Source organism: Bos mutus, chromosome X, assembly GCF_027580195.1.
Source record: "Bos mutus isolate GX-2022 chromosome X, NWIPB_WYAK_1.1, whole genome shotgun sequence".
NCBI lineage: Eukaryota > Metazoa > Chordata > Mammalia > Artiodactyla > Bovidae > Bos > Bos mutus.
Genome location: NC_091646.1, coordinates 20,526,033 through 20,598,121, shown reverse-complemented (window position 1 = coordinate 20,598,121; position 72,089 = coordinate 20,526,033). Strand labels below are relative to the sequence as shown.

General features: G+C 40.8%; 2 protein-coding genes across 2 annotated transcripts; both read left to right on the top strand.

Moving 5' to 3' along the window:
• The first annotated feature begins 45,967 nt into the window (after positions 1-45,967).
• Positions 45,968-50,228, top strand: BRS3 (bombesin receptor subtype 3). Its single transcript, XM_005907899.2, has 3 exons — positions 45,968-46,401; positions 47,983-48,334; positions 49,815-50,228. The coding sequence occupies exons 1-3, from the start codon at positions 45,968-45,970 to the stop codon at positions 50,226-50,228; spliced, it is 1,200 nt and encodes a 399-aa protein (XP_005907961.1).
• A 3,751-nt stretch (positions 50,229-53,979) lies between these two features.
• HTATSF1 (HIV-1 Tat specific factor 1) lies at positions 53,980-71,342 on the top strand. The gene is made up of 10 exons (XM_070365556.1): positions 53,980-54,403; positions 54,603-54,843; positions 56,457-56,637; positions 57,296-57,343; positions 57,824-57,978; positions 60,352-60,515; positions 61,682-61,781; positions 67,641-67,730; positions 68,495-68,632; positions 69,160-71,342. The coding sequence occupies exons 2-10, from the start codon at positions 54,658-54,660 to the stop codon at positions 70,417-70,419; spliced, it is 2,322 nt and encodes a 773-aa protein (XP_070221657.1). The 5' UTR covers positions 53,980-54,403; positions 54,603-54,657; the 3' UTR covers positions 70,420-71,342.
• The last annotated feature ends 747 nt before the right edge of the window (positions 71,343-72,089 follow it).

Genomic DNA, 72,089 nt, shown 5'->3' with positions numbered 1-72,089 from the left:
CCATGGTCTTGCATCACTGGGGGATGCGGAATGGTGTGGGTTCATCTCCTGGGAGTGAGGGTAGAGGTGAAGGGTCTACCCAATGTCAAAATCTCTGACCAACTGGGTTAATTGATTCAAACAGCTGTTCAGTGAAAGAAACCTGCTAACATAATGACTTGGCACCACAAGAACTCAGATCCTGATTACTGCCCTGGACGAAGTATTTGCATTGAGTATTTGCACTGAGGTTTTATAGCCTGTTGAAGAAAAGACCTAACTAGCATTCTAGTCCAGAGAAGGCAATGGCAACCCACTCCAGTACTCTTGCCTGGAAAATCCCATGGACGGAGGAGCCTGGTGGGCTGAAGTCCATGGGGTCTCTAGGAGTCAGACATGACTGAGCAACTTCACTTTCACTTTTCACTTTCATGCATCAGAGAAGGAAATGGCAACCCACTCCAGTGTTCTTGCCTGGAGAATCCCAGGGACAGGGGAGCCTGGTGGGCTGCCGTCTATGGGGTCGCACAGAGTTGGACACGACTGAAGCAACTTAGCAGGAGCAGCAGCAGCATTCTAGTCACAGTTCAGAAGCAGCTGCCTTTCTTATTCTCACCTTCATCTACAATTCTTCTCTAAATTGGAATGCCTCTTATTGCAGCATTATTTATGGTGACAGGGAGTTGGAGGCAATCTGGCATTCATCACCCAGAGAGTGGAGCAGCAAAATGTGGTGGACACAATGTTTGGGAGTCATTTTCAGTGATTAGAAGCAAGGGATTAGATGTAAATAGAGCAGCATGTATAGATTTTGAAAATACTGATGGGTTAAAAAAAAACAAGAAAGAATAATATGTACTGTAATACCATTTACAGAAATGAAAAAGACATTCATTGAAAATGATAATACACATTTTATAAGAATACATACCAACAAAAATAGTAAATTAATCAGAAGAGAGTGGTGGCCAATGAGGGAGGAAGGAGTGTGTGAATGAGATGTGGATATGTGCTATGCTTAGTTGCTCAGTCATGTCTGACTGTTTGTGACCCACGGACTGTAGCCTGCCAGTCCATGGGGGGCTACATGTGGTCCTCTGTCCATGCGAATTCTCCAGGTAAGAATACTGGAATGGATTGCCATGCCCCTCTCCAGGGGATCTTCCCAACCCAGGGATCGAACCCAGGTCTCCCGCATTGCAGGCAGATTCTTTACCAGCTGAGCCACATGGGAAGATCCAAAATGTGGGGATAAGCCAGACAAATAAATTCAACAAGTCAAGAGTGTTGATAAATGTGTCATGAGCTGTGTTTGATTAGCTCAATCTTCTGCACCTAAGGCACTAACTAAATACAGAGACAAAGAAATAAATCGAAACACTTTCTAATCTCTTGAAGACTCTGTTTCAAGCAACACCTTTATCTCCAATACAGAATAATGGATATACACAGGATCAAAGCTGGGGGAGAGCATGCAGGTCATTTAGGATTGCCCCTCACCTCATCATCATCACTTATTTATGGAGGAAGAAATTGAGGCTCTGAGAAGAGAAATGAGTTGGCCAAAGTTGCACTCTCAGTTGTAAAGCTTCGACTAGACTCAAGTCTCCCAAGCCCTGTACTCCCTTCCCTGAACTCTGCATATCAGAGAACTTGATTTGTTGTTGTTGTCTGCATCTTAAATAAATTCATCTCCATCATATGGCTTCAGCGTTTTTTTCTGAATCACACAGCATGTGGGATCTTAGTTCCCTGACCAGGAATTGAACCCCTGCCCCCTGCAATGGAAGCATGGAGTCTTAACCACGGGAAAGTGGAAGTGTTAGCCACTCAGTCATGTCCAACTCTTTGTGACCCCATGGACTGTAGCCCACCAGGCTCCTCTGTCAGTGGAATTCTCCAGGCAAGAATACTGGAGTGGGCTGCCATTTCCTTCTCCAGGGGATCTTCCCGACCCAGGGATTGAACCTGGGTCTCCTGCATTGCAGGCATACTCTCTACCGCCTGAGCCACCAGGGAAGACCTTAACCGCTGGGCCACCAGGGAAATCACTCCGCTTATTTTTTTTTTAATTAAAAAAAAATTTTTAAAGATTTTTTGATGTGAACCATATTTTAAATCTTTATTGAATTTGTTACAATACTGTTTCTTTTTTTTAATGTTTTGGTTTTTTGGTCTCTAGGCATGTGAGATCTTAGCTCCCTGACTAGGGATTGAACCTGCACCCCCTGCATTGGAAGGCAAAGTCTTAACCATTGGACGGCCACCAGGGATGTTCCCCCTCTGATTATATTTAAAATTTCAAAATAAAAGCAACAAAAAGGTATACTGCCCTGCTTTGCTTACACAGGGGGAGAGTGGTTAAAGCCAGTGAAACTTAACCTGATTGCAAAAGATCTCAACAATCTTTTAAAAAATCTATGGCACGCTTTGTAAAAAACACTTTTATTGAGATATGACACCCTTTTGAATACTAGAATTTTTAGCAGCAAGCTTGAAGGGCTTTTGAAAGTTTAATAAACTAGTCAATAATAATAAAGTGACTCTGGGTCTTCCCTGGTGGTCCAGTGGCTAAGACTCTGTGCTCCCAATGCAGGGGGCTCAGGTTCAACCCCTGGTCAGGGAACTAGACCCCACATGCCACAACTATGAATTCACATACCCCAACTAAAGATCCCACCTGCAATGAAGATGAAAGATTCTGCATGTTGCAAACAAGACCCGGCACAGCCAAATAAATATTTAAAATAATAATAATATAGTCTCTACTGCACTAAAACAATGCCTTACAGGGCCTGGAATAGTGTGGCTTCATTTATTCTCATGTTTATCAACACACACCAATCCTGTGTCACGGTTTTAGTAGAACAATTCACTATCCTGACCACCCTCACCTCTATGCCCATGAGGCACATGAATTTGCTGTCTTTCTGGACACTGGGGTGATGTTGTTCTGTGACATTCATTTGATGCTGTTTGATGTTGCCCTTTGCCTCTTCCTCCCTTGCAGGTTGAACTCCAATCTATTCCATATTGCATGGTCTACTCAGTACAATATTCTTTGTGACAGCCATCATCATATCATTTTCCATGTTTGGGCATGGTAAAAGTATTTCACTTTCTTGCCTCACCAGAGGGATACAGGGCACACCTGCTGAGACCCACTGCCACAGGCTATAATGGAAAGTAGTAGAATGGAGTCATTATAGTATCAGAGAGGCTGGGGTTTAAATGTCACTATGTCACCAACCCTTGGCAAGATACTTAAGCTGTTTAATGCAATCCAACAAAAAACCATGGGGCCTGCTATAGGCAAGGTTCTGTACTCAGTGCTTGAGGGTACAGTAGCAAATAAAACAGATGAAAATCCATGCCTTCCAGAACTGACATTCTAATAGCAGGGGACAGACAACAAACAATTAACATAATAAATAACTAAGTTATGTGATATGTTAGAAGGTGGAAAGCGTCATGGACTAAATAAAAAGCTGGGAAGGGTACTTGGGCATTGGGTTGCTGGGGGGAGGGTGCAGGTTGTAGTATTAAATAGAGTGGTCAGGGTAAGTCTTATTGAGAAGGTGACATTTGGGCAAAGAGGTAAGGAAATTAACCATAGGGCTTCCTGTGGCAGACAGAGGTATTCCTGGCAAGATCAAGGAAAAGGGAGATGACAGTGGAGGGGGTGAGGAATGGTTGAATTCTGGATATATTCTGAAGGTGGATCCATCATGATTTCATGACTGATAGGGTATGGTGATTGAGAAAAATAAGATGTCAAAATGACTCCAAGGTTTTTGGCTTGAACAACCAGAAGGATGGAAATCTTGTCTCCATCTGCTGAAAGGTATAGTTACTGCCTCCATCAGTGAAAGGTAGAGTTTGGAGCAGGTTTCCTTCTTTCTTACTTGTTTATTGTGGGGAAAAATCAGAAACAGTGTTTTGGACACATGGAGATGTCTATTAGAAATCCTGGTGGAGGTGATATTGAGTAGGAAACAAATCTGAAGCTCGAGGGAGAAGTCTGGGAGTCGTGGCCATGAGACTAGATGAGACTACCCGAAAAGGGGGTGGAAATAGGGAAGAGCTTTAAGGACTGAGTCCAGAGGCCCCACTGCATCAGAGATAGGACATAGTCAGCAGAGACTAAGGATTAATGAAGCTGGAGGAAAAGCAAGACAGTGAGGTGTCCTGAAAGCTAAGGAAGGAAGCGTATCGAGGAGGGAGTGATTCACTGTCTTCAGTGCTGCTGGCGGGTCAAGGACGATTGTGACTGAGAATTGACCTATGGATTGGGAATGTGAAGCTTATTGGTGACTTCACTGGAGCAGGTGTTATAAATGGTGGAGACAAGAGCCTGGCTGGAGTAGCTCTAAGGAAAAATTGGAGACAGGGAGCAGAGATAACTCAATGGTGTTTGCTGTGACTGGGAAGAAAGAAATGGGTAGTAGATGGCAGATGATCCCTTAGCCCCCTCCTCTGTAAAAGGGATTGATAATATTGTCTATCTCTTGGCAGGGCTTCCCCAGTGGCTCAGTGGTAAAGAATCTGCCTGCAATGCAGGAACCACAGGAGACGCTGGTTTGATCCCTGGGTCTGTAAGGTCCCCTGGAGGAGGACATAGCAATGCACTCCAGTATTCTTGCCTGGAGAATCCCATGGACAGAGAAGCCCGGAGAGCTGAAGTCCATGGGGGTCACAAAGTCGGACATGACTGAAGTGATTTAGCACACACACATTTCTTAACATTAAGGACAAAATTAAAGACGATTCAATACAAATTTTTGAGTACTGTGATACAACGTGTAACATGTCTATCACAGAATCAGCACTCAATAAAAGGTAGTTATTATTATTATATTGTTTATCCATTAAACCTTATAACATTAAAATAGAATTAAAAGTATATTCCAATACCTTTTTAAATAATACAGACTGTAGTGTCCTAAACCAACAGATGAGTCTTTGTGTGGGGAAACAAACAAAAATCTTAGAATAAGTTTTGTTGTAATGCACATCAAACCACATCTCACAAGATGACCTCCAAAGAACACATTGGCTGAGTTTTCATCACATTTGTGTTCCCTAGGATGTGGTAATTATATGTAACTACCAGAGGCCTAGGAAAAAAGCTTCTTTCAAAAACACAATCTTCTCTCAAAATGGAACAAGCATCTCCATTAGCGAGCGTATTTCTTGAGTGTGACAAGGCCATAAAGTTGGCCTCCATTTTCCCTGTATATACATTATATTTTTCCTCTCTCAGCCCCTAATTGCCAAGTTAAACGTCACAGAAGTAAACTGACATCTGAGAATTTTCTCCTGTCCAAGCTAATACTCCTTCTAAAACCTTTTTAAGATAGTGAACAAACAATATTACATAAGCTACAAGTTGTGAAGCCTGAGCAGACCCGAAGAAAATTTAGCTGTGAAATAAAACTTAAAATGAAATTGAAGGACTTCCCTGGTGGTCCAGTGGTTAAGATTCTGCACTTCCACTGCAGGGGGCACGGATTTGATCCCTGGTCGAGGAATTAAGATCCCACGTGCGTGCTCATGGTGCGACCAAAAAAAAAGTTAAGCTGACAAGTATGTATTAGTATACACAATAGTTAGCATGCCACATGCTAATTAGGCATAAGTGGTGAGCTATTAGCATGAGTGATTCAAATTAGTTATTCTTCTACACAGCCAAGCCTGATTACATCTTTCCTCTTGGCTAATTTTCCAGGCACTAATATTTCTATTAATGGTGAAGATGTTCTCCAAAACATTACATTCTATTCTATTGTGCTTGTTTACTTGTTAATTCCTTTCTGTTTCCATGAAAAGGTGTTCCTTTCTAAGAAACACATTTCCATCACCTCCTGAGAGATCTATCTCCAGCGTCAAGGACCTGCTAATTAATTGATCTAACTACTTCCTCTCAGCCCATATCCTTTTCAACATTTTGTAGTGTTCCAAAGTATTGACGACCCCTCCATGCTGAAATTATGTCTTGCCTCAGCTTCCTTGGCCCCATTCTGTCCTGGCTCTTTTCCCACAGGCATTCTCTCCTCAGTCTTCTCATCTTATGTTGTGAATTCTCCCTACGGCTTTTGTTAGCAACAATATACTTATAGATTTCATGTCTGTATCTCTAGCCTAAACCTCTCTATTGAACTCCAGCCCTATATTTCCAATTTGCACTGAAACAAACACCTAAATGACTCCTAAACACCAAGTCAACATGCTCATGCCCCAACTCATCTTCACCCCCATCTCCCCAAATGAGAAATCTAAGAGTCTTTCTTGTGTCTTGCCAATGTCTGGCCATCCACATTCAATTTGTTCCCTAGTTCTGAAATGCCTCTGGAGTCCTTACTTCCCTCTTTTTCTCCAGGTGAACCATGAACTTGATTTGGTGTCTCTGCATCTTTTACATGAAGTCTCTCCTCCCCCTCCCAGCCCCACCAACTCTACTGGCTTCAACCGCATGGAACTACATAGCCATCCCTGAAAATCCAATCATGTCTTACATTAAAGAGGAGAGCCTAAATTACTTCTATTTCTCAAGTGTATTTCTTATATTGTAGAAAATACCATCTGTGTTCAACCTACAGTATATGCAGGCTCCAAGCCAATTATGCCGCATTACTGAATATTCAGTGCCAGGAAGCTCTGGGGCTGCTGGGCTGCGATGTGCTTTGTTGTATTAACAGGACCCAGATGAGCCCCTTTGGGTCCCTGGTTTGCTGGCCTGAGACCCCCTCCCTCTGCACTACTCTGGCAGTATTACGCAGATTATGAAAGATAGACTAATGACCAGATTTCATTCAGGGGACTACTGCCTTATTCTCTGCGGTGAAGATCTGTAAAAGGAAAATGCCCATTTTCTCACCCAAAGCAAAATGGAACCCCACGGTGAGCTGGAAAATGCCAGCCGAATTCCTAGTAGCGGCCTTTCCCCATGCCCTCCACTCAATCCATTTGGAGAGAATGGGTTTGATTGCAGTTTGCTCAGCTCATTGTCAAGGGGCATTCGGATTTGACAAAAGTGTATTTTAAGAATATCTCTGTCTCATTGTCACATTTCTCTTTCAGACAAGAAATACTAGCATAGTACAGCATTTCTTAGATCTTTCCCTTGTTTCTCTAGCCATAGCCCCTGTGCAGATCTTAACCACATTATTCCTGGGCAATTATCAGGTCTCCCCACCTCCCGTGTTAGTCTACATGATTCCTCTTTCCAAAGCCATTCCTTTATTTACCCAGTCTGCCTGTTGGTTCATCAGTCATTGAACAAGCATTCATTAACAGTTATGCCCTGGCCACTGTGCGAGGCCCTGAAATAAGGGAAAGGGAGGAAGATATAAACTAAACCAGACTCCCACAGAAGGTCCATGATTCAGTGCGGGAGAGAGACATCTCTGCCTGCAGAGACAACTTTCTCCTCTCTGTGAGTAATTTTTCGTGTTTCAACTCAACACTCAAATATCACAGGCAGACGGGTTGCTGCTCCACTGCACTTCCCCCAGCACTTTGTTTACATCTTCACTGGCAGTGCCTGTTGCAATGGATTGGATATTTTCTTTTATCTCGAGTCCGTGACCTCCTTGAGAACAGGGATTCTGAGCTTTAGATGAGTAGGGCTTAATGTATCAGAGATGGTTCAAATAAAGCCAAAGGAAGTAGCACAAGAAGAGTTCAAGTTTTCTCCACACTGAGTTCCAAGCAGAGTGCCATCTTCTTTACTCTGAGTGCCCTCTTCTGCAGCTAGACAAACCTGCTTTACAGTCCAACGAATAAGCATTGATTGTCCTGTCTCCAGCTCCAAGGGATCCTGTTCCTGGCCCGGCCCCTGTTTGTAGCCTGGTGTTTCTCAAACTCAAATGTCCACCCAAATCAGTTAGACATCTTATGATAATGCAGACTCTCAGTCAGGAAGTCTGGAAGAGGGGCCTGAGACTTTGCATGTCTAACAAGCTCAGGTGAAACCCATGCTGCTGGTCCAAGGACCAGATTTTGAGTAGCAAAGACTCTAGACAGCTTTCCCTATTCTTAGACTTGCTAGTTACTTAAAATGGGACCACCCCACATGGCTGTGTAGAAACGCCCAGCATAAGGCATCCAGCGGAGGAGGATAATGAGGGTTGAAAGCTAAACCGTGCTCATTAGACCCTGCATCCTGGCACTAGCCACATTTGTGGACAGGAAGGGGTACCCTCCACCACTTTCTCCCTTTTTTTACTTCCCACAAAGGCTCTGTAAGCTCCGTGTGCTTCCAAGACTGCATCCATCAGAAAGAAACTTTTTTTTTTCGAATTCACACAAAGCTGCCCTATGGTCTAGCAGCCTCGGCCATGAGTGACACCGCAGCCCACCTCACCTCACCCCTGTATCTTTTGCTCCTTTCTAACTGATCATTCAGGTTGCTGATTCTGTATACAATTTGATTTTGCTCTACTCCTTTCGTGGGTGCCCTGCATTTGTTGATAAGTGAGAAGTGACAAGATGTTAAAGAGCACTGTACTCTTCCTCACAGGACTTCATCTCTAGCCCCGGATCCTTTTTTACTCACCTCAGACAAGGCACATAAATCTTCTGAGCCTGGGTTTCATCATCTATCAAACGAGGATTGGTAAGACCTAGTGTGCTGGGTTCTATCAGTTATTGTGAGCATAAAAAGTGATAACCAAGAGGAAAGCCCTTTGTAAATTGTAAGGTTCTGTGCAAATGTTAAGGATTATTATGAAGGGGTTAGGTGGCATATCTTTAAATCCCTTTGTAATTCACAGCTCAGAAGCACAGTGCCTTGCCCTGTGTTGGAGTCAGAGCCTACTACTGGTCGACCAGCTGACTCCAGAAGAGCGCACTCTTCAGATTCTCCCTAAAAAGCCCAGCGACCTTGGCTCATGCACTGTGGGCCAGCTTAGGAAGGCGCTGTAACTGAAGTCCATCAACTTGCAGAGTCAGCAGGAAGATAACATCTTTCATGCAATCACAATGGTTTCACAAGAATTAGTCAATACAGAAACACCAAAATAAAGACACCAAATTCCAAAAAGTTGCTTTTAAACGTAATCTTTCAGTGATCATTTTTTTTTCAGATATGGAAGGTTGACTCACTTGTTTATATGCTAAAAAGAACCCCTTATTTTGATTTCTGAATACTTTCTCTCCTAGTAGTCAAACTTATTATGGAATAAAACATTTTGATAATTGCTTTTTAATATGATGAAAGGTTGGAACCTTTTCCAATGACAAGGAAATGAGAGAATATAATGGAATGATGTCTTGTAATTTTTATAACTTCCAAATAGCAACGAGAGAGTCGTTCATTTATTCACTGAAGTTTCCTTCCAGAATCACAGAATTACTCCTACACAGCAATTAGAAGGGGGAGATGAATGTTTAAACGTTAGCTGTAACTTGTCTTTCTGGGGAGGAGGGGACTAGGTTTAAACTGTTGGCAATGGGAAAAGTTAATTAACAAATAGAAAATGTTAGTTATTACTGCCCTATTTTCTGAGAAGGTTTTCCAAATTGAGAAGTTAAATAAACCATCACTGTAATTTTCAATGGTTTTCTTTTCAAAAAGGAGCTCAAGGTAAATAACCTAAATGATCATATTTTCAGTGTTAATATTTGTTTTAAAAACATGATTCTTTGGAGGAAGGTTTCTTATCTATCACTTGTCAAAGTCCATGACTGGATGGCTCAGTGGGAGGAGCACAGAGCACAGAGCACAGAGCCAACAATTCCACGTGTTCAGAACCTTGTAGACCCCTCAACTTCCCTTCCCTCCTTCTCAAGGTCATAGCCAAACCTGCCACTGTGGGTCACCATTCACAAAGGGAATGGCTAAGAGAGTGGGAGGGTTTCAAACAGAGCCATTCTCACTCCTGGAGAAACAGAGTTGATGACTTACTCTTGGGGCCATGTTTTCTTTAGACAAAGAGAGATTTGTAGCCCCTTGTGTATTATTTCCTTGACTGCCCAGAAGGCCAGTTACTGTACCTTTAATTCTACAGTAACTAAAGGTAACTTTCTACCTTTAGGTCCCTGTCCGTTCCTGTTCCTCCTTTCCTGATGGAGTTGCTGATTTTCCTTCCTATCTTTCCTTAATTTATTTATTTTTAGCCACACCATGCGTCATGTGGGATCTTACTTCCCTGACCAGGGATCAAACTTGTGTGCATTGGTAGCATGGAGTCTTAACCACTGGACCACCAGAGACGTCCCCTTATCTTTCCTTGAGCTTACTTGGGAATATGTTCTCTCTCTGTCTCTGTCTCTCTGTGTCTTTCTCTCTCTCTTACAGTAAGCCTCCTTAAATCTTCTTTAGAAGTTGGTGGCTGTTAGATTTAAGGACAGCTGACTCACTTAACAGCTTATCCCAGTGGGCAAAGTTTACTTCATCTTTTACCTTAAATCTTTGTGTGTTTTGTTTGTTTGTTTGTTTTGTTTTGGTTTTTGGGTTTTGTTTTTTTTTTTTTGACACTTTTCTTCTTTGTCTCTCCTTGACATTTGTTTTCTCACCTATGTACTTCACCGGTTAGTGCTGAGAAAAGAATAACAAAAATTTAATGAGAAAGGACGTGTGTGTTAGTATCCCATGTCTTTGAGCTCTTCTAAGAGGGTTACTGTTTTGCTGAAAGTTGTGTGCTTCTGTCAAGAGTGAAAAAGCAGAAAATGGGATTTTTGAAGATGGATTTTTATTTCTTACTGCTTTAAACCAAGAGACTAGTTGCTACCACAAAAGTTGCTCACTTTCTGTTCTCTTCAGCAATGTTCTAACTTTATATTTGTCCTAATGTAAATATATGTGACTTTCAAGCCATGTCAAGTCCTTTTGGGAAAAAGATGGCATATAGATAAAATAGGGCGTCTTTTTTTTTGCCTTGCCAGCTGTTTTAGTATTTTATATGCTGTGGTTTGTCTTTGGTATTCATTCATTAACTCCTCATTCATCAGTCATTCATTCATTCGATAAACACTCGTGCCAGCTCCTTTTCCAGGCCCTGAGGACACAAAGATAAACAGGACAAAGATTAAAAATTCCCTGTCCTCAAGAAACTAGGTATAAGAAAGAAATAAAACTGCTCTCATAGAGCCTACACATTAGTGAGCAATGCAGACATGTTCACAAATAACTACAATATAACACAGGATTTATGTGCTATGAAGGGTACAAGTAAACTTGAGAGCATAGAGGACGCAGCGACTAATTTTAACTTGAGGAGGATGAGGAAGGCTTCATGGAGGAGGTGACTTTTAAGTAGATCCTTGAAAGATGAATTGATTTCTGTGAGCCAAGGTGTACAAGAAAGGTATTCCAGGCTGAGGGAACAACCTCTGAGAAATCTCAGAGGTATGGAAGAACTTTCTGGGATTCATATTGTTAGGTGCGGGGAGGATGGTGACAGAGGAGCCTGGAAAGGAAGTGGGAGCACTCAGAATGACCACTCAGCACTCCTGGGCCTTCTCAACCTGCTCCCAACCTTCTTTTCATTCTGCTCTCATCCCTGTGTCCCATTTTCCACCCCACTGCTGCTGATGGCAGTATAGTGAGTATAGTGACTCTGCTAGTTTCCCTAGCTTGAGTCTCAGTTCTCACGAGTTGCACTGGTGCTTCTGCCTCTTCCTACTCTTGGAAGCTTCGGGGAATTCCCTGTCTTAGCCTCCAGCCCTGGGAATCCAAATCCAACCACCTTTGTTCTGGTTAATTCCCCTCTCCCAGGCCAAATTTCCCTATACTCAAAAGTAGGGCCAGGGAGCAATGTGATCAGATAGGAATTCATCTAACAGCATGGGGCTGTGAGCTGATGACTAGTTTCCTACGCAGCCTAGCTAGATGCTGGGATGGGGGATGGGGGCTGGGGAGTTCTTGCACCAAAGATCACCCTGAGAGACAGAATAAGATTGCAAATCATTTGATATTTTAGGAAACTGAGGTTTGAAACTTCAACATTCTAAATTTACATAAGGACAAATATCACACCAGCGTGGCACCAGTGAGTGGTGCGTGGAAAAGAAAAAAGGAAAATACGGGTGATTGAGAGGAAGTAAAGATGGCCTTATTTTCACCTGAAATATAGTTATTTTCCTGGGTTTTTCAATTCTATTTGGGGTGGGAGAAAGTTTGGAGAAACATTATTGATATCTTCAGGCATTTTCATGTAATAGTTTGTATTTATCCATTGTTGTTTTTCTTCACTTTCTTTTCTTTTTTTCTAGGTTAGCAGGGTGAACAGCCTGTAGTGCGGGTTTCAGTTCAGTTCAATTCAGTTCAGTTCCTCAGTCGTGTCTGACTCTTTGTGACCCCAGGAATTGCAGCACTCCAGGCCTCCCTGTCCATCACCATCTCCTGGAGTCCACTCAAACTCACGCCCATCGAGTTGGTGATGCCATCCAGCCATCTCATTCTCAGTTGTCCCCTTCTCCTCCTGCCCCCAATCCCTCCTAGCATCAGAGTCTTTTCCAATGAGTCAACTCTTCGCATGAGGTGGCCAAAGTATTGGAGTTTCAGCTTTAGCATCAGTCCTTCCAAAGAACACCCAGGACTGATTTCCTTTAGGATGGACTGGTTGGATCTCCTTGCAGTCCAAGGACTCTCAAGAGTCTTCTCCAACACCACAGTTCAAAAGCATCAATTCATTGGCGCTCAGCTTTCTTCACAGTCCAACTCTCACATCCATACATGACCACGGAAAAACCATAGCCTTGACTAGACGGACCTTTGTTGGCAAAAGTAATGTCTCTGCTTTTCAATATGCTGTCTAGGTTGGTCATAACTTTCCTTCCAAGGAGTAAGCATCTTTTAATTTCATGGCTGCAATCACCATCTGCAGTGATTTTGGAGCCCCCCAAAATAAAGTCTGACACTGTTTCCACTGTTTCCCCATCTATTTCCCATGAAGTGATGGGGCCAGATGCCATGATCTTCATTTTCTGAATGTTGAGCTTTAAGCCAGCTTTTTCACTCTCCTCTTTCACCTTCATCAAGAGGCTTTTTAGTTCCTCTTCACTTTCTGCTATAAGGATGGTGTCATCTGCATATCTGAGGTTATTGATATTTCTCCCAGCAATCTTGATTCCAGCTTGTGCTTCCTCCAGCCCACCGTTTCTCATGATGTACTCTGCATATAAGTTAAATGAGCAGGGTGACAATATACAGCCTTGACATACTCCTTTTCCTATTTGGAACCAGTCTGTTGTTCCATGTCCAGTTCTAACTGTTGCTTCCTGACCTGCATATGGGTTTCTCAAAAGGCAGATCAGGTGGTCTGGTATTCCCATCTCTTTCAGAATTTTCCACAGTTTATTGTGATCCACACAGTCAAAGGCTTTGGCACAGTCAATAAAGCAGAAATAGATATTTTTCTGGAACTCTCTTGTTTTTTCGATGATCCAGCGGATGTTGGCAATTTGATCTCTGGTTCCTCTGCCTTTTCTAAAATCAGCTTGAACATCTGGAAATTCACGGTTCATGTATGGCTGAAGCCTGGCTTGGAGAATTTTGACCATTACTTTACTAGCATGTGAGATGAGTGCAATTGTGACATAGTTTGAGCATTCTTTGGCATTGCCTATCTTTGGGATTGGAATGAAAACTGACCTTTTCCAGTCCTATGACCACTGCTGAGTTTTCCAAATTTGCTGGCATACTGAGTGCAGCACTTTCACAGCATCATCTTTCAGGATTTGAAATAGCTCAGCTGGAATTCCATCACCTCCACTAGCTCTGTTCGTAGTGATGCTTTCTAAAGCCCACTTGACTTCACATTCCAGGATGTCTGGCTCTAGGTCAGTGATCACATCATTGTGATTATCTTAGTCTTGAAGATCTTTTTTGTACAGTTCTTCTGTGTATTCTTGACACCTCTTCTTAATATCTTCTGGTTCCTTCTATTAGGTCCATACCATTTCTGTCCTTCATCGAGCCCATCTTTGCATGAAATGTTCCCTTGGTATCTCTCATTTTCTTGAAGCGATCTCTAGTCTTTCCCATTCTGTTGTTTTCCTCTATTTCTTTGCATTGATCTCTGAGGAAGGCTTTCCTATTTCTCCTTGCTATTCTTTGGATCTCTGCCTTCAGATGCTTATATCTTTCCTTTTCTCCTTTTCTTTTCACTTCTCTTCTTTTCACAGCTATTTGTAAGGCTTCCCCTAGCTCCCCAGTAGAGCTAGAAGTCTTTCTACTTTCAATCCAAGGAGTTTCCTAACACATTGGTTGGTTCAGTTAGGTATTTCTCTGCTGGAATGAATTTCTCCAGGTTTCTAGAAAGTATATAATTGCTTCTGTGAAAGGCAAAGCAGATTATCCTGCCTCAGAGCTTCATCCTGTCTGGTGGCTTTTCACTGTAACATTTAGATTGCAAATGCGACATTGTTTACCTTGTCATCTGGAATGAGAATATGTACTTTTCTTGGTGCTGAAAGTGTGTCTTGTACAAACATTATTCAGGGTCTTCATCATCTTTTAATTCCTAGTGTCTGGCACATATTCAAGTTTGGTTAAATATTAGGTATATGTTGAAGCAATGTACCCTCCTTTAGATCTTTTGTCATATGATCATGCAGAAATAGCAGGAGTCAGAGAAGTTTTCTGTAAAGGACCAAATAGTAAATATTTTGGGCTTGAATGCCACACAGTCTCTGCCATAACTACTCAACTTTGCTGCGAAAGCAGCCAGAGACAAATAAACAGGTGTCTCTGTGTTCTCATAAAACATTATTTGCAAAAACAAGTGACTGGTCTTGGGCCGTAGTTAGCCAGCTCCTGGTTTCTAGAGTAGCAAGAGATTTAGAGACCGAAATGGATAAAAGTGATGAATCTGTTACAAGCATGTACTCATATAAAATTTAAGCATTTAATTTTCATTAAACAAATGAACAGAGGTTTAAACCATGAGCAAATTCATTTGAATTCTAAGCTTTTCTATTGGATGTTGTCTGGACCTGTTTTATCCATGTTGGTAAGTGAACCAACTAGCAAAGATCAAAATAAAATTAACAAGGTACAAATTAGTATGGGGGCCACGAGTGAACTTGAGCAAACTCTGGGAGATAGTGGAGGATGGGGAAGCCTAGCGTGCTGCAGTCCTTGGGGTCACAGTCAGACATGATTTAGTGAGTAAACAACAACAACACGAGTACAGTGATTCAAAGTTGGGGTTTCTATTCTTTGGGGTTCTTATGCTTGATTCTTTTTGAGAGCCAGTAGTTGTCACTATATGACTTAGAGCATGGTTGGTCAGGGGCTCAGAGGGATAGTAAAGCATGACTGGGGACTCCTGTTCATCCTCTTCCTGTTACTTCGACTCCAAAACTTGCACAACAAAGTCTCTACTCTAGCTTTTTTAAATGTGGCCAATAACAATAGGGAGAGGGGACTTATTCATTCATTTGACAACCTATTGAACATCTATTCTATGACAATGATTATGAGAATCTACAGAAGGAAGCTAAAAAGAAGAAAAGATAGATGATTCCAGCCTTTACAGTGCTCCCAAGCCAGTGGGGGAGACAGAACAGCCAATAAGCAGTAACACTTGAACTAGAGAGTGATATTGTTAGTGTCATTGGAAAGCATTGACTTGACTACTTCCGGAGTTTTAAAATCATATAGTATGTTATTTGGGTACTAAAGATTTACATGGGACTTTGAGGACGTTCATACCCAGTAGTTAGTATAAGCAAAATTAATTGCTATTATAACACGTAATTTTATATGCATATGGATGAACTTTCAATCAAATCTCATCCCTAGAAACAATACACTCAGAGAAGAAAGAATTTTTCTCATTTGATTAGTTTATGAAGTAACCATTTAAAAAAATCCCAATTTGTTTGACATTTGTCTGGAAGGATAACAAACCAAAACAGACCTGAAGAAAGACAGAGTCCTTCATTGTCTCATGATCAATACTAGACTGCACAGAACAGGGCACAGAAAATAAGGAAGAAATACCCCTCATTATAAATATGTCATGACTAAATCCTATCTGACGTATTTGGCATTGGAGAATAATCGGAAATTCTATTTATGTTCCTATTTACACTTCTATTGTCAAAATTAATGATTCACTATAAGTGAGAAGTTTTGCCTATAGTCATCACCATCAGTGCCTGTGACTAAATGAAAATGTGTTTTTATTTCCACAAACCTTGATTTTCATTACAAAGTCCCAGACTCAAATTTTCCCATTCATGACCAATGGCCTAAAAAGTCTTCCCTAAATTGACAAATCCTTACCCTTCAAAATAAACATTCATTTTTGATAAATTTTATTAACTACTGAACAGATAGAAATGTCTAGCATATGTCTAAGGAATAACAATGAAACAAAACCCCGAATATCCACCGTCAAGAAACGAGAAATGGATACATTTTAAAAAATTAAATTTTCCTTTGTATAAGTAATGCATTACATGCTATAAATTCAAAATTTACAACAGGGTATACATACATTGACAATTTTATCATTTTCATTTATGTAAAGTCCTTTCTTATTCTTTTTATGACTGCAGAGTATTCTATTTATAGGTGTAATATCATTTACTTACCCAGTCACCTATTGATTTGTATTTTGCTTGTTTCTAATATGGTGCTTTTATTTTTAACATGCTGTAATGACTAACCTTGTGTGTAAATCATTTAACACATGTATGAGTATATCTGCAGAATAAATTCCTAGAAGTGAAACGGTTTGGTCAAAAGGTATATACATTTTATTTTCTGTTTTTTAAGGCATGAGTATTTTTATACAGAGAAAATGTATGCTTCTATCAGCAATGCATGAGAGCGCTTACTTCCCCACACTTTCAAGAATGAACTGTGTCATTAAGCTTTGTCAGTGTTACAGGCAGCAAAAATTATATCATGGTGTTTACATTTGCATTTCTCTTATTATTACTGAAGCTGAGCATCTTCTTTTTTTCTATATGATTCCATTTATATGAAGTTCTCCAAGAGGTGAAACTAATCCATGATGATAGAAATCAAAATAAAGGTCTGGGGCAGAGATAGACTGGAAAGAAGTATAAGATATTTTTCCAGGGCAATGAAAATATTCTTAATTTTGATAGGTGCTGGGTATGAATGCTACTTCAATTTAGAAAAAAAAAAGATAAGCACTTAAGTACTGTGCACAGTCTGGTTTGTAGCAGGTGCGTGGTAAGGACTGCTGAATGAAATGCCAGTGCCCTGAGCGATGATGATGGGCGAGGGTGGATTCGTGCTGGACTTCTCACAGGTTCCACTGCCTCCCAAGGGCAAGAACTAGCCATGACCCAGGGTTGCTCTTAGGACCCCTTTGAGCATCTTTTCATATGTCAATAGCTATTTTTATTTGCTCTTCTGTGAACTCTGTGCTCATCTTCCTCTATTTTTCTAAGGCTTGTTGGTCTTTTTTCCTATTGATTTGTGAAAGCTATTCATTTGGGGAACTTTGTTCTTTATCTGATATTAATTCTTCTCCTCAGTTCATTTATCTCTTAACTTCGTTTACGTGGTTTTGCCATACATACATTCTTTATTATTGTGTAGTCTAATGTATCCATCTTTTTTATGGTTTTGGGGTTTTCTGAGAACGTCTATATTGATAAACTCCTCTCCAAGAGTAAAAAACAACAGACACTGAAACAGAACGATAATTCTCGACTCTTCCTGCTATTGATTGTAATATTATTTTACCTGTAGCATCTCTACAACTGACCTCAGGCACTGAAATGGAATGGCTTGAGTATAAAGAATTCTGCCTGGTGACACTTCAGAAACCCAGATGCTATGGAAATCTGATCCAGTTCTGTTGTTTAAAAAAACACTCATCAATCGTCTATTATGAGTAAAACACTGGCGCCAGGCAACTTGTGGGATACAAAGAGAAAAAAAAAATGGGTCTTTCCCTATAAAAGGCTTGTGATACAGTGTGGGAGATAGATTTGGTTGGAAATACGAATCATCAATGTTCTTCTTTTTAGAATTTATTTTATTGAAGTATAGTTGTTTCACAATGCTGTGTTAATTTCTGCTGTGTAGCAAAGTGATTTAGTTATACATTCTTTTTCATATTCCTCTCCATTATGATTCGTCGCAGGATATTGAATATAGTTCCCTGTGCTCTACAGTAGGACCTTGTTGTTTATCTGTCGTACATGTGATAGCTTGCATCTGCTAATCCCAAACTCCCGATCTATGCCTCCTCCATCACCACCCGCCCCTTGGCAACCACAAGTCTGTTGCCTATGTCTGTGAGTCTGCTTCTGTTTCGAAGAAAAGATGATTGATACTCTTATCATGTAGAGCAGGGGTCAGTAAGCTTCATTTGTGAAGGGCCAGCTAGGAAATATTTTCAGTTTACAACTATTCAATTCTGTCTGAACCATGAGAGTATCTACGTTCCAATGAAAGTCTATTTATGGATACTGAAGTGTGAATTTCATGTAATTTTTATGTTATGAAATATTCTATTATGTTTTACTTTTTATTCAAGCTATAAAAAAAGTAAAGTGAGTGAGTGAAGTCGCTCAGTCGTGTCCGACTCCTTGTGACACCATGGGCTATAGCCTACCAGGCTCCTCCATCTGTGGGATTCTCTAGGCAAGAGTACTGGAGTGGGTTGCCATTTCCTTCTCCAGAGGATCTTCCTGACCCAGGGATTGAACCCGGGTCTCCCGCATTGTAGGCTGACGCTTTACAGTCTGAGCCACCAGGGAAGTCCTAAAAAAAGTAAAGACAAAAACACTTAGCTCAAGGACCATACAAAAACGAATGGGAGGCCATATTCGACTCACTGGTCATAGTGAAACACCCCCTGATGTAGAGGGACAACTGTGAAATTCTATACTAGGAGGAAAGATGATTTTGGGGAAACCTATCAGTTATTGAAACCCTCAAAAATAACTATTTGGTATAAACCATTAGGTTTCCCAGATGGTGCTAGTGGTAAAGAACCCGCCTGCCAATGCAGAAGACATAAAGACACCTGTGTTCAATCCCTGGGTTGGGAAGATCCCCTGGAGGAGGGCATGGCAACCCACTGCAGTATTCTTGCCTGGAGAATCCCATGGACAGAGGAGCCTGGTGGGCTATGGTCCGTAGGAACACAAAGAGTCAGACATGACTGAAGTGACTTAGCATGCATGCTTGCATTAGTTTAAGGTATAATATAAGCTACAAGGATAGATTTTACAACACAAGGAATATAGCCAATATTTTATATTAACTATAAATGGAGTATAACAGTTAAAAATTGTGAGTCACTATAGTGTACACCTCTAACCTAGATAATGTTGTACACCAATTATAATTCAATAAAATAATAATTTTTAAAACTCTAAGTTCATCCCTTTAAGCTTTGCAAAAGGAATCTGGAAGCAATGAATGGAGAAACAGTGGATATGTGACCTGCTGCTCAGCTAAACTCTGCTTCAAGCTGGAGAGGATGGAGTTCTCTGAATCGAATTCACCGATTCCTTCCGTTAAACTGCCTTTCACCTAATATTTCTGTAAGAGAGTCTAGAAACTATGGTGATTGATGCCATAGAAACACACAGCGAGAGAGCAGGGTGATGAGCTTGTGGATTGTGGCATGGCTGAGAGGCAAAAAGCTTTTTAGCTGCCAATCTCTAGGTAAAGTAATAGAATAAAATAGAATGCAGCTAGCATCAGAGGAGCTTTGCTGTTTACAAAGCACTCTTCATGTATATTATCACCTTTAATTTTACACAAAATTCACAATAACCGTGTGAGGTCGTTATTTTGATGATTTTTACAGATGAGAATCTGACTTCTTTCTTATGGCCCTATTCGCATTGCCCTAAGCATAAGGACCAGATGTTTCTCAATATTAAAGTTAAGACCACAATTAGTAAATACGTATTTTCCTCCATTTACAATGGCGTTGCATCCCAATAAGCACATTATCAGTTTAAAAAAATCAGTAAGTCCAAATGCATTTAATGCACCTAACCTACAGAACGCCATAGCCTACTACCTTAAACATGCTCAGAACATTTATGTTAGCCTGCAGATGGGCAAAATCATCTAACACAAAGCCTCTTTGATAATAAAATTGGAGTAGTTCCTGTAATTCACTGAATTCTGGGAATTCCCTGGTATCCAGCGGTTGGAACTCTACACTTCCACAGCCGAGGGTGCGGGTTCAATTTCCAGTTGGGGAACTAAGATCCCATAAGCTACTCGAAGTGGTGCCCCCTAAAAAATAATTAAATGATTTTTTTCAAATGTATTGAATACTATCCTGAAAGTGAAAAACAGAATGGTTGGGTACAGAGTGGCTGTAAGTATATTGGTTGTTTACCCTCTTGATCATGTGGCTGAAGAGGAGTTGTGGTGGCTGCCCCTGCTCAGCATCAGAGAGTCTCCTGCCACATATCCCTAATCTGGGAAAAGATTGAACTCCAAATTTGAAGTAAGATTTCTACTGAATGCATATCGCTTTTACACCTTCCTAAAGTTGAACCATTGTAAGTTGGGGGTCATCTGTGATGGTGAAGATGATGATAGTCAAAGCCCGCAGGTCACAGGATATCGGTTGTGTTCCAGACACTAAGGCAACTGACATATGCCTCATTTTGGAGTCATTATGGCATTGTGTTTTTCATCACACACTTTTGGAGTCAGATGGATCCATATTCAAGCCTTTGTTCTGCCACTTAAAACCCTGTGATGTGGGGCAAATTACAGAACTCCAATTTTAAGTTTCCTGATCTATAAAAGGTAGGTGACATGATGCTACCTATTTCTTCTGGCTAGAGCATGAATCAAATCAGATAATGAATGTAAAATGCTTAGCACAGTAGCTCACACATACTAAGTGCTTGATAAATTGTTATTATTACTACACAGAGCTTATAATAACTCTGATGATCCTGCAAAGATGATGAAAATAATTTAATGGAATCCACACACCTGGCATTCAGACGATTAACAGAGCTTCGAAATCATAGACACACAGGAAGTTGCAAAAATAGTAGAAAGATCTGCACACACTGCCCTCAGCTTCCCCCAACAGCAACATTCTTATATAACTGTAATACAATATCAAAATCAGAAAATTGACATTGGTATAATATTGTTAACTAAAGACTTTATTCATTTTCCACAATTTTTAAAACTGCATTCACTTATGTGTATATAGCTCTATGTAATTTTATCCCAAGTATAGGTTTATATAACCACTACCACAATCAAGACACAGAACTGTTTCCATTACCACAAAGTAACTCCCTGGTGCTGTGTCTTTGCATTTGCATCTAACCCCCATCCCTCTCCAATGGCAACCACTAATCTGTTCTGCATCTCTGAAGTTTTGTCATTTTAAAGTATTGTATAAATGGAGTCATACGGTATATAACCTTTTGAGAATAATTTTTTTCACTAAGCATGATGCCATCGAGATCCATTCAAATTGTTGCATGCGTCAATAGCTCATTTCTTTATTTCTTTTTTTTTTTTTTTTACTGTATTCCACCATATACCAGAGTTTGTGCAACCATCACTCACTGAAGAGTATTTGAATTATTTCCAGTGTTTGGCTATTGCAAGTAAAACTGCTATGAACAATAGTGAACACTTTTTGTGTGGACATAAGTTTCCATTTCTTTATCCCCAAGAGTGTGATTGCTGGGTCATATGGTAAGTATACATTTAAAATGATAAGAAATTGCCAAACTTTTTTCCAGAGTGTCTGTACCATTTTATATTCCCACCAGTGGTACATGAGTGATATAGTTTTTCCACATCCTCACCAAGTATTATCACTAATTTTTAACTGTTCTAATAAGTGTGTAGTAACAACTCTTGGTGGTTCTAATTTGCATTTCCCCAGTAGCTAATGATATTTAACATTTGTTCCTATGCTTATTTGCCACACATCTTCTCTGTGGTGAAATATCTGCTGATTTTTTTTACCTATTTTATGATTGGATGGATTTGTGTGTTTACTCTTGAGTTTTCAGAGTTCTTTTTACATAATGAATGCAGAGCTTTTGTTGAATATATGATTTAAGTTGTGGGTTTAATTGTGTTCCCCCCAAACTCCAGTACCTATGACAGTGAGCTTATTTGGAAATAGGATCTTTGCAGATATAATCAAGGTAAAATGAAGTCATACTGGAGGAGGACAGACCCTAATCCAATGGCTGATGTCCTCATAAAAAGAGGAAAATTTGGGCACAGACATTTAAGGAGAACACCACGTGGCAAAGGAAGCTGGAATTAGAGCAATGCATCTGCAGCCAAGGAATGACAAGGATTTGCCAGCAGCCATGAGAAATTAGGAAGAGGCAAGGAAGAATTCTTTGCTTACAGCCTTCAGAGAAAGGCTGACACCTTTCTCTGATATTTGAGTTCTGGCCTGCAGAACTGTGAGGGAACACTTTTCTGCTGTTTTAAACCACCAAATTTATGATGATTTGTTATGGCAGCCTCAGGAAGTGAATCCATCTTATAAATAATTTCTCCCAGTCTCTACCTGATCTTTTCACTCTCTTAATGGATCTTGCTAGGGAAAAGTTTTAATTTTTATAATGTCTAATTTATTAATTTCAAAAAATTTTATGAATCAAGGTTTTAGCATCATGTCCTAAGAACTCTTTCTCTAGCCCTAGATATCAAAGATTTTGTCCTATGATTTCTTCTGAATTTTTAAAATTAATTTTGTTTTTATTTAAATCTGTTATCATTTGAAGTTAATTTTTGTAAATGGTGTAAGGTTTAGGTTGAGGGTCATTTTGGTTTTATATATGGATGTCTAATTATTCTAGCATCCTTTATTGGAAATGCTTTTCTTTCTCTATTGGATCACTTTTGGGTCTTCATAAAAAATCAATTGAACCTATTTGCATTCATCTAGTCTAGGATCCTTATTCGATTCCATTGATCTATGAGTCTATTTTTCACACACTGTGACCCAACTATGTTTTTGATAGTCAAGATTCAAGGTTGCATAGATCTAGTGGCACATATTCAAGGAGGAACTACTGATATACTGCCTTGATTACTGTAGGAGTAGTTAAGTCTTAACATTAGGTAGGGTAATCCATTCCACTTTATCCTTTTTCAGAACTGATTGAGCTATTCTAGTTCCTTTGCCTTTCCATATATATTTTGGAATAATCTTGTCTATAGGTATAAAACATCTTGCTGGGATTTTGACAGGAATTGCGTTTAAATCTACAGATCAATTTGGGAAGAACTGACATCTTTACTATGTTGAGTCTTCCAATCCATGAACAAGGTGTGTCTCTCCATTTATTTAAATCCTTGATTTCTTGCATCTTCATTTTAAAATTTTCAGCACAGATATCCTATACACATTTTGTTAGATTTATACCTAAGTGTTACGTTTCCTTTGGAGTGATTAAAAAATGGCTGTATTGTTAATTTCCTTCCAGATGTTTGTTGCTACTTTGGAGAAGGAAATGGCAACCCATTCTAGTATCCTTGCCTGGGAAATTCCACGGACAGAGGAGCCTGGCGGGCTACAGGCCATGGGGTCAAAGAGTTGGACACGACTGAGTGACTAACACTTTCACTACTTTGCATAAAGTCACTGGAATAGATGCTATGAACCCAGAAATAAACAAGATACATATATTCTCAAATGTTTTTGCCAAGCAACATCTTGAGCTCAAAGTTGAAATTTTATGAAACGATGTTTATGCTGCTTCTGTTTATTCTGCTTCCCTGGTACCTCAGCTGGTAAAGAATCGGCCTGCAATGCAGGAGAGCCTGGTTCAGTTCCTGAGCCAGGAAGATCAGCTGGAGAAAGGATAGGTTACTCACTCCAGTATTCTTGGGCTCCCCTATTGACTCAACTGGTAAAGAATCTGCCTGCAATGCAGGAGACCTGGGTTCAGTCCTTGGGTTGGGAAGATCCCCTGAAGAAAGGAAAGGTGACCCACTCCAGTATTCTGGCCTGGAGAATCTCATGGACTCGCAAAGAGTCGGATACGACTGAGCGACTTTCACTTTCACATGCTGCTTCTAGTTTCCTGAATATTGAATTATTCACTCAATTAACCAGTGAGTCCCAAAGTGTTTTATGATGTGGCGTTTCCTTTAAGAAAAGCATGAGTAAGAACATTGTAGTTATAGTTCAATTGTCATAATGCTCTATCTTTAAAAGCAAAAAGAAAAGAGAACAGCCACCCATCTTGTAGTTTGATCAATGTGGTCATTTACCATTCCCCTCAACCCTACTTTTAAAGGCCCTAACTCATTCCAAGGGTCTTCAGGCCTCCCTTCTTGCCGGGTAATGATAATTTGACCTTAAGTTCTAGACTTAGTAACATCTCCAGGCCCTAATATTGGTCTCAGCCCTTGCCACACATTAGGAATCAGCTTGCGAGATTTTTATAATACAGGTTTTAGGGATTTCTCTGGCAGTCTAGTGGTTAAGAGTCTGTGCTGCCAATGCAGGGAGCACAGGTTCAGTCCCTGGTCAGGGAACTAAGATGCAGTGCGGTGCAGCCAAAATTTAAAACAGTACAGATTTTAGGGATCCAGACCAGACCAACTGATTCAGAGCCTCTGGGCCTGAGGTCTAGGCACAGGTATCTCTTAACAGCTCTTGAGATGATGCTGTGGTAGAGGGAGAACTAAGAATCAGTGTAAATCTAACCCAAACTGCTGGTTATGGTTGTATAAGTCCAGTCTTTGTAGATCAAATTGTATACTTATATTTTATTAAAGTTCCACTTACTATGTTCCAGGTACTGTATTAAGCACTTTACACACATTATTTTGCTTTATCCTCATGAGGTATTTGAGGTGGCTTGAAGGATATCCAGGGAAGGAAAGTTTTAGCTTTCTTCCCATCTCCATCATATTTCTGAATAGCAACTCCAAATAATTATATGAACATAAAAGGGTTAGTTGCTTAGTCGTGTCTGACTCTTTGCAACCCCATGGATGGTAGCCTGCCATGCTCCTCTGTCCATGGAATTCTCCAGGCAAGAATACTGGAGTGAGTTGCCATTCCCTTTCTAGAGGGGATCTTCCTGACCCAGGGGTCAAACTCAGGTCCCCCGCATTGCAGGCAGATTCTTTACCATCTGAGCCATCAGGGAAGCCCAAGAAAAGGCCCAGAGAGGTCGCGCAGGTGGGACCAGGGCACCAGTATTTCCCTTTCTGTTCCCACCTTCCCACAAAATACTTCCACAAGTCCCTAAACATGGCCAGCCTCTGGCCAACCAGCCTGAGCTGTCTGCCAGCCCAGCACATGAGGCAAGGATCACTACTGATGCAAAATTTTCTGCCACAAATCACCACCATACTGCTCCCTTCCACATAGCTGAAGCTGAAACATGATAGAAATGCTATGAATAATTCCAGGCACCTGCCTCTGTACAGGCAGGAACACAGCTGCTGTGGTCTAGAAAAGGGATCTCCCACACTCGCTGGTTCAAGGCCAAAATGTGTTCTCACCGATTCTGCCACACTCTAGAGGAGCAACATCAGAGTTCCCAGGCTGCATCTTCACACTGAGCCTCCCTCTCATAGGGTTAACTCTTAGGAAGGGGCACTAACGTGGACAGGGCAGCAAATTTGGCCCTGCTGTTGCCACTATATATATATATATATATATTTTTTTTTTTTTGGCCTAACACCAAATCTCCTAGTCTGGGCCATCCAGCCACATCTCCCTCCAGGCTTCCTCCCAACCATCTAGTAAGGGGAGGATGTCTCTTGATCCGTGGCCCTTCATCAGTACACAAGTGCTTCTGTTGGAAATAGATCAGACTATGGAAAAGCTGAAAAGCTGAAGCTCTTTCCAGTTCCGTTCAATCTCAGAGGACAGGGGTCTTCAGAGACCACAGGCACATGGCTTCAGAGGCTTGTGAGTGAAGCTCCAAGACCTTATAGGGTACCAACATTTCCTCCACTGTTAACTTTCTTTCTCTGGACCAGAGCTCCCTTTAATTCTCCCCTGGGGCTGTCTTCCACCCAACAAGTAAGGGGAAGCTGACTGTTGACCTATCCCCCTAATGATCAGTGCCCACCTGCTTCTATTGGAAAGAGATCCGACGCTGGGAAAATGGAAAAGCTGAAGGTGTTTCCTGGCTCCAGGCTCTGTAAAGGCACAAATCCAGCTGCCCCATCTCAGTCTAACTGACAGAGAGGAGAGGGCGGCAGAGCCCACAGTCTAGATTCAACAGGGCAGAAAGGAGAATGGAGGAGAGGGTGTGTCGAGAGGGTACTAATCCTTGGGTAAAGATCAGTCAGTTTTGGAAAAGTTTGAATCCTTGTTTTCTGACTTCTGCTTTTAACCTCCTGAAAGCTGTGTTCACAAATCCTTCATCTTTATACTCTGTTGAGTCACTGCCAAAGATTCAAGGATTAGTCTTGGTTTATTAGTTTTAGAAATAAGATAGTGTCCTCTTGTCCATAGTAAATTCAGCCGAAAGAGGAAAGCATTAGCTAAATCCCTTACTCCAGGCCTGTAAAAGCTCTAACACACTTGTTTTATTTACAAGGGAGCTAAGAAATGAGAGCCCTCAGCTCATTTCTTAGGTGGTGTAGTGGTAAAGAATCCACCTACCAATGCAGGAGACACAAGAGACTTGAGTTTGATCCCTGGGTGCGGAAGGTCCCCTGAAGGAGGAAACGGCAACCCACTTCAATATTCTCACCTGGGAAATCCCATGGACAGAGGAGCCTCTCGGGCTATAGTCCATGGGGTCACAGAGTCAGACACGACTGAGTGCCTGCACACACACAAGCAATGAGGTGAGGCAGACAGCTCCATACGCCAGCCTGTGAGAAGTGGAGTCTGGACTCTAAAGGACCCTAGAGTGGCTGTGTGGGCAAATCTTGTTTCAGGCTCTTCAACTTTTCCCCCTTCCATACTTGGGACTATTGTTACCAGAAAATCTTTTGTAAGTCTTCCAAGAGATCAGCTTTGAGAGTATGTAAGTAATTTTGCTTATTGATGTGCACTCAAACATGTGGTGTGTGTGTGTGAGAGAGAGAAGTATAAAACAGTTCATTTCATTACCCTGGTGTAAATATTACTAAGACAGGCTTGTTACATACTCTTAAAGACAGGAAACATGGAGGTGTTGTGCGGAGTCTTGCTTCGGCAGCATTTTTGTTGTCTTGCTTCGCTTAACCAGCCTCACGTTAATCTGGGGATGTTTACTCCCCAACCTCATATCCACCATGAACCCCTACTTAGCTAAGGGCTATGAGACCCAGAGATTTGGTATCTAAGTCCAAACCCTCACCTGAATAGGCAGCCTGGAACACAGAACCTTCTCCCCACCTCACACCACTTGAAAAAGCGGGCCTGCCCAGTGCCTCTGAGGATCTGTCAGGTGTGTCTGAATTCCAAACAGGGAGGAAGAATGAGAACTTTGGTCTGTCTAACAAACTGCATGGGAAATTCAGCTCCTGGCTGAGGTGGGCTCTGGAGAGGAAAGGCCAGATGTGCCAGGAGCTCCCAAAGTCCTCGCTGCCCCTGCTGGTACCAGGGTCACATGCTCTCCCTTCCCCCAGGATGGCAGGGTCTGATCCCCTTGCTTTTCCTCTTGCCAAGTGAGGCAGGGAGCTATTTTGCACAGTGCTCTGCTGGAAAGAAAGTGGATAGTGTGGAACAGAGGAAGAACATCTCAGAAGCAACAAAAGAAAGAAAATGTGAACTGAAGCACCGTCCTGTATTTACAAAGCCATGGTGGTCTGTCTTGCTTGTCAGGAGTTCAGGGTCTACCTTTTATTATTATTTATGTGCATCTCCAGAGCTTCAAATTATCATTATTACTCACAACTAGTAGCTCCTTTTTATGTTTATGTTTCTAGAATTGATATTTGCTTTGTCTTATGACATGGGACATTCTGTTATGCAAGTTCTCTGCACTTTACTGCTCAGTACTAAAAATGACATGGACCTGGTCCCAGGAGACGGATGTTCTCGGGGTAAGCCCTGCCCGGGAAAGTCCCTATACTCTTGTACCGGACCTTAAAGCACTTCCTCTGGCCTGTGAGAGGGGCAGTGCAGATCCTGTCACATTCTCAGACCGTGACATCCTCCTACCTCCATTCCTGGGACCATAGGATTCTCACCTGTGTATTCAGTTCCAACTCTCAGTTCATACCCCTTATGTATGGAGCTCGAGCCAGGTGTTGGGGGCTCAGCTTCAAGCTACCTTTTTCACTTTCAAGGACTCTAGAACCAGCTCCCTGGATTCAGCAACCTCTTCATATGTAAATGAGGGAGAATTTAATCAGTCAACCGAGAGCAGCAAGTGGGACCACCTTGATGTGAATAGTCGTGAAGTCCATTTCAAGAGTCAAGAGTAGATTGCCAAAAATTTAGGGGACCAGATCAAACAAATAAAGAGAGGACTGATTCATGTATATAGGGAGACAACCCTAGAGATTCTTGGGTAGATTTAAGAAACTATTAGAATCCTTTCTAGAAAAACATGAGTGTGCATGGAGGGGAGGGGGTGTCAGTGCCATTGTAATCTGGATATTGGAAGATGAGAGACATTTTTTATTGAGGTATCATTGATCTACAACATTATGTTAGCTTCAAGTATATAACATAATGGTTTGGTATTTGGATATATTGTAAAATGATCACCACAATAACTTGAGTTAATGTCTATCACTATGCATACATTTTTTTCTTGTAATGAGAAGATTTAAGAAGACCTTATTTTTAGCATGCATGCTTATCCTACCCTGTGATTCTGGCAGCAACTCACAGATCAGTTGTGCTCCTTGGAGACGGACTGCTGTGCTCGGTAGGGCAGAGGGTGGGGCACCCAAAGGAGCAGCCACAGGACTGATGGCAATATATTAATCATACTTGTTCGTGAGCACAGGGAAGACACTAGAAAAGACCTTGAAGGGTTAAAAAATTGCCACCGACTCTAGGGCAACCTAAATCCCAAACTATAGCTAAGACCCCCATCCTTAGGGGCTGCAGGAAATACTTGAGGTGCAAGACTTTGCAAGAAGCTAAACATCCTGTATGACAAGTGTCTATACATGCCCGAGAAATTCAGGTGTCCTGGTGGTGTCCTTACCTCCTCTCTCTCATCATGTTCTTTGAGGACAAGCGGTTTGTTCCACTCATTTCTGTGTCTCCTCAAACAGGAGCCCTAGTCCTGGCAGAAGTCTGCAGAGCAGAGTCTGGTACTGGGTGTAGCCACAGCAGTACTAACCAGAGCAACCTCGAATCCTTTGCATCACCATCCCCCGGGCAGGAAATGGCATACTCATTTCTATCCCCCAACAGCACCCAGCCTGGGACTTCCTATTTTTTTCTCATTTTTCAGCTTTCTTGAGGTACAATTTACATACCATGAACTCACTTATTTCAAGTGTACAATTTGAGTTTTAATAAAGATGTGTGTGTGCGTGCTAAGTTGCTTCAGTTGTGTCTGACTCTGTGTAAACCTATGGACTGCTGCCCGCCAGGCTCCTCTGTCCATGGGATTCTCCAGGCAAGAATACTGCAGTGGGCTGCCATTCCCTTCTCCAGGGGATCTTCCCTACCCAGGGATCAAACCCACATCTCTTAAGTCTAACCTGCATTGACAAGCAGGTTCTTTACCACTTAGCGCCACCTGAGAAGCCCTAATAACGGTATGCCATTACACAAACATCATCACACCACATCATTACAAACACTTCCATTAGCCTCAGTTTTTTCGTTGGACTCCTTAGCAATTATCCTTGCCCCAGCCTCCAGACCCAGGCAAACACTGATGTGCCTTTTCTCATCATAACTTTGCCTTCTCTAAAAATTTCATATTAAAGATTCATACAGAATATCTGTTCTTCCCCAGTGGCAGTAGTGGTAAAGAATCTGCCTGATTATGCAGGAGACCTAAGAGACACGGGTTCAATCCCTGGGTCAGGAAGACTGGCAACCCACTCCGGTATTCTTGCCTGGAGAATCCCACGGACAGAGGAGCCTGGTGGGCTCCAGTCCATGCGGTCACAAAGAGTAGGACACGACTGAAGTGACTTAACACACACACACACACAGGATATCTAGTGTCTTTTATTGAGTATGTTTGAGATTCATCTCTGTTGTCACATATGTTAATAGTTTATTCTTATTTGGGATCAGTAGCCACTCTGAACTCATGAAAGTTAGGTGCTAATTTGTAAGAAAACTAACTCTCCCAAGTTATTCCAATCCTACAGTAAAGGTCAAGGAGGGAATGGTCAAATGCATTTAATATACAATTTCCAATTTGTAAGAGTCACGATTTTTATGTGGGACAATTCCCACTACAGATAATAGATCATGAAAGGTTTCGTGTTGCTAACTAAATAGCTACAAAATGGTAATTTCTGTCTCATAAAAAAGTAAAATTGATAATCAATACATTGGATTTTAAAATAATATTGTTCTTTTAAATTTTCTGATTAGTATTCCATGATATGGATAAGTCACATTATGTTTACCTGATTGCTAACTGATGGACATTTAGTTGATTCCAACTGATGGACTGGAAACTGATGCTTCCAGTTTGATTTTATGAAAAATGCTTCCATGTACATTTGCATTCAAGTCTTTGTGTGGACATATGTTTTCATTTACTTGGGTAGATATACCTAGGAGTGGAATTGTGGGGCCATATGGTAAAAGTCTGGCCTTTATTGACTTGACACGTGATTAAGGGTATGTGAGAGAATTCTAGGAAAAAGGAGAAGGTTACTGAGAGGCAGAAATGCACTAAGAAATAAATTCATTACTTCATAATTTGTACCTCAATATTTAGTAAGCCTAGGACTTCCCTGGCAGTCTAGTGGTTAAGATTGTGCTTCCAATGCAAGGGGCACGGATTCGATCCCTGATCAGGGAATTAAGATTCCACGTGCTGTGCAGTGTGAATAAAATTATGTGTGTGTGTGTGTGTGTATGCATGTATGTATATGCATATGTGCATATATATGTATATGTATATACATATATATGTGTGTGTATATGTATATATGTGTGTGTGTGTGTATATATGTATATATATAGGGCTTCCCAAGGTGGCGCCAGTGGTAAAGAACCCACCTGTCAATTTAGGAGATTTAAGAAATGGGAGTCCAATCCCTGGGTCAGGAAGATCCCCTGGAGGAGGTCATGGCAATCCACTCCAGTATTCTTGCCTGGAGAATCCCATGGACAGAGGAGCCTGGCAGGCTACAGTCTATAGGGTCACAAAGAGTCAGACATGACTGAAGTGACTTAGCACACACATATGATTGATATATATATATATCTGTGTGTGTGTGTGTGTGTATATATATATATATATATGAAGCCTAAACATTTTGTATGATGCAAAACTGCCTCCATCTATTACAATTGGAGAATTTCACACTGACCACAGCAAAGAATATGAGGCATGTGTGGGAGGACAAGTGTCATATCCTTTTGCCTTTTCAGACTGTCCATGGGGTTCTCAAGGCAAGAATACTGAAGTGGTCTGTCATTCCCTTCTCCAGTGGACCACTTTTTGTCAGAAATCTCCACCATACCCATCCATCTTGGGTGGCCCTACATGGCATGGCTCATAGTTTCATTGAGTTAGACAAGGCTGTGGCCCATGTGATCAGTTTGATTAGCTTTCTGTGATTGTGGTTTTCATTCTGTCTGCCCTCTGATGGATAAGAGGCTTGTGGAAGTTTCCTGATGGGAGAGATTGATTGTGGAGGAATCTGGGTCTTGTTCTCATAGGTGGGGCCATGCTCAGTAAATCTTTAATCCAATTTTCTGTTGATGGGCGGGGCTTTGTTCCCTCCTGTTGTTTGGCCTGAGGCCAAACTATAGTAGGGGTTCAGTTCAGTTCAGTCTCTCAGTCATGTCTGACTATTTACGACCCCATGGACTGCAGCACGCCAGGCCTCCCTATCCATCACCAACTCCCGGAGTTTACTCAGACTCATGTCCATTGAGTCACTGACGCCATCCAACCATCTCATCCTCTGCCATCCCTGTCTCCTCCTGCCTTCAGTCATTCCCAGCATCAGGGTCTTTTCAAATGAGTCAGTTCTTCGCATCAGGTGGCCAAAGTATTGGAGCTTCAGCTTCAGCATCAGTCCTTCCAATGAATATTCAGGACTGATTTCCTTTAGGATGGACTGGTTGGATCTCCTTGCAGTCTGAGGGACTCTCAAGAGTCTTCTCCAACACCATAGCTCAAAAGCATCAATTCTTCGGTTGATGCATCAGTTTTCTTTATAGTCCAACTCACATCCATACATGACTACTGGAAAAACCATAGCCTTGATAAGACAGACCTTTGTTGGCAAAGTAATGTTTCTGCTTTTTAATATGCTGTCTAGGTTGGTCATAACTTTTCTCCCAAAGAGTAAGCATCTTTTAATGTCATGGCTGCAGTCACCATGTGCAGTGATTTTGGGCTCCAAATGGTAGGGTTAATGGCAGTAATGGCAACCTCCTTCAAAAGGACTTATGCCCACACTGTTGTATTCAGTGCCCCTGATCCCACAGCAGGCCACTGTGGAATCACGTCTCCACCGGAGACTCCTAGACACTCTCAGGCAAGTCTGGAATCAAGATTGCCAGGAGAAATAACAATAACCTCAGATATGCAGATGACACCACCCTTATGACAGATATCAAAGAGGAACTAAAGAGCCTCTTGATGAAAGTGAAAAAGCAGAGTGGAAAAAGCTGGCATAAAACTCTACATTCAGAAAACGAAGATCATGGCATCTGGTCCCATCACCTCATGGCAAATAGATGGGGAAACAATGGAAACCATGACAGACTTTATTTTCTTGGGCTCTAAAATCACTGCAGATGGTGACTGCAGCCAGAAAATTAAAAGACACTTGCTCCTTGGAAGAAAAGCTATGACCAACCTAGACAGCATATTAAAAAGCAGAAACATTACTCTGCCGACAAAGGTCTATAGAGTCAAGGCTATGGTTTTTCCCATAATCAGGTATGGATGTGAGAGTTGGACTATAAAGAAAGCTGAGCACTGAAGAATTGATGCTTTTGAAGTGTGGTGTTGAAGACTCTTGAGAGTCCCTTGGACTGCAAGGAGATCAAATCAGTCCATCCTAAAGGAAATTAGTCCTGAATTTTCATTGGAAGGACTGATGCTGAGGTTGAAGTTCCAATACTTTGGCCACCTGATGTGAAGAATTCATTTTAAAAGACCATGATGCTGGGAAAGATTGAAGGCAGGAGGAGAAGGAGATGACAGTGGATGAGATGGTTAGATGGCATCACCAATTTGATGGACATGAATGTGAGCAAGCTCCAGGAGTTGATGATGGACAAGGAAGCCTGGCTTGCTGCAGTCCATGGGGTCACAAAGAGTCAGACATGACTGAGCGACTGAACTGACTCAGTGGACAAGTATTGTGATCAGGGCAAAGAAAGGTATCAAAATCAGAATAGCCTACATGGTTGTTCAGTTTTCAGGAGCCATTATGTTTAACCATGACAAGAATTTGCTTTAACAAAAAATTCCACTTAAAGATTCGGGTGGAATTTCTGCTCTTTGTAGAGCCTACTGTTGCATAATTTGCATTTTTTTTAACCTTGTCTCTGAAGAGGCCACTCTGAATAGTAGTCTCCCCTTGAAATATGAAATTAGAGTGATTATGTTTTGGAGCAAGAAATTATGAAGGACATCAGAGAACTCTGTGATGACAGGAATCCCTATTACGTAGATCCAAATACACCCACAAGTCAAATTTGTCCTCTTTAAGTTGATCTAACCCAGTTAATTAATAACAAAGAAATCCATCCTGTTTCCCAGCCAAAGAGCTTTAAAAAAGTGGAGAGGAGAACCTCTTGTTGGGACTTACAGATTGAGAATTCTAGTTATTCATTTTTCACTTGTCAAATATGTAGATAGAATTTGAGCTTGAGTCATAGGCCAAAAGCTAAATCATTTCATCTTTCTCCCATAGGAAGATCACCCCTAGAATCCTGAGAAATTTAAGCACAGGTACCCAATGGTTCACTAGATGTGGTTTACCTGGGGCTGAGACACATCTATTTCTGCTTTATTGACTATGCCAAAGCCTTTGACAGTGTGGATCACAATAAACTGTGGAAAATTCTGAAAGAGATGGGAATACCAGACCACCTGACCTGCCTCTTGAGAAACTTATATGCAGGTCAGGAAGCAACAGTTAGAACTGGACATGGAACAACAGACTGGTTCCAAATAGGAAAAGGAGTACGTCAAGGCTGTATATTGTCATCCTGCTTATTTAACTTATACGCAGAGTACATCATGAGAAACGCTGGGTTGGAAGAAGCACAAGCTGGACTCAAGATAGCCGGGAGAAATATCAGTATCCTCAGATATGCAGATGACACCATCCTTAGGGCAGAAACTGAAGAGGAACTAAAAAGCCTCTTGATGAAAGTGAAAGAGGAGAGTGAAAAAGTTGGCTTAAAGCTCAACATTCGGAAAACGAAGATCATGGCATCTGGTTCCATCACTTCATGGGAAATAGATGGGGAAACAGTGGAAACAGTGTCAGACTTTATTTTTGGGGGCTCCAAAATCACTGCAGATGGTGACTGCAGCCAGGAAATTAAAAGAAACTTACTCTTTGGAAGGAAAGTTATGAGCGACCTAGATAGCATATTGAAAAGCAGAGACATTACGTTGCCAACAAAGGTCCGTCTAGTCAAGGCTATGGTTTTTCCAGTGGTCATGTATGGATGTGAGAGTTGGACTGTGAAGAAAGCTGAGCGCCAAAGAATCGATGCTTTTGAACTGTGGTGTTGGAGAAGACTCTTGAGAGTCCCTTGGACTTCAAGGAGATCCAACCAGTCCATTCTGAAGGAGATCAGTCCTGGGTGTTCTTTGGAAGGACTGATGCTAAAGCTGAAACTCCAGTACTTTGGCCACCTCATGCAAAGAGTTGATTCACTGCAAAAGACTCTGATGCTGGGAGAGATTGAGGGCAGGAGGAGAAGGGGACGACAGAGGATGAGATGGCTGGATGGCATCACCGACTCGATGGGCGTGAGTTTGAATGAACTCCGGGAGTTGGTGATGGACAGGGAGGCCTGGCATGCTGCAGTTCATGGGGTCACAAAGAGTCAGACATGACTGAGCGACTTCACTTTGACTTTTTTTTCATTTATTTATTTTTTAATTGAAGGATAATTGCTTTCCAGAATTTTGTTGTTTTCTGTCAAACATCAACAAGAATCAGCCATAGGTATACATATGTTCCCTCCCATAGGGAGGATTTTTGAAGTATCTGTCACATCACAGAATTCCTTTTTATTTTTATAAAATTTATTTTTTTTTACCTTTCTTTAACTTTTTATTTTATATTGGAATATAGTTGATTAACAATGTAGTGTTAATGTTAGTTTTCAGGTGTACAGCAAAGTGATTCAGTTATACATATATACGTATCCTTTTTCAAATTCTTTTCCCATTTAGGTTGTTATATAATATTGAGCACACTTCCTTGTACTCTACAGTAGGTCCTTGTTTGTTATCCATTAAAAAAAATTATTTGGCTATGTCAGGTCTTAGTTGTGGCACATGGGATCTTCCGTGCGTGAAGCAGGACCTTTTCATTGTGGCACATGGATTTTTCTGTATTTTTGGCTGTGCTAGGTCTTAGCTGCTTTGTGCAGGCTTTCTCTAGTGGTGCCGAGCGGGGCTTCGCTTGTTGCAGAGCACAGGTTCTAGGCCCACGGGCTTCAGTAGTTGCAGCGAGTGGGCCCAGTAGTTGTGGCACACGGGCTTGGTTGCCTCGGGGCATGTGGGATCTTCCCGGACCAGTGATTTGAACCCGTGTCCCCTGTATTGTCAGGCAGCTTCTTATACACCGAACCACCAGGCAAGTCCAGAATTCCTCTTTCTTTAATGAAGACCCACAGAAATCTCTTTTTGGTCTCAGCTGGACAACTGGATTATTTTAATTTCTATCGTATTAAGTAATTCTCAGAGTGTGGTCTCCTACCAGCAGAATCAGTTATCACCAAGGAACCTGTTAGAAACACAGATGCTCAGGCTCCACCCCAGATCAATCAAATTAGAAATTCTGGACATGAGACCCAGCAATTTGTGTTTTGACATGCCTTAATGGCGAGAAGGCAATGGTACCCCACTCCAGTACTCTTGCCTGGAAAATCCCATGGACGGAGGAGCCTGGTAGGCTGCAGTCCATGGGGTCGCTAAGAGTCGGACACGACTGAGCAACTTCACTTTCACTTTTCACTTTCATGCATTGGAGAAGGAAATGGCAACCCACTCCAGTGTTCTTGCCTGGAGAATCCCAGGGACCGGGGGGCCTGGTAGGAGGCCGTCTATGGGGTCGCACAGAGTCGGACACGACTGAAGCGACTTAGCAGTAGCAGCAGTAGCAGTAATGGCGATTCTGAGGCAGACCAAAATGTGAGAGCCCCTTTCCTGTTTAACCGATGACTGAGGACATTAGAGTCAAATTTGCAGCCTCTCTTGAGCAACTGTCTTCTAATCCCTCTCGCTGCCACTTTAGAGGTGGAGTAGATCTCTTCAGCACCCTTAGATTCCCAGTTCCATGGAGATTTTTTTAAGATTTTGCTAACATTAACTGAATTGGTGTGAAACCATGAAAGCTAACTTTAGAAGATCAGTAATTTATTTGTTCAATGTGTAAATGGCAACCCACTCCAGTATTCTTGCCAGGAGAATCCAATGGACAGAAGAGCCTGGTGGGCTACAGTCCACGGGGTTGCAAAGTGTCAGACACAACTGAGTGACTACGCAACAAATCTACAACCAAGAAGTTGATTTTGAAAATCTTGGATGATAAGATTGACCTATTGTATACTAAAAACAAACAAAAAGGGACTTAATCATCTTGTACAGGCTAAGTGCCTTGCAACTTGAACTACAAACAATTAACTAGACATGGTTATGCTTTGTGGGTGAATTACAGGGTAAAGTTCAGTTCAGTTGCTCAGTTGTTTTCATTTCTTTGTGACCCCATGGACTGCAGCACACCAGGCCTCCCAGTCCATCACCAACTCCTGGAATTTACTCAAACTCATGTCCATTGAGTTGGTGATGCCATCCAACCATCTCATCCTCTGTCATCCCCTTCTCCAACTGCCTTCAATCTTTCCCAGCATCAGGGTCTTTTCAAGTGACTCAGTTCTTTGCATCAAGTGGCCAAAGTATTAGAGATTCAGCTTCAATATCAGTCCTTCCAATGAATATTTGGGACTGATTTCCTTTAGGATTGACTGGTTGGACCTCTTTGCAGTCCAAGGGACTCTCAAGAGTCTTCTCCAACACCACACTTCAAAAGCATCAATTCTTCAGCACTCAGCTTTCTTTATGGTCCAACTCTCACATCCATACATGACTATCGGAAAAACCATAGCCTTGACTAGAGGGACCTTTGTTGGCAAAGTAATGTCTCTGCTATTTAATATACTATCTAGTTTGGTCATAACTTTTCTTCCAAGGAGTAAGTGTCTTTTTATTTCATGACTGCAATCACCATCTGCAGTGATTTTGGAGCCCCAAAAAATAAAGTCTGCCACTGTTTCCACTGTTCCCCATATATTTCCCATGAAGTGATGGGACCAGATGGCATGATCTTAGTTTTCTGAATGTTGAACTTTAAGCCAACTTTTTTACTCTCCTCTTTCACTTTCATCAAGAGGCTCTTTAGTTCTTCCCTTTCTGCCATAAGGGTGGTGTCATCGGCATATCTGAGGTTATTGAAATTTCTCCTGGAAATCTTCATTTCAGCTTGTGCTTCATCCAGTCCAGCGTTTCTCATGATGTAATCTGCATATAAGTTAAATAAGCAGGATGACGATATACAGCCTTGACCTACTCCTTTCCCGATTTGCAAGCGATCTGTTGTTCCATGACCAGTTCTAACTGTTGCTTCTTGACCTGCCTATAGATTTCTCAAGAGCGGATCAGGTGGTCTGGTATTCCCATCTCTTTAAGAATTTTCCACAGTTTCTTGTGATCCACACAGACAGGTCATGGTAGAGATTTCTGACAATATGTGGTCCACTGGAGAAGGGAATAGCAAACCACTTCAGTATTCTTGTCTTGAGAACCCCATGAACAGTATGAAAAGGCAAAAAGATAGGACACTGAAAGATGAACTCCCCAAGTCAGTAGATGCCCAATGAGATACTGGAGATCAGTGGAGAAACAACTCCAGAAAGAATGCAGAGATGGAGCCAAAGCAAAAACAACACCCAGTTGTGCATGTGACTGGTGAAGGAAGCAAGGTCCGATGCTGTAAAGAGCAATATTGCATAGGAACCTGGAATGTTAGGTCCATGAATCAAGGTAAATTGGAAGTGGTCAAACAGGAGATGGCAAGAGTGAATGTCGACATTCTAGGAATCAGTGAACTAAGATGGCCTGGAATGGGTGAATTTAACTCAGATGACCATTATATCTACTACTGTGGGTAAGAATCCCTTAGAAGAAATAGAGTAGCCATCATAGGCAACAAAAAAGTCTGAAATGCAGTACTTGGATGCAGTCTCAAGAACGACAGAATGATCTCTGTTCGTTTCCAAGGCAAACCATTCAATACCATGGTAATCCAAGTCTATGCCCTGACCAGTAATGCTGAAGAAGCTGAAGTTGAATGGTTCTGTGAAGACCTACAAAACCTTCTAGAACTAACACCCAAAAAAGATGTCCTTTTCATTATAGAGGACTGGAATGTAAAATTAAAAAGTCAAGAAATACCTGGAGTAACAGGCAAATTTGGCCTTGGAGTATAGAATGAAGCAGGGCAAAGGCTAATAGAGTTTTGCCAAGAGAATGCACTGGTCATAGCAAACACCCTCTTCCAACAACACAAGAGAAGACTCTACACATGGACATCACCAGATGGTCAACACCAAAATCAGATTGATTATATTCTTTGTAGCCAAAGATGGAGGAGCTCTATACAGTCAGCAAAAACGAGGCTGGGAGCTGACTGTGGCTCACTTCATGAACTCTTTATTGCCAAATTCAGACTTAAATTGAAGAAAGTAGGGAAAACCACTACACCATTCAGGTATGACCTAAATCGAATCCCTAACGATTATAAAGTGAAAGTGAGAAATAGATTTAAGGGACTAGATCTGATAGACAGAGTGCCTGATGAACTATGGACAGAGGTTCATGACACTGTACAGGAGACAAGGATCAAGACCATCCTGAAGAAAAAGAAATGCAATAAAGCAAAATGGCTGTCTGAGGAGGCCTTATGAACAGCTGTGAAAAGAAGAGAAGCAAAAAGCAAAGGATAAAAGGAAAGATATACCCATCTGCATGCAGAGTTCCAAAGACTAGCCAGGAGATATAAGAAAACCTTCCTCAGCGATCAATGCAAAGAAACAGAGGAAAACAATACAATGGGAATGACTAGAGATCTCTTCAAGGAAATTAAAGATACCAAGGGAACATTTCATGCGAAGATGGGCTCGATAAAGGACGGAAATGGTATGGACCTAACAGAAGCAGAAGATACTAAGAAGAGGTGGCAAGAATACACAGAGGACCTATATAAAAATAATCTTCACGACCCAGATAATCACGATGGTGTGATCACTCACCTAGAGCCAGACATCCTGGAGTGAAAAGTCAAGCAGGCCTTAGGAAGCATCACTATGAACAAAGCTAGTGGAGGTGATGGAATTTCAGTTGAGCTATTTCAAAGATGATGCTGTGAAAGTGCTGCACTCAATATGCCAGCAAATTTGGAAACTTCAGCAGTGGCCACAGGGCTGGAAGAGGTCAGTTTTCATTCCAATCCAAAAGAAAGGCAATGCCAAAGAATGCTCAAACTACTGCACAATTGCATTCATCTCACACGCTAGTAAAGTAACGCTCCAAATTCTCCAAGCCAAACTTCAACAATACGTGAACTGTGAACTTCCAGATATTCAAGCTGGATTTAGAAAAGGCAGAGGAACCAGAGATCAAATTGCCAACACCTGTTGGATAATTGAAAAAGCAAGAGAGTTCCAGAAAAATATCTATTTCTGCTTTATTGACTATGCCAAAACCTTTGACTGGGTGGATCACAATAAACTGTGGAAAATTCTGAAAGAGATGGGAATACCAGACCACCTGACCTGCCTCTTGAGAAATCTGTATGCATGTCAGGAAGCAACAGTTAGAACTGGACATGGAACAACAGACTGGTTCCAAATAGGAAAAGGAGTACATCAAGGCTGTATATTGTCACCCTGCTTATTTAACTTACATGCAGAGTACATCATGAGAAACGCTTGGCTGGAGGAAGCACAAGCTGGAATCAAGATTGCTGGGAGAAATATCAATCACCTCAGATATGCAGATGACACCACCCTTATGGCAGAAAGGGAAGAACTAAAGAGCCTCTTGATGAAAGTGAAAGAGGAGAGTGAAAACGTTGGCTTAAAACTCAACATTCAGAAAACAAAGATCATGGCATCTGGGCCCATCACTTCATGGGAAATATATGGGGAAACAGTGGAAACAGTGGCTGACTTTATTTTTTTGGGCTCCAAAATCACTACAGATGGTGACTGCAACCATGGAATTAAAAGATCCTTACTCCTTGGGGAAAAGTTATGGCCAACCTAGATAGTATATTAAATAGCAGAGACATTACTTTGCCAACAAAGGTCCCTCTAGATAAGGCTATGGTTTTTCCGATAGTCCTGTATGGATGTGAGAGTTGGACCATAAAGAAAGCTGAGTGCTGAAGAATTGATGCTTTTGAAGTGTGGTGTTGGAGAAGACTCTTGAGAGTCCCTTGGACTGCAAGGAGGTCCAATAAGTCTATCCTAAAGGAAATCAGTTCCGAATATTCATTGGAAGGACTGATGTTGAAGCTGAAACTCCAATACTTTGGCCACCTGATGTGAAGAACTGAGTCACTTGAAAAGACCCTGATGCTGGGAAAGATTGAAGGCAGTTGGAGAAGGGGACGACAGAGGATGAGATGGTTGGACGGCGTCACCGACTCAATGGACATGAGTTTGAGTAAATTCCAGGAGTTGATGATGGACTGGGAGGCCTGGCATGCTGCAGTCCATGGGATGGCAAAGAGTCAGACATGACTGAGCAACCGAACTGAACTGAACCGAACATATTCAAAGATTTGGCATAGTCAATAAAGCATAAGTAGATGCATTTAGAGTATCTATCATGATTTGTTAGCCTGGAGATCTCTTATTCTTTAGTTAACAAAACACATGGAAAACCTAAGTCCACAATGTAAATGAGAAAATATGGCTCATGGTCAGGAGCTGAGGGGTTTTCAGCACTTGACATTGATTTTTAAACTTTCAGAATCCAGAGGGAACTTGTTTTCATGTTAGCTCTGCTACAGAATGCTTGTGTGACCTTGCATGAGATACTGTCCCCCTCTGAACCTCATTTTTGCCTCTGAAAAAAATTTAGGATTTGTTGTCATCATGTCTAAGATCACTTCCATCTCTGATCTGCTGGAATTCTGGAATTCTAGAGAGCCCAAAAAACCAGCAGCACCCTGGACATTCTTGCTCTCTCCTGACCTCTTCAGAACAGAGGGCAGAGGAAGGAGGGAAGACACACTGGTGGCTGCAATCCGAGGCAAGTGTGCCTGAGATCTTTGGAATTCAGGTAATTTTAAAACTCACACACAAGGGTTTGTTTTTTACTAAACAGTGCTGTGCAGCCATCAGCTGAAGTGTGAATTGGGGGATACTGTTGGCTCTGTGAAATGCTATGTAGGAATCCCAAAGAGATTTTATCATTAGCTTTGTGAGAACAAGATGTGGACAATATAAAAAGCTGCTTTCTTTTGTATTTATTTATTTTTTAATAGTTGAAAAATTGCTTTACAATTTTGTGTTGGTTTTTGCCATATAATAAGTAATATATATGTATATATAATTATGACTAATTCATGTTGTTGTATGGCAGAAACCAACACAAATATATATATATATATATATATACATGCATATACACACACACGTGAAAGGGTTAGTCACTCAGTTGTGTCCAACTCTCTGTGACCCCGTGTAGCTCACCAGGCTCCTCTGTCCATGGTAGTCTCCAGGCAAGACTACTGGAGTGGATTGCCATTCCCTTCTCCAGGGGATCTTACCGATCCAGGGATCAAACCTGGGTCTTCTGCATTGCAGGCAGATTCTTTACCATCTGAGCCACCAGATATGTCCCTTCCCTCCCAAGCCTCCCTCCATTCTCCCCATCCCACCCATCTAGGTCATCACAGAGCACCAGGCTGGGCTCCCTGCATTATTGATCAATTTCCTACTATTTCACACATGATAGTGTGTATATGCTGATGCTACTTTCTCAATTCCTCCCTTCTCGGTTCCTCACCTTCTCCAGCTGCGTCCACAAGTCCGTTCTGTACTAGGTTCATCAGTACCACTCTTCTAGACTCCTTATATTATGTTAATATACAATACTTGTTTTTCTCTTTTCACTCTGCATAAGAGGCTCTAGTTTCATCCACGTCACTACAGCTGACTTAAATTCATTCCTTTTTATAGCTGAGTAATATTCCCTTCAGAATGGGGGAAAATATCTGTAAACACAACAACTGACAAAGGGTTAAACTCCAAAATGTATAAGCAGCACATAGAGCTCAATGTCAGAAAAACAAACCCAGTCAAAAAACAGGCAGAAGACCTAGACAGATATTTCTCCAAAGAAGACATACAGATGGCCGATAAACACAGGAAAAGATGCTCAATATCACTCATTATTAGAGAAATGGAAATCAAAATTACAATGAGGTATCACCTCACACCACTCAGAATGGCCATCATCAAAAAATCTAAAAACAATAAATGCAGGAGAAAATACGGAGAAAAGGGAACCCTCTAGTACTGTTGGTGGGAACGTAGACTGATATAGCCACTACGGAGAACATTTTGGAGATTCCTTAAAAAAAGCTAGGAATAAATCTGCCATGCTGCATGCTAAATCACTTCAGTCGTGTCCAACTCTTTGCAACCCCATGGACTATAGCCCACCAGGCTCCTCTGTCCATGGGATGCTCCAGGGAAGAATCCTGGAGTGGGTTGTTGCCATGCCCTCCTCCAAGGGATCTCCCCAACCCAGGGATCAAATCCGGGTCTTCTATGTCTCCTGCATTGGTAGGTGGGTTCTTTACCGCTAGCGCCACCTGAGAAGTCCAAATCTACCATGTGACCCAGCAATCCCACTACTGCCCGTATACCTGAGAAAATTACAATTCTAAAAGACACATCTACCCCAGTGTTCATTGCAGCAATATTTACAATAGCAAGGACAAGGAAGCAACCTAGATGTCCATCAACAGATGAATGATACAATGGAGAGCCATTTTTTGTAGAGCGGATCTTAAAGAGTGAACCCAGTGCATGAAATTACTTAAGGGTATATACATCTATGCCAAAGCCTTTGACTGTGTGGATCACAATAAACTGTGGAAAATTCTGAAAGAGAGGGGAATATCCGACCACCTGACCTGCCTCTTGAGAAACTGATATGCGGGTCAGGAAGCAACAGTTAGAACTGGACATGGAACAACAGACTGGTTCCAAATAGGAAAAGGAGTACGTCAAGGCTGTATATTGTCACCCTGTTTATTTAACTTCTATGCAGAGTACATCATGAGAAACGCTGGGCTGGAAGAAGCACAAGCTGGAATCAAGATTGCCGGGAGAAATATCAATAACGTCAGATATGCAGATGACACCACCCTTATGGCAGAAAGTGAAGAGGAACTAAAAAGCTTCTTGATGAAAGTGAAAGAGGAGAGTGAAAAAGTTGGCTTAAAGTTCAACATTCAGAAAACGAAGATCATGGCATCTGGTCCCATCACTTCATGGGAAATAGATGGGGAAACAGTGGAAACAGTGTCAGACTTTATTTTTTTGGGCTCCAAAATCACTGCAGATGGTGACTGCAGCCATGAAATTAAAAGACGCTTACTCCTTGGAAGGAAAGTTATGACCAACCTAGATAGCATATTGAAAAGCAGAGACATTACTTTGCCAACAAAGGTCCATCTAGTCAAGGTTATGGTTTTTCCAGTGGTCATGTATGGATGTGAGAGTTGGACTGTGAAGAAAGCTGAGCGCTGAAGAATTGATGCTTTTGAACTGTGGTATTGGAGAAGAATCTTGAGAGTCCCTTGGACTGCAAGGAGATCCAACCAATCCATTCTAAAGGAGATCAGTCCTGGGTGTTCTTTGGAAGGACTGATGCTAAAGCTGAAACTCCAATACTTTGGCCACCTCATGTGAAGAGTTGACTCATTGGAAAAGACTCTGATGCTGGGAGAGATTGTGGGAAGGAGGAGAAGGGGACGACAGAGGATGAGATGGCTGGATGGCATCACTGACTCGATGGACATGAGTTTGAGTGAACTCTGGGAGTTGGTGATGGACAGGGAGGCCTGGCGTGCTGCAGTTCATGGGGTCGCAAAGAGTCGGACAGGACTCAGCGACTGAACTGAACTGAACTGATATACATCAAAGTTCAGGGGTTTGGGTTTATCCAAACATCTCCCCCTCTTTCCCATCAAAAACAGTTATTTCACTGGGTAATTCAAGCTATGAGGATAATTTCATAAGGGGGTGGAGAATAGGTGTGGTTTAGGTTGTTCAAATTAACCAGGTAATTGATTCTATTCACCCAATTCACTTTCCCTGTAGAATTTATCATGCTTATTATTCTGTCAGTATAAAAGCAATCTTTGTTTGCTACTGCTGTTCATTGGCTAACCACATATATTACTGTCTGTCATATCACTTTCCAGACTGATTCTGATCTAGATATATTTATAAGCACCTTACTACAAAAAGTTTCTTCTAGCTGAGAGATTATCCTCTGAGTTTGATCATTTCACAGAATATTTCTGAGCAGGTAATATTATCCAATGCCTTTAAACTGCTGGCCTTCCACTGTCAAACAACCCCCACCCCTCATATACACACAGAAATCACATACATTTTCTGTAACAAGGGGCATTTCTTGCTGGTACTATGAGGATTGCTTTTATTTTCTGCTTTCTTGGGTTAATGTAAACATTGTCTACATGCCCAACCTCTAGAATAGCCTGAGGCATTCCCTCACTTGAAAAGAATGATTTTCATTCTTACAAGTCCTTTTGCGTCAGAACCTTGAGTTGTATTCTCCATTGTTTTGTTTTGCAACCAGGCAGGTTCCTTTTTAACCATTTCTAAAGGGAGACACCCTAAACAACATTTACAAAAATACATGGCATTAAAACAGCAAGTCAAACAGTAAATGGTGTTTTATTAGGACATTTAGAGACAAAGCAACTGGTGGTTTGCCTGGATTTGGCATCTCTTAAAGGTTGCTTTGATATTGTGTATCAGGGCCCTGGTAATATGCAGGATTGGGAATTACCATGTGTCAGAATCAGGTGATAAGCCCAGGTCACCTGAATTATCCCTCCTTGGTTGTGACATGATTTGTTGCTTCAGCACCTCTTTGATATTAAACCTGGAGGAGTGGATTCAAGTTTGTGCTTCAGGGGACATACATGTTTATTTCCTGTAAAAGAGAGCACACTAGGCCACCTGCTGAATGCAGAAAAAAGGATGAAAATTGACAAAATCCATACAGATCTTCGTGGCTAGGTATGGAAGCGGAGTGATTCTAGTAAACAATAAGTATTATTTAATAACACCTGGGTAGTCCTAAGACTCCCCAACAGGAAAGAATAAGCAACTGCAGAGCATTTCCCATACCCCCTCCTTCTGTCATGGAAACGTCATGAAATAAAACTGTCAATAAAACTCCTCCACCTCCCACCCTCTAGTGCCAGATCAGTAAGCATTTAGCCAAGCATGCTGGGAGACACAGAACAACTGAAGGAAAGGAGTATCTGAGTGTCTTGGATTTGCCTGCCATTCTGCTCTGTTCCTCTACCATCTCATTACTAGACGTAGGCATTAGACGTGACAATCAACTACATTTGAACTGAGCAGAAGAAATATTCAAGGCATTGGCTTTAGAAGAAATGTCTCAAAGGCAGCCTCAGTCACCTAATCAGACTTTAATTTCAACCACAAATGACACAGAATTATCGAGCTCCGTCGTCCCTAATGATTCCACAAATAAAAGAAGGACCGGAGACAACTCTCCAGGAATAGAAGCATTGTGTGCCATCTATATCACTTATGCCGTGATCATTTCAGTGGGCATCCTTGGAAATGCTATTCTCATCAAAGTCTTTTTCAAGACCAAATCCATGCAAACAGTTCCCAACATTTTCATCACCAGCCTGGCTTTTGGAGATCTTTTACTTCTGCTAACTTGTGTGCCAGTCGATGCAACCCACTACCTGGCAGAGGGATGGCTGTTCGGAAGAATTGGATGTAAGGTGCTCTCTTTCATCCGGCTCACTTCTGTCGGTGTATCAGTGTTCACGTTAACAATTCTCAGTGCTGACAGGTGGGTTTCTTTTCTCAGTTCTATTTGCCAGGATGTGAAATAAGACAAAAAGAAAGGAAAGCTTGTATGTAGCGTTCACTGGCTACTCTGCTGCTTTTCTCACACTCTGTAATCGGGATGTAAGATTGGGAAATCGGGAGGCATTTTAAATAAAAGTTGATATGAGAATGTAAAAATTTCTGTGTTAGCATTAGAGGAGAGATTGAAACTGTGTGCTTCGGGGATCGTTTATTTTCTTTGAACTGTAATTGTTTGTTTGAAAGAATACCGAACGGTCTCCCCCCTCCCCTCAATTTATTAAGGCAAATTGTTCCAGGTGAAAAAGAAAAACAATTTATGCTTTATACATTAGTGCAGCCTAGTGGTGCAATATTGTCAACATTAAAACATCAGCATAGGTGTGAAATTGACTGCATATACATTACTGTCTACCGGAAGAATGGTAAAAAAAGATACATGCATGTAATTTACTTGAAATGAATCAAATTAATTAATGGTGAAAAAACGGTGAGGCTTTTGGCTTCCTGGTAACTCAGTATAATGTCGTGACTTAATTGTATTTGTTTTTTTCTATAGGCGTTCAATGACATTCTCGTTTCCAGAGACATAAATTAATCCCGGTTGACTTTTAGAGCTGTATGAATGGAGTGTGTGAGAACCTCTGGCAGTCAGGGTGTTTGGACTCTGTTAGGATATTTTCAGCCTAAGTACTGTGTTTTTCTGTGCGCCTATTGTAGAATAATAACTATGAAAGCATAAAAAATTAAGGCTCCAAATGTTTAAGATGATGCTTTAAAAAGCCTGCAAGAAGCTGGTAAGTAATCAATGTCTGGCAGTACCAGAAGGAAAAGCTTCTTCAGATTCCAGGATCTGAGAGGAAGAAAAGCTTTCCTTGTGTCTTTTATGGAGTTTTTCTTTGACTGGTTTTATATTCTGTTTGAGGACAGATTTACTTAAAGGCTATATAGATTTTGAGGTAGATTTGTCAGAATAAGGAGGCATCTTTGCATGGGTATAGGGTTTTTTCAGTTTCACCCTTGCCTTGCCCCGAAACTACCTACAGATTGGCTTGGGCAAGAAATTAGCATTTGAACAGGGAAGAAATTAACCCTCTCCTCTTTTCAGCATAAACTCATAGAATTCTTTTCTAGTAAGGTTGATGACTGCTCACTCATGAAGAAAGGAGAATTAGATTTAATATCAGTCACTTACTTAAAATTGAAGTCTTTTAGAACACTTAAGGTAATACACAGGTAATGAATTACTCTCCATCACACACAAAATCATGCCCAAAAAATATTTATTTGCCCTAAATAGAGGATCTACAAGAAAAGCATATAAATTGCAAACCTGGACTATCTCAACAGTGAATAAAAGGAAAAAGTGATTAGCATAAATAAAAATTACTGGGATGTATTATGTGTATTGGAAATCCTAGCCAATTTCAGCTGGTTAATGTTGACTTGGTTATATACATATGGATAGGAGGTACAACTGGATGATCACTAAGGTCACTTCTAATTTTTAGATTCTGTCATTTTGATATTGATTTTGCCTTTTGCTGTGATTATATGTTTCTAGATACAAGGCAGTTGTGAAGCCCTTGGAGCGTCAGCCCCCAAATGCCATCCTGAAGACCTGTGCCAAAGCTGGCTGCATCTGGATCATGTCTATGATCATTGCTCTACCGGAGGCTATATTTTCAAATGTATATACTTTTCAAGATCCTGACAAAAATGTAACATTTAAAGTGTGTGCCTCTTACCCTGTTTCTGAGAGGCTCCTGCAAGAGATACATTCTCTGCTGTGCTTCTTAGTATTCTACATTATTCCACTTTCGATTATCTCTGTCTATTACTCTCTGATTGCTAGAACTCTTTACAAAAGCACCTTGAACATACCTACTGAGGAACAAAGCCATGCCCGCAAGCAGGTATGTATTCATCAGCACTCATGCGTGTATTTAGAAGGGAAATGCCTCCTTTTGCACCTTTGGACAATAAATACAATAGCGGAATCATATTTTTGCTATGATCCTGGGCTCTGGAGTCTGTCAGACCCAGGATTTAATTCCATACCAGCTGAACAATCTTGAGCAAGCTACTTAACCTCTCTGAGCCTCACTTTCCTCATGTATAAAATGAAAATGAGGACTGGATGATATATATGAAATGCTTAACATAGTTCCTACTGCACAGTAAATGTTCAGTAAATGGTAGGACTGTTATTATTAGAAAAGGGGCAGCTGAAGTTTGGGGTAAGTCAAAAATCACCCCATAGAACAGTGAGAAACATCACACAAGGTGAGACTATAAAGTGAAGCATCTTTTGTTTTAGAAAGTGTAACAGAATGATAGAAAAACGCAGGATGGTAGAACTGACAAGAAGCCATAACATTATTCAATGCAAACCACTTACACACAGATGAGCAGACTGGGGGCAGGGGGTCTCGAGGGACCCAGCGCCAGTGGCAAGAGAACACAGTGACTCACAGTAGCTTGATTAAGGCCATTGCAAGACCCAGGTGTGCTCTGCTCTCATAAATATGAATGGAATAAAAAGAATATTGGCAAAACATTGTTCCACTTAATTAAAAAAAAAAAAACCAACAGGATTTCTATCTTTCTTGGGTGGGAGATGATTCCATTTACCTCTTGACCAGTACATGGAGAGCTCAGTGCTTTTTTTCAAGCTAGTCCTTTCAGTTGGTTCAACAGTGGTGCTCAGGAGGCTACAGTTGTATTCTATTTATTTATTCACTATTTTATAAAGTTGCATTTTCATGCCCACGTGAACAGTTTTCTTTGCTCTATCTGTGACTACAGGCAATGTCTGCACTTCATTTGGGTCATTTCTCTTATTAAGAGGTGTAGGTAGGATTATTTTCATATATGAAGGATGGCACATTGGTTTTTATTCCCCTGACTATATGGGGAGAATTCCTATACATTAAAAATAATTTTAGGTACAAGTTTGTCAACTTTCACAATCCCCAGAAGACTGTTCAAACTTAGTCAGCCTCTGCTGATGCAGTTAAAACAGTTTTGTACAGCATTTACTTCTTAATAAAATTAAATCTTCAATGGTTCCACAACACTCCTTGAGATAGTTAGAGACACCCTAGAGTATCTCAAAACCAGGGATAGGAGTCTGAATTAGAGCTAATCAGAGACCAACATCACAGGTTACTATGTCAATTCACTTGCTGTATTCTAGAGCCACAGGCTGCCTTCCCACACTTGCCTGTGCAAAGAGACACCAGCCTGTTAACTATAAATTTCTCAGTTAATCTAGAAAATGGCTTTTTAAAATCTCTGCCAGCTCAATGTTTTCTTTTGGGTGTGTTTTGTTTGTTTTGTCGATGGGTTCTTGGTTTTTGGTTGTTGTTGCTGTCATTTTTCTTCTCTCTATAGATTGAATCCCGGAAGCGAATTGCCAGAACAGTTCTGGTGCTGGTGGCTCTCTTTGCTCTCTGCTGGTTGCCGAATCACCTTCTGTATCTCTACCGCTCATTCACTTCTCAAAACTATACGGACTCCTCTACCGTTCACTTAATTGTCACCATCATCTCTCGGATTCTGGCTTTCAGCAATTCTTGTGTAAACCCCTTTGCTCTTTACTGGCTGAGCAATACCTTCCAGCAGCATTTTAAAGCTCAGTTATTCTGTTGCAAGGCAGGGGTGCCTGACGCTTCCGCTGCTAATACCCCTCTTGACAACCTAGCAGTGATGGGAAGGGTCCCGGGTGCTGCAACCACTCAGATGTCCGAAATTAGTGTGTCCCTATTCACTGGCTGCAGTGTGAAGAAGGAAGATGACAGAGTCTAGCTTTTCAATTAAAAATGGTATTTTTTCCTCCCAGAGTGTCTGTTCAACCCTGAGCTATGTGTAGGTATATGGTGTCAGGACTTCAATGGCTTGTAAATTGTGGTGAAATCTTAGGAGGAAAGGATTGGACAAATCATAGTTTTCTTCAATGTACAAGCATTAACATTACTGGGCTTTCTAAATAAAATGGAGCCCCACTAGGTATAGTGACACATTTGTCTATGTCAGAGGCCAAATAGGAAGTACACATGGCACTTAAAAACCTTCCATCACATCTCCGATGCTTATAATTTCTCATATACTCTTGTGATTTACATAAAACTGTGTTTGTGTTTATTATGTGGTGTAAATCTAGAGATTATACTTTGTATATGAAAAGGGGATCAAAGAGAGGTAAAACATCTCTTCTGCAATTTTCTTAAAAAAAAATGAAGTCTTAAAAAATAAAATTTCACACAATTTGTTCTTGACTACCCTTTTCCATTAATCTCTACGCCATTGGAACTAAAGCTGTGCAATGGCAATGACAGCGTTGAGGGGTCAGTGTTAAGTAAGGATCTGGGGCTAGGTGTTTGCCTTACTAGGTCAGCACTTACTCACTTAGGCGAGTTCTGGAGTTACAACTCCCATTGACTGATAATTGGGCAAAGTTATCTTTCACAGATATTGTGAAGAACCTGTCTCCTTCATAGGCAGAATCACTGGCCATGTTTAGCGTAATTTGAGGGCTCCAAAGAAGGATCCCTGTCAAAAAGTCTGCAAGGTTGTCACTGTCTGAAATTCATCCTTTGAGAAAATTCATTTCTTTCTGGTAAGCAGTGCCCTCTCTCTAAAAAATGCAGAAGTACCACGTGAAATCCCTAACACCTGGGTGTTTAGTTGTTATCAGATCATCTTTCTGCTTGACTATCTTAAACCTGATGTGTGCCTAAGTCCTCTAATAAGTGTGACCTAATTAATCTCTGCCCTTGGAAATCAGATTGAAGGTTCTGATTTTCTATCCTCTGTTCCTACTTGCTAACGCTATAAAGTTATAATAAATATTATTTCAAAAAACTTATCAATAGATGTGTCAGTTTTAGATCTGTGGCTTCAGAAAATATTTTCTTGGGGCAAATTAAAGCCTTTAACTGTCGATAGTTAAATTTGTATTTTCAAGAACTTGATTTTGGGGTGTGCTTTTGATAGCTTTGAGCTTTCCTTAAATGGCTTGTGTAACTGTGAATTTTTGCTTAAAGACGTGGCTTGTAAAGGGGATATAATATTAACACTAGACTTTACATTTAAGCAAAATTGGTTTACTTAAAGTAGGGGTGTTAGAATTGTCTTTATATTGTTTTGAGATGGATGTTGTAATAAGTGGGAAGAAAAATAAATATGAAATAAAGTTTTCAATGACTTTGTGTAGCTTTATATTCTAAAAACAGTACTTCTAACAGAATATCACTGAGAATGCATTTTAACTCCAAAGGGTATTTTCAAGTTCCCAAATTCCAAAATATTTTACTATTTTCCTTACTCTGGGTAAAAATTACACGTTTACTCTAAGAATAACATTTTAGAAATAACTTCACAAAAGTACCAGATAATAAAAGCTAAGCAAGCTTTTTAGCAGTTGATAAAACTAGAGCTTGAAGAACTTTGATTTTTTCATCCTGAGTAATCCCTAGGTAACTTAGGGATCTGATAGAAATTGATTTAATGGGGATTAAAATGCATGGCTTTGCTTTTTGTTTTGGAGGGGGTGGTCTTTAAAAACAAACAAACAAACAGATTATCCTTGTCAGAGCTAACCTTACAGGAAATCCACAGTTTGTTTCACACTGACTATTGTGTTCAGAAAAGCTACTATGGAATGTTTCTTTCTTTTTTTTTTTTTGGACAGGCTCCCAAATTGCGGGTGGGGTGGGGGAGGACACATGCAAAATAAATTTTGTATACTTCCAATTTTACTCAGGGTCTGCCCTGACCCAAGACTTAGAATAATGGACCATAATATTTTTTTCCTGCGACAAAGCAGGAAAACAAAGTCACAAACTTAGATTAAGTCTTTGTCTTTGTCACTGAGGTTGATAGTACCACAAAACATTCCTACTGACAATAGCAAATTTGGGTTTAAATAATTTCTGCAATTATAACCATCTTAAGTCAAGGATCCATCACTTTGTCAAAAGGAGTTACTTTGATTTCCACTAAATCTTGGGATTAAAGAAAATGGGGAGAGGCAAATTCCCCAACAGAGTGATCCTGAATGGGCCATTAAAAAAAAAAAAAAAACCTCGTTTGGTATAACTCAGTCATTTTCCAGAAAGACTTCCTAGGCCAGGTAGGTGACTTCTCTGGCCAGGTAGTCTCTGCTTTTGTAGATTAATTAATTTTTATACACCAAGAAGCTGGTGGCCTATTATGCCAGGAATACTGAGATCACCCTTCACAGAGAACAAGAGAAGGATGAAGAGGACAGTCAGGGAGAAGCCAGCTGACTGGGTTCTGGGTTCCTGGGTCCAGCAGCCGCTTGTATAGCCTATCTACATTCCAGTCCTGGAGTTTCAGGAGGTACCCATTATCTTTATAACAAAGGACCCACCCCTTCCCGCTTTTGCTTGTTACCTGGACTATTTCTTGCAAAAAAGTCTTGCGGGGGTGGGGTGGGAACAGGTTATAAAGAGACACTTCCAGATTAACTCAGTTACTAGGGGTTTAATTCTAGGAATCCACAAGGAAATAAAAGTAGGAGGGCCCAATGGCCAAACAGAATGCTATCATAGATACAAGCATATTTAGTTCCCAACTCCACTATAGTGGTGACTCAATGACTCTCTATCACTGCCTCAGCTTCTCCTCTCACCCATACAGAACTTGGCCACAGAAGACTACTCTGACCATGCCACATTTCCTACTCATCCCTCTTTCTGGGAGAGGCTTACTGGCTCAGTAAGTCAAACTCAGTCTAGAATGCGGGGCTACCCTACCAAGTCACCTCACAGGCCTCCAACTGGGTCACACAGGAGCTAAACATAAACTTTTGGCCACCTGCTCAGAAGGGCCTGTGGATACAGCAGGCGCTCAGAGTCACGTGCAGAAGGGCTGCTTAGTATATTATCACCTATGCTGTGAACCTATTCAGGAATGAAATGGAAGCCCAATAACACGTTGCTGAAAACAGCTGTATACTATTTTTGGATCCTAAAAGAAATATTTAGCAAAACGTATATGCGCCTAATAAAACTCATGTTATCTATATTATAAATATGCATGCAAGTTCTATCACATGCACTTTTTTCCTAAAAAATCAAAAAACGACGTTAGTGGGGCAGTAAAGGTGGTGTGTACACTGGATGTTACAGTTTCAGATTTGCAGCTTGAGCAAGTCTGAAACATGGAGAACAAGGGACAGGCAACTGTTGCCTTTCCTTTCCAGAGTCATCTCCAGCCTGAAGAAGGCACCAGAAAGATAAAAGGACGGAGCAGAGACTCGGAGAGAAGGTTGCTCCTTCCACTCACCATTCGTTCGTTCGTTCATTCATTCACTCACCACACACGCACTATACATCAGACCCTGTACTACCAGTTCGGGCTAACCCGGCTTTCCTAGGGAAATCTTCACGAAACAAGTGAAAGACTTGTTTCCCACGCGGAGGAGGGGCCTCCGGGAGAAGGAGGCGCATCTTTCTGTCGCAGCGCGACCTGTCCCGCCTGTCCCGTCCACTCCCCCAAGATGGCGGCCGCCTCGACGCCTGCTCCGGCGCCGGCCGAGTGGGAGTCTTCCCACGCCTTTGGGATACCGCCCCGCTGCGGACTCCGCGGAGCCCAACGTTTCCAAGAGGCCGCAGGCCCTGCGCTCCCCCCAGCCCCCGCGCCAGGACAGCCCTGCTGAGCATCACCGCTCGGCAGCAGCGCAGCTCCCAGAGCCCCGCCCCCGGGGCCCCACGCCGCTGGCCCGTGTCGGCTCCTATTGACGCCACTGGGGGCGTGCCGGTGCGACCCGCGACGACGCGACGCGCCAACAATGGCGACTTCGTCATCCTGAGCGGGCCTCGGTTTCCAAGTGGTTTCCAGACGTTGACGCGGGAGCCGTAGTTGCCTCAAACTCGGTCGGCGGCGGCGGCGCGCGTGCGCGCTCCCGCCTCGACCCGGATCGGGCCGCGGCGGCGAGCCCCGGAGGGGCGAATCAGGTGGGCGGTGGCGCGGCGAGGCCAGGTCCTGCGACGCGCGCGCGCGCGGCGGGCGGGCAGCGGGCGGAGCGGGGGGCGGTGCGGCCGGCGAGTGGCCCTGACTTCCCGGGGGCTGCTGGGGCGCCGCGGGGAGGCGGGCCGGGGGGCGGTGGGAAGCGAGCTGAGTGTGGCCAACCTCCTTTTCTCTGTTCCCCTCCAGCATCAGCTCGGCCTCTTCGCTCGACCGGACCTTGCCTCTAGCCTAAGTGGGCAACATGAGCGGCAACAACTTGGATGCGAACGACGAGTTTGATGAGCAGTTGCGAATGCAAGAATTGTACGGAGACACCAAGGACGACGACACCGAGAAAGATCCCGGTGGAGAAACCGATTCTTTCGGGCAGCAGCCGACTGACACCCCGTACGAGTGGGACCTAGACAAGAAGGCTTGGTTCCCCAAGGTAAGTCACTCGGGCGCCGCTGCACAGCGGGCCCACCTGGCCAGCCTCGCGGGGCGCTCCTTTCACGTTTTCTTTGCTGAGGTCCTGGGTTAGAGCCCCTCTGGCTAGTGACGTTTCTTTTTGTTGTGTCTGTGGCAGAACCGACGTGTAAAGGAACGGAAATCTTTAGAGAGATGTCTTCAATGTAATTTAATTCTTAAGTCCTTTTTATGCCTTATTAATTTTATCTGTGGAGGTTGCAGTTGGTTTATGTCAGTGACTTTTTTATTGCAAAGAGGAAAAACATCAAGAGCAAATTCAGTCGATGTTAATCTCAGGTAGTCTCAATCTTATTCTAGGAATTCAGGTGGTTAACTGATGTGCTAGGTGCAAAATGCAACTTCTTGAGTTGAAAAAAATTGATAAATTGGTAAAATTTTACTGATTGAACGTTGCGTCTTTTTTTTCTTCCCTACTAAAGTTGGTCCTAGACAGGTATATTTGAACCATATCACTACAGGAATATGACAGGAGGAGCACAGAACTTGGATGGAAAAGATCTGTGCGTATTTATTTAGAGTACTTGTAAATTTTTAAGCATTCTGTTTCAGCTTGGAAGTAAAATGACTGATGTTAAACTCGGTTCTGTAAACTTTTTGGTCAGAGTACCCTGTTAATCAAAGTCTCGTGGTACAGGTGGAAAACAAGGATACTTATCCCACACTGATAGATTTGCAAGCCAGTGATGCAAACCATGTCTGCATTGTGTAATTTGAGTGTTATTTTTTAATTATTTATTTAAACTATTTTCTTTCCCATTTTTTATTTGTGTGTATGTTCCAATCCCTCTGAATTGTTAAACTTAACATTTCACTTGGGTACTGGTGGTGCCAGCTAGAGTGCAGATTTGGTTTCTTCAGCCTTCTGAGTACTTCACCAGTCATCAGATAGTATAGTAATTTTTGGCTCTATCTTTTTATGTTATGGAACCCATACCACTTCAAACTTCCAAGTTTTAAATTTTCCTCATTCCTATGTGTGCCTCACATTGACTGGTATGAAGATACAACTACGTTTGTTTCATTGTGCAATTGTGCTTTTTTCTCTAAGAGCCAGGAGGATGGATGTGAGTTGGATTTGTTCTTGATTTGTTTTGACATTAAATGATAATGTGATTTGAGTATGTATACTTACGTTCATGTGTATAGTAAAAGAAAATTTGATTCTGTTGTTAGATTATTAGTTGACTGTTGGTTTTTATTCTGTTTATTGTTATCTGGTACTTCCTTTGCTATGTATATCTGTAGTCTTAGTCAAGTAGACTACAGAGATAGTAATTTACAAATGAAACAACTAGGAAAGGTGCCAACGGCACTTAAAATGCCTTTAATAGTATCTCAGACTTTTGTGTTGATAATCCAAGTACCCATGTCTTAATTTTTTTATTCTCTTTTGCACAGTTTTCTATGTAGGTGACTATTTGTCATATATGCTTTAGTTACTGTTATCCACAGAAACACTCAAATGTGACATTGTATAATTGAATATACTGTTATTTGACACAGTGTAAACTTTTCACAGTAGGAAATCATTTTTTAATTTCTGTGTGTGTGTGCACTGAACTTCTTATTTAGATCACTGAAGATTTCATTGCTACATATCAGGCCAATTACGGCTTTTCTGATGATGGTGCGTCTAGTTCTACTGCAAGTGTCCAAGATGTCAGTGCTAGGACTGCAGAAGAACCTCCGCAAAGACAACCCCCCGAACCCAGTGATCTGAAAAAGAAGGGAGAAAAGAGAAAGGCTGAATCAGGCAAGTAGATTTAGCTTGCAAAACATGAGTATAAAAGTTAAAAGTATGAGTATGTGTATATGTATTTACTTTTTGAAGAATTAGAACTTTGACAGAATCATAAGATGCGTATTTTTAATTATTATTTGGGTTCATGTGTTGGCTCTCCCACTAACGTGTAGGCATCAAGCAGATTGTTTCAATTCAGTTCAGTTCTCAGTTTCTTCCTTTGCAAAACAGAATTCTTATTAGGAGATTATTTAAAGTTCTGTTTAAATGGTTGGTTTGGGGTTTGTTTTTTTTTTGGTACTTCCAATTAAATTAAAGAAGTCAATTTTGCTTCTGGTGGCACAGTAGATTGGAGTCAGAAGCAACCTATGCCAAGGCTTAAAGTCAGAGCAAGGGTAAGGTTTTTTTTTTAAGGTAGTATCAGATTCATAAGGAACCAAGATAAGCTAGCCATCTTTTTTCAGACAGGGCTCTGAAGTGAATTACTTGTCCAAAGATCCAAATACTTTGAAAACTAGCCAGTGATTTGATTTAGTCTGTCTTATTCTAAGGGTAAGAAAAAGTTCCTGGAAGTTTCGAGAAACTGCCGCACTGTCAGGATTTCATAATGGGACTCTTACCTTTTCTTGCATGTGTTTTTACTTGATTTTTACTCGATTTTTATTTTTAGGATGGTTTCATGTTGAAGAAGGCAGAAATACAAATGTTTATGTGTCTGGTATGTATACCTTTTAACCACATTTAGAATAGAAAATATTTGATTTTGAGGTTTTTCCACAAAGTTATTTTTAGATTTCCATTTCTCTGAATTCTATTTTTTACCATTGTGTCATTTATTTGTTGAGCCATGTACATTTAGTGAGGAATATGTTTTTATATAAAACTTAAGAAAAAGTACGTGTATATAACTTTGCACGCCATCCTTTCTGACAGTTTTAGGTAATAACTCAGCAGTTTGCCCCTTCAGAGTCATTGATACAAGACCTAATCAAAGCATGATTTTAATGTATATTTGAATACATTAAAACATGAAATTTCTTAAAGTCTATAGATGTGAGATTTTTACACACTTTTAGAAAACCAAAATTTTGATGCACTCATCACTCATCCAAGTTACAGATTTTGAATTAGTAGAAACTTAAGTAACCCTCACGTTTGTTATAGATGCCATTATAATTTTTTTCCCTTAACATCACAGGTTTGCCTCCAGACATTACAGTGGATGAATTTATACAGCTTATGTCGAAGTTTGGCATTATTATGAGAGATCCTCAAACAGAAGAATTTAAGGTCAAGCTTTACAAAGATAATCAAGGAAATCTTAAAGGAGATGGACTTTGCTGTTATTTGAAGGTTAGTTATGTGGTCATGTAAGTTTCTTCTATCTCCATTTTTCAGCTCAGGAACCAGGGCTATAATTTTGTATAGTTGGTAACCAAGGGTAAGGGCTATTCAAAACAGGATGGGAAGAAAACTTTGTTTCTGATTGTGCCTTTGTGTATCACACTGATAAAGTTATTTACTTGCTCTTGTAAAAAACTATGTTGTAAAGTTATTCACTTCCTCTTGTAAGAAACTATGTTACCAAGTCAAGGTATTATGTTAGTCATAGGACAGACGTGCTTCTTTTGTCTTAATTTTACTGCAAAGATCTCTTTCAGATCAGATCAGTCGCTCAGTCGTGTCCGACTCTTTGCGACCCCATGAATCGCAGCACGCCAGGCCTCCCTGTCCATCACCAACTCCCGGAGTTCACTCAGACTCATGTCCATCGAGTCAGTGATGCCATCCAGCCATCTCATCCTCTGTTGTCCCCTTCTCCTCTGGCCCCCAATCCCTCCCAGCATCAGGGTCTTTTCCAATGAGTCAACTCCTCACATGAGGTGGCCAAAGTACTGGAGTTTCAGCTTTAGCATCATTCCTTCCAAAGAAATCCCAGGGCTGATCTCCTTTAGAATGGACTGGCTGGATCTCCTTGCAGTCCACGGGACTCTCAAGAGTCTTCTCCAACACCACAGTTCAAAAGCATCAATTCTTCTTCACAGTCCAACTCTCACATCCATACATGACCACAGGAAAAACCATAGGAGTGTATGAATGTAATCAACGCAGAACACATTCAAAAAGCCACAAAGAAAAGAAAGTCTGTAACATTTTATTCCCCCATTGGAATGAGTTAGACCAGGGTTTGGCAAACTTCTGCCCACTGCCTGTCTTTGTGAATGAAGTTTTACTGTAATATTCCCACATTGTTTCGTTAATGCATTTGTCTGTACCTCTTTTCACAGTGCAACAGCAAAGTTGAGTAGTTGCGACACAGACCACATGGCCCACATAGCCTAAAATATTTACTCACCAGCCCTTTACAAAAGAAGTTTTCTGACCCCTGAATTAAACCATAAAGGAAGTGATAACTTAGGCTTAGTGCTTTGAAATATATTTTGAATGAGAGAGAAGAGAGAGTGGTATTAACAGACATTTGCAGAACTTTATGTATTCATGGTGCCGTAAATTGCACAGGGGAAAGCTCAGTGTCAAGGAAGCCATTCTTTTTGGAACACCTATCACGTTCAGAGCATGTGTTACTATGCATTATTGCAGGGTACAAAAGAAATGGGCACAATGATGGCATATTACATATGTCATGGAACCTGAAAATAAATACAAAGTGAAATCAAAGTGTTAAAACAACAGTACCAATGTCACGAGTGTGTTGCGAGTATACAGCATTTCAGTGAAATCAGAGGGGACTAAGAGTAAGCCGACAGCTTTGGGAAAGATAGGTTTTTGACCTCGTTCTTGAACATAATGGGGATCATACAAGACTATGACCATTATAGGAAGATACTTATGTAATTTTCAAATGTAAGGAGCTTGAACACTTAATAAGTTCTTCAGGGTTTACTAAAAATCTGTGAAGAGTCTCTTAGGGGGTTTCATTGGGTTTTAAAATTTTTAAAGGGAAACATAGGGTTTTGATAAACTTTATATATAAAATTTATGAGCCATTAAATTACAAGATTACCAAACCAGTGAATTGAGTTCCAGAATAACATAGTTAATTGTTCCAGGATCCATATTCGATTGTGTGGCTGAATTCAGTGTCCTTTTGAGTTTTCCTTAGATCTTTGAATCAGTGCAGAGCTGACAACTGCCCCCTTTGTATCGGACCCAGAATCCACACACGTGTGTAATGTTCAAGCTGTCAGATAATCATCTTCCTAGTATATCACAGACCTACATTTTAATTGATGAACAAAACAAATTAAAAGGCTGACCAAACTATTCCCAGTTTCTTGAGTCATCTAGTCTTTTAAGTAGGAAACTTCGAATTTTAAAACTGGAACGCACTTTAGAAATCACCCATTTGCCTCATTGTACAGATGAGAAATCGAGACTCCAAAAGGCAAAACTGCTATTCCAGTAATGGTATAACTTTAATTTTGTCAAGAACTCTGCAAAGAAGGCATTTCCATTCCCATTTTATAGATGAAGAAATTGGGGCTCAGGGAGCTTGAATAACTTGCCTAGCTTCATATAACCGGTTGGGGACAGTTGTGACTTAAATACAAGTTTCCTGATAGGCATTCTGGAGTTCTTTATTCCCATGTAGGTAGTTACATTTAAATTTTTATTTTATGTATAGTCATCATTCATCTAAAACACTCCCAAAGTTTCATTTCAGTGTGTAACTTACTGATTGTAACTTGTTTTCGCTTTACAAAGAGAGAATCTGTGGATCTGGCATTAAAACTTTTGGATGAAGATGAAATTAGAGGCTACAAATTACATGTGGAGGTGGCAAAATTTCAGTTGAAGGGAGAATATGACGCCTCAAAGAAGAAGAAGAAGTGCAAAGACTACAAGAAAAAGCTGTCTATGCAACAAAAGTTGGTGGTTTTTTTTTTCTGTTTTGAAAGATTTTGTATAAATATTCTAGAGTATGTTTTTGGTAATAATTGCATAGTTTTGCTCCATCAAATATGCCTACAGATTATTTTTAAAAAATTTCATTTACTATACGCCTGAAAATAACACATTATAAATCAACTATATGCCAATATGAAACAAAAATTTTTTAAACTTTTATTAGATCCTCAGAAACCTTCAATAATCTGTGTAATAGGATGTTTGGCAGTGATGGTGTTTTTCATTTTCTGGGGTGTTCATTTTTAATACAATAGGAACTTAAATAAACTAAAGCTATCTCTACATAAAATGTTGAATATCAAATTAGATAAGATGGTTTAGGTTTATATATGAGAGCCATTAGTTCATTTTTAATGTGGATGGAATCAGCGTACCAGGAGCTAAACTTTTACATTCATACTAGTTAGTAGGAGTTAGAAATTATAAGCTTTATCATTTTTCATGTATTATGTGGTTGTATATAATACATACATGTCATCAAGTTTCTATTGATTTAATGTTTTTTTGAAATATGCTGTTTTTAAGAAATGGGCCAAAATGATGAGCACTTAGATCAGGTTGAATTCTAATAAAGCTTCTAACACTGTGCTTAAACTAATGGTAAAATGGTTATAAAAGCATTTAGTTGTGATGCCAATAGTTTTTATAGGAATAAAGTAGATACCTAAGCATTTTATAGACAAACCAGTAAGATTTAAGATTGTAACAGAGTAGTTTTACATATTTCAGTGCAGTTGTTTGTTCTTTGTAATTATAAAATACCTGGAAACTAATACAATTTGAACATTTCCTTGGCCTTGAAGTGTCTCTTCCTAGATAGTCATAGATACTAAATAATTACCAATTTTCCAGGAGTCTCATTGGAATGTTTGTAACCAGACAGCAGTTCTGAAAAATATACTTACTCTGGGCATTTCAGACACTGGGTCCATCTTTAACTGCCGGTTGTTTTTATTTCAGAAAGCTGTGCAGTAACTGTGACTAAAATACACATTGTTGTTTTGAAATCAAATAATTGTCATTATTAAGCATTCAGTAAAGGATTATATTTATAGCTTGTTTTTTTCTGTCTCCAACAAGTCTGAAATGAAATTCACAACTTCCTGTTCCTACTTTCTCGCATTAGGCAGTTGGATTGGAGACCTGAGAGACGGGCTGGCCCATCCCGAATGCGCCATGAGCGAGTTGTCATCATCAAAAACATGTTTCATCCAATGGATTTTGAGGTAGGAAGAAGTATTCTTAGGGTTAGAAACACAGATATTCTTTCTTTCAAGAGAACCCAAAGCTTGCCTCAGTGCATCTTTCTCATGTCATATCCTGCATGTTCATGAGTTGTCATGGTTGGAAAATAGAACCAAGAATCAGTTGAAGGTTTCAGATTTTCCCAGGTTTAGCCCAGTGTTCTTTTAGTCATATCCCAAGTAAACCAGGCTAATACCCATACTGTGGCCCCAAATGGCAGCTGCTATATTAAAAGTACAGTCTTGAAAAGATTTCTGTGAGTCACTTGTGGATGTTAAGTACAGTTCAGCAATATAGGCTTACTTTGGTGGGGAGGACCAGTTTCACAATTGGAAATGAAAACCTCACTTTGGTGCTAAAAGTTTGATACTTAAAAAACTTTAGGTTAGTGAACTGCTGCTGCTGCTAATGGCAGCTGCTGACTCTGTGCGACCCCATAGACGGCAGCCCACAGGCTCCTTTGTCTGGGATTCTCCAGGCAAGAATACTGGAGTGGGTTGCCATTTCCTTCCCTAATGCATGCATGCATGCTAAGTTGCTTCAGTCGTGTTCGACTGTGTGCGACCCCATGGACAGCAGCCCACTAGGCTCCTCTGTCCACGGAATTCTCCAGGCAAGTACTGGAGTGGGTCGCCATTTCCTTCTCCAAGTGAAATACAGTCCCTGACATTTGAGTAGTGGAGGTGGTTTTTCAGAATCTAATTTTTACAAAACCCTTTAATGGCTATTACGAGGACTTTGTAATACTTGATGTCCATGGACGATTCTAGAAACAGCAAATAAAAGTGAATAAAGGAAGAAGAGCTACTAGAGAGGTTTAAGGAATATTAGTTGCCATCAGGATACCTTGTGTTACATTCTGCATCTTGTTCTTATCTGTGTGTTTTGGCCTAGACTCATGGGATCATTCATGGAAGAAAAATTCTTTATTCTCTGCCTGGATTCTGAAATTAGTGGTAACAAGTTACACATAAGAAAACAATGTTCGTAATGTAAAATTCCAGACAGTTTGCATATGTTCTCGTTCCTACCAAAGCTGACTCTTGATCCTTTTGTGCACCGAAATAGAGTCAGAGTGGCGATATCATTTTAGCCCCCTTTAAGAGAGCTCCAGGATGGTCTGTGAAACTCCATCTCTGCAAATAGTGAGGTGATAGGGTTTACTGTGCATCTATGGAGCCTGTATCTTTTGAGGTAATCGAGAAGATACATGTGGTCTATTAGTACTGTGTGGTGTCTCTTCTGGCTCTAATCCTGAAGAATCTTGAAATATGACAGAGCCAGTTTAGACTTGCAGTGATAATGAACTATGTTTTTTTTGTTTTTTTTAAATGCACATAGGGACTTTCCTTGCGGTCCAGTGGTTAGGACTCTGCGCTTCTACTGCTGGGGGCCCCAAGTTCAGTCCCTGGTCAGGGAGCTAAGACCCCTCAAGCTGCAAGGATGGCCAAAAGAACCCCACACATGTTCACATGCACACTAAATGCTTTTTGAAATGCTGTCCCTCCCAGCTGGGGCTTTGAAAGGCATGTATAGATGGATCATGGTATCTAGTCTACTTGGTACAACTCCAGAATTCCCTGTGATTCATCTACATTTTATTTCCTTGGCAGATAATTGTTTTTTTTTTAGTTCGGTGACCTTTTAATTTCTGTGACTGGAGACCTTAGATTCACAACATTCTATACTCCTAACACTTGAACATGAACATAAATGTATATTTAATTTATTAAGTATCTGGGCTCTTTGCAAGTTGAAGTCTGTTGAGTAATTACCTTTAACCTGTTTCTGCCTCCTGCCTTGCTCATTGAGACACTTAAGTCTAACACTTAAGTCTAGCTATCACCCTGGGCAGACTTAATTTTTCCTAGCTTAACAAATAGTCTTTCCTCCCAAAAGCCACATTTATTCTTCCTTGACTCCTACAAATTCCCTCCAGTGGACGTTTTAAAGGATAGAAATTTTATGCTTGTAAGTTCTTGATTGTTTAAAAAAGAAAATCTTTATTGGTTTAGTATAAACTTTGGAATTATAGAGCCTTTATATTAGCCGGTTTTATTTTATTCATAGCATTTATTATCTGAAATTATTGGATCTTATCTGTTAGAATATGAGCTCCATGAGAGTCAGGGCTCTGTCTACCTGCTGTGCTGTTACATTCCCAGTGCTTAGCACACAGAAGGCCCTCAATATTTATCTGAAAAAATGAAAAAATGAATGAAACCCCTTTTATTCACAAGGCAGAGTATTTTCATTCACTCAATGAATACAATATTTTCTCTTTAGCATCTTTGCAAATGAAGGAAAGTTTTCAGACAGCTGTGCCACAGAGGCTGGGGAGGGCAGTGATGGGGTTCAGAGTTCTTGGGCAGAGAAACCCTTGGTGCTGTCTTTGTCTGCCCATCTACCTGGGCTTGTGTGGTCTGCCGAGCTTGATGAGAGCCTGTCAGCAGTTTTTGTTTTTTTGGCTCAGTGTTTTGTAGGCCTGAATGTAAAAGTGTATCAGTATAGGTCTGTCCACTGGAGTAGATTGTCCAGAATGGTAGACTATAGCCACATGTAATTATTTCAGTTTATTTATTTTATTATTATTATTTTTCCTTTTTGGCCATACCATGTAGCTTGTGGGATCTTAGATCTCTGACCAGGGGTTGAACCTTTTTTTAAAAAACAAACGAAGTTTTTGTGGCAACCCTTTGTGGAGCAAGCCTGTTAGCACCATCTTGCCAGTAGCATTTGCTCATTCTCTTTCTCTCTGTCACATTTTGGTAATTGTCACAGTAGTTCATACTTTTTCATTATTACTATATTTGTTATGGTGATTTGTGATCAGTAATCTTTGTTACTATGATGACTTGCTGGAGGTTCAGGTGATGGTTAGCATTTTCTAGCAGTGTTTTTTTAATGAAGGCATATCTTTTTTAGATATGATGCTTTTGTACACTTAATAGACTACAGTATAGTGTAACGTAACTGGAAAACCAAAAAAGTTCATGTGACTTGCCTTATTGCAATATTTGCTTTATTGTGCTGGTCTGGAACTGAACCTGCAGTATCTCCAAGGTATGCCTGTATGTCTTTATTCCAAACAGTTGATTAGAGTTAGAAGCAAAATACCTAGAAATACTTTTTGGTATCAGGGAGAACAGTGAAGGCTAGTATTTTAAATGTAACTTTAGGGGGTTTTCAGTGTTTAATTCAAAGCCTTATTTAAAAAAATCATGCCTGGCAAATTTGAATACTAAGAGATGGAAAACCAAAACTCAGATGCAGAGGTGGTTTTCTCATTGTGTATACCAGGGCTGTTCAATAGAGGTCTAATCTGAGCCACGTGTGTAACTTAAATTTTTCTAGCAGCCACAGTATAAATACAACATGAAACAGGGGAAGTAAATTTTAATAATGAATTTTATTTAACCCAATATATCCAAGTATTATAATTGTAGCATATACCATAAAAACGTTAATAAGCTGTTTCTTTTTTCCCCCCCCTTTGGTACTAAATTTTCAAAATCTGGTATTTACCTCACACCTGCAGCGCACATCAGTTTGGACAAGCCACGTTTCAAGGGCTCAGTAGCCACATGGGGTTATTGGCTACTGTCTTGAATGGGTTTAGATTGGAAAGGAATGAGAAATACGGTTTATTCCTGGGAAAACAAAGCACCACCCTGGAAAAAAATGATGAGTGTCAAATGCGGAAGGTTTCAGCTTAACAGTCTGAGTTTAGTCTCAGGTCTGTTGCTTGCAAAGAGCTGTCTTTGGAAAATTTTCATGCTTAGCTAAGTTAAAAAGACACTTAACCAGGGGAAGGGGTTATTATCTTTAAGTCTCATGATACTATAGCAGTAGAGACACATTTGTTTTTCAAGCTGGTAAAAATGAAAACAGAAGTCTGGGAAGTATTTGGCTGAAATTTGATGTTCTTTTGGGAAGGACACTGAGGCTTTGATAAAGAAAGAAAGACAGGGACTTGCCTGGCGTTTCAGTGGTTGACAGTCGCCTTCCAATGCGAGGGACACTGGTTCAGTCCCTGGTTGGGGAACTGAAATCCCACATGCCGCCAGGCAACTAAGCCTGCATGCTGCAACGAAGACCTGACACAGCCAAAAATAAAAATAAAAAAGTTTTTAAAAAAGAAATAAAGACAGTAATGCACCCCTCCCTTCCACAGTAAAACTGTGGAATCATGCTTAAATTCGTCAAATATTTTGAAACAGTTTTTGTTTTTAATATAATCCTGATTTCCTTTGGTAAAGAAAATAGAGTTACTAGGAACAGTTTATCAAACTGAAAAAGTTTTAATCGACTGTTCATTGTGTGAAAAGACGCTGCTGTTTTCTGTGAGGTATTTCAAATTCAGTCAAGGGAGATTCCTGCTTGCAGAAAGCACCCAATCTGGTAAGAGCTACCCGCCACACACACATCCCTAGAAGCCACCCCATGGCTTTACCAAATGAGTATAGAGTTTATGCTCCATTCCCCCATTCCTCTCAGGTTTGAGAATTTTATATAAAACAAATTGGTATATTCTCCAAAGTTAGATTTTATAAGTGGGAGAAATCCAGAGTCCCGCAAGCTATAGTTTTAGAAGCCTCAGATTTATAGGATTTTTACAGTTTTAATTTTAAATTTGACTTCAGTAACTGCCTACCAGTTGTATATTTTTGCCTTTTGACAAACTTTAGGAAGGAGAAGCTACTTGTCATTTTTTGCTGTTCTCTTTAGTTGGTGAGGATTCAGATGTTTCCTAAAAAGTGTTTAGGTCTGCTTCAATAGAAATTAGTAGATAGGATACCCTTGTATATGTTTTTATGTAGTTGAAATTCAAGTTGATAATATAACTTTTTATGAACCTTTTTCATGCTTTGGAACTTGAAGAAAATTTAATTCCCACAAGAAATTTTAAATCCTTTTGTTGTTGGGGGAGGGGGACTCAAGACCACTAGAAGCAGCAGTGTTTGAGTATTCTTAATAGACTCATAGTTGCAAGAAAGCATTAGTTAAGTGTGTGTTTTTATTGTGTGGTTAACAGCAGCTCCTTATTTGTGTGTTTCAATTGCAGTGTAGTAGGAGGCAAGATGAACAGGAATCCTTATAAGGGAGGTTTACCCTATGAGTTAAAATAGAATCTCAGAAGCACAAAGAATCATTGTAGGACACAGTCAATGAAGGGCTTCCCTCATCGCTCAGTTGGTAAAGAATCTGCCTGCAATGCAGGAGATCCCAGTTCAATCCCTGGGTTGGGAAGATCCCCTGGAGAAGGGAAAGGCTACCCTCTCCAGTATTCTGGCCTGGAGATTCCCATATAGTCCATGGGGTCGCAAAGAGTCGGACACGACTGAGCAACTTTCACTTCACTTCAGTCAATGAAAAGGATATATGTCTCCCCCTTGCAACATTTTGGTAAATAGGAATCTATGCAGAGCACAAAGCAAAGGTTTTTCATCTTCACAGTCATTGTGATGCTGATGCAGAACATAAGAATTATTAGTCTCTGACTTAATATGTGCCACAGGACTTCACCTGCTACAGCTGCTATTATTTGGGATTTTCACTGACATGTTCCTTCCCTCTCCTTTGCCACTGCACGTTCCCATTGCTGCCTACCATACTTGTCCATTCCCCCATCTCAAAGCCAGGCAGACCAGTAGTAGTAGCAGCAGATGTGATCGTCTTAACTTCTTTAGACTTTGACTCTTTTTAATTTTGTAGACTGCAGGCAAACATAGCTAATAACCTTAAGCAAAACTTTTGTTTGTTGGTTTGTCAAAGCAATAAATTTCATTCTCAGGATTTATAAAGGGGAAAACCCCTTTTAATTGAGTGTGTTTTTGTAGGACGATCCACTGGTGTTGAATGAAATCAGAGAAGACCTTCGAGTAGAGTGTTCAAAGTTTGGACAAATTAGGAAGCTCCTTCTCTTTGATGTAAGTGGCTTGAACAAATGATTCCTAAAGCAATTTTTTTCCATTTTAGTAAGTTATTACCAAATGTCAGTATGCCTCCAAGTTTTTTACATTAATGTTTTTACGTAGTAGCTCTGCTCTCTAGTGGTGGTGGTCTGTTCGCAGCATTAGCGTAATTAGATGAACATGGATTACAAGCCAAGCCTTCGATAGACTTGCTTATGCCTTGGTTATTTTCCTTTATCATCACTCTTGAGTGAGTGTATGGCCAGGTGAAAGTGTAAAAGAGTCAACATTTATTGATTGCAAACTACAGTTACTTTATATATTCTCTCCTTTAATCCTCCCAATCCTCTGAGATAGGTACATGCTATTTTACTTATTTTTATTTATTTACCCATTTTACAGATGAGGGAGTTTAGAGATTGAGCACCTTGCCCAAGGTCATTTCGCTGGTAAATGGCAGAGCCAGGATTTAATCCCAAGGCCGTTCAGCTTCAGAGTCCACATTCTTAACAACCATGCTATTCTGCGTCTCCTTTGACACTGTAATGAGCAGGAACATTTCCAAGTATATCATGCTTGGTTTTTGCTTGATAAAATTAGGCTGAAGAAGTAGCTAGCTGCGTGTCACTGGCTGGAGTAAATGGAAAGAAAGACTTCATACATAAAATCTTTAGCTTAAATCATCAGAAAGAATACTACTGCCCTACCTTGCCACATGTGTATATTTCTCTTTCAGTTTTCTCATTCATTCCTTCTTTTATCTTCCTTGTATTTTTTAGAGACACCCCGATGGTGTGGCCTCTGTGTCCTTTAGGGATCCAGAGGAAGCTGATTATTGTATTCAAACCCTCAATGGAAGGTGGTTTGGTGGGCGTCAAATCACTGCCCAAGCGTGGGATGGAACTACGGATTATCAGGTGAGTTCTGCAACTGTCAAGGGCACGTGAATTATTTCATTCCAACAGATACTGATCTAGCAGTTTTTCATGTAAGTTTTCAGTTATGTGTAATCTGTTTAATGTAACTGTACTTTTAAATAATCCTTTACATTGAGAGTATAGAAAGAAAAATGTTTCATTCTTTCAGTTTATAAGTCTGAAGTGTTGCACTTGCTCAGAACAGCAATGGGAAAGAAGGCATTAAGCTAAAGTGTTTCTCTTCTTTTCTGTCTTATAAAGTACAGACAGTTCAGTGATTAACTTTTTAATTGAGGAGACATTTCTACAGTGCCATGGCACTGGGCATTTATTTAAACGATCTTATGGTCAGCACTAGTAAACTAAGGTGTAAAGTTTGGAAAGTGAAGATAGGGAGTTGCTTTCATTTCCCAGAAGTGATACCTTATAAAATCAGAGTACTGTGAGCAATGTTAGAAATGTTCCAAGACGTTGTTACTTCTTTTGGCCTAAAACATCTTTTAACAGCGGTTTCCATGTGTACACAGGTGGAGGAGACCACAAGAGAAAGGGAGGAAAGGCTGAGAGGATGGGAGGCTTTCCTCAACGCTCCTGAGGCCAACAGAGGCCTGCAGCGTTCAAATTCCATCCGTGCTCCAGAAAGGGCAGGGCCTTCTAGAGTTAGGCATTTTTCTGAGCACCCTGGCACATCTCAAGCAAATGTTCAAGCAGCCGCAACTGAAATGGCATTTGAAGAACCTATAGATGAAAAGAAGTTTGAAAAAATGGAAGATGGGGGAGAAGTTGAAGAAGCTGCTTCTGAAAAAGATGCTAAAGAAAGTGGCCCTGAAAAAGAAGCTGAAGGTCCCCAAGAAGAATCTGAAGAGAGCTGCCTTGAAAGAGAGTCTAAGGAAGGCTGTCCCAAAAGAGAGCGTGAAGAAGACTTCCCGGAGAGAGAGTCTGGAGAAGGCGGCCCTGAGAAAGAGCGTGAAGAGGGTAATCCTAACAAAGAGTCAGAAGAGACTGTCCCTGAAAGAGAATCCAAAAAGAAGAAACTCAAAACGGATCCTGACAAGAACGGCCGTGAGAAGGAGTCTGAAGAAGGCGGCCCCGGCAAGGAGTCTGAGGGGGAGGCCAGCCCCCAAAAGGTGGCTTCTGAAGATGACGACTCAGAACAAGAGTCTGAAGACTGCTCAGAAAAGCAGTTTGACGATGGCTCTGAAAAAGAGTTAGAAGAAAATGGCCTTGAGAAAGGTTTTGAAGAAGATGCCTCTGACAAGGAATTTAATGAAAACATTCCGGAAAAAGAGTTAGACGAAAATGAATCTGAAAAATCAGAATTCGAAGATGACAGCTCTGAAAAAGTGTTTGATGAAGAAGGCTCTGAGAAAGAGTTTGACGAAGAGTCAGATGAAAAGGAAGAAGAGGAAGATGCATATGAAAAGGTATTTGATGATGAATCAGATGAGAAAGAGGACGAAGAAGATGCAGAAGAAAAGGAACTTGAAGATGCTGATGAAAAGGACGAAGAAGATGATGCAGATGAAAAGGTATTTGAAGATTCAGATGGAAAAGAAGATGAGGAAGATGGAGATGTAAAGGAAGATGAAGACATAGATGAAAAGGTGTTTGAAGATGATGATTCCAACGAGAAGTTGTTTGATGATGATTCCAGCGACAAATTGTTTGAAGATTCTGATGAGAGAGGGACTGTGGGTGGTTTAGGGAATGTTAAGGAAGAAGGGCCCTTGTCCACAGGCAGCAGCTTTGTTCTCAGCAGTGATGATGATGATGACGACACTATTTAATCCCTTAAACTTGCTTTTTAGGGAGATTCCATCTCCATTTTGCCTCTGCTGCAAGGTAATTACTCGTAGTGCTACATGAACGTGTGCATAGAGGTAGGATGCCATCTGATTAATGCAGTGAAGTGTTCATGGTTACCTGTATCTAATTATTTTAAATATGTGTTCTTTGGCTGTTCAGTTCAAACTCCATAGCATAATGCAAGTTAACTTGCTCCTTGTCCTTTGTCAGATTTCTTAAGTGCATGCAAAATAATATTTTTTAAAGTATTCTGATTGAAGTTTGTGACATTCAGAAATAAAGAAAGTTGTTGATATGCAGGAACGGAAAATTGTACTTGAGTTAAATTGCATTTTTAATTCTTGCTGTTGCTTTATTCATACTAACGTTTGTTTTTTTTTTTTTAAGGACTTGAAAAATCCCTGTAGGTGTCTCTTTGCTTCCACTTTATGATGTTACCACTGATATCCCCATTTCCCCTCTCTAAACCAGAACATGTTACTAAAACTTATGAGGTAAAGAACTCTTCAGAGTTTTTTGCTCCCCAGTCCTCACAAGTTACTTTTTTCTACCCTCTTCCCATGAAAATTCACTCTTAAATGTGCAAAGGTGAACTTCCAAAGTCCACAGCTTCCATTATTGAAAATATGGAGGAGATTAGAATTCTACCATTTACTGTTTGGACACCTCTAGAAGTTCATTCAAGTTACAGGACCTTTCCCCAGAAAAATCTGTGCGTACACTACACAACCTTCTGTATCCAGTTTGGGGCAGTTCATGTGGATCTCCTGGAGTTAAGAACTTTTGTCATGCTTATTTCAGATTTTTGTTTTTGATTTTGTTCTAGAATCGTGGTACCCAGTACTATGGAAATGTGTAGTTCCAATAAAAAAAATGTGGCTCTTTTCTTGATTGCGCTTTCCAAATTCAGTATTGATGAATTGACTTCTGATGTTGCACTTAAGAAGTTATTCTCATAAATTAGAATTAAAATAAACTGCATTGGTGCATTTTCATTATGCCGTCTGTCAGTGTAATCATTACCCTCTTCAGACAGAAAAGACTTGTACTTCAAGCCAACTTTCTGAGAATTTTTTAGTTCATGTCTGGGTTCTGTTAAAAATCTTCAGGCTCTTCACCAGGGACAAATCAGTGAAAGAGGTGAAGAAAGTTAAACAGAAAAATTGCAAACCAAAATAGTGTTCCTTTTAAAGATAAGCCAGAAGTATTTAAATACTTTATTTATTGTGTTTTACTACAGTTTATGGGTTTCCCTTGTGGCTCAGCTGGTAAAAAATCCACCTGCAATGCGGGAGACCTGGGTTCGATCCCTGGGTTGGGAAGATGCCCTGGAGAAGGGAAAGGCTACCCACTCCAGTATTCTGGCCTGGAGAATTCCATGGATTGTACAATCCAGGGGTCACAAAGAGTCTGACAAGACTGAGTGATTTCACTTTGAGTTCACAGTTTATAGTAATTTGTTGGAGAATTGTTTTTCTAAACAAAAAGGAAAGAATGCTTTATTTTCTGTACATAATGGAACACATAACTACAATATACATTAGCTCTAAGACTGTTAGAAGGAGGCCATTTTCATTCTAACTTCTTTCCCCTGCTCATTAATTTGGTATATATCAAATACTTATACCCTTTTCACATAAACATCCTGGAA

Excerpts from the sequence above, each read along its gene's own strand:
- BRS3 (XM_005907899.2), top strand. The coding sequence starts at position 45,968 with ATGTCTCAAAGGCAGCCTCAGTCACCTAATCAGACTTTAATTTCAACC. Across the intron at positions 46,402-47,982 it reads ACAATTCTCAGTGCTGACAG|ATACAAGGCAGTTGTGAAGC; the intron begins GTGGGTTTCTTT and ends ATATGTTTCTAG. Across the intron at positions 48,335-49,814 it reads AAAGCCATGCCCGCAAGCAG|ATTGAATCCCGGAAGCGAAT; the intron begins GTATGTATTCAT and ends TTCTCTCTATAG.
- HTATSF1 (XM_070365556.1), top strand. The coding sequence starts at position 54,658 with ATGAGCGGCAACAACTTGGATGCGAACGACGAGTTTGATGAGCAGTTG. Across the intron at positions 54,844-56,456 it reads AGAAGGCTTGGTTCCCCAAG|ATCACTGAAGATTTCATTGC; the intron begins GTAAGTCACTCG and ends CTTCTTATTTAG. Across the intron at positions 60,516-61,681 it reads AAGCTGTCTATGCAACAAAA|GCAGTTGGATTGGAGACCTG; the intron begins GTTGGTGGTTTT and ends TTCTCGCATTAG.